The sequence below is a fragment of the Dermatophagoides pteronyssinus genome, unplaced genomic scaffold (genome assembly GCF_027571235.1).
Source record: "Dermatophagoides pteronyssinus isolate colony J.1.1.1.1 unplaced genomic scaffold, Derpt_VIB-CSIC_2022.12 sq0061, whole genome shotgun sequence".
Taxonomy (NCBI): Eukaryota; Metazoa; Arthropoda; class Arachnida; order Sarcoptiformes; family Pyroglyphidae; genus Dermatophagoides; species Dermatophagoides pteronyssinus.
This window is the reverse complement of record NW_027461581.1, coordinates 1-70,592: the sequence shown is the minus strand read 5'-3', so window position 1 is coordinate 70,592 and position 70,592 is coordinate 1. Positions and strand designations below refer to the sequence as shown.

Below are 70,592 nucleotides of genomic sequence, written 5' to 3'. Positions count from 1 at the left end.
TGGATTATCAAAACAAAATTACTTTTTTCATTTGATTTTATAAACTGAAAAAATCTTGAATGAATATTATTCAAAAAAAAAAACATTTTTTTCGCTCATGATTCGTCACAATCAACACTTCATCATCATTAATGTTATATTATTTGATGACCAAAAAATGTCACTTTCAAAAATCATGCAAATTTATTAGAATAAAAACGACAAAAAGATAATTATTCTATACTGGTCAGAGTAAAGAAGAAAACAAAAAACTTTTCATTCGCCTGAATAATCATAATAAACGGTAGCCAAGAATTATGGTAACACTATAGCAGAAAGAAATTAATGATTTGAAATTCATATAAAATCATTTTATATAGTATTTATTTATGATGAAATGCAAATTTTTATCAAAATTTCATCCTAGATCGTTAGACTAAATGATGATAAAACTTTTGGATGATATATACACCCCCCACACACACGAATGGTTAATTTAAACATTAACAACAATCGTGAAAATTCTATTTTCGAAAAAAATTGTGGCAGGAAATTGGAGAAAAAAAAACAATAACAAGTAAAAACCGCCATTTCGGAATCAGGCACAAACAGACTCAGACAAGAATCAGTGAGAGAAAAAAAGAAAGAATGAATGAAACGAGTATTGACTACTAACTAACTAACCATCACATATACCTACATATTTTTCTGATACATATCGTCACACAATTCACTCAAAGTAATAAAAAAAACGAACAAACTGAAAACAAAAAAAAACAGAGAAAAATTGTGATTCGAATTCCAAATGAGAGACATTTATTCATTCAACCAGGCATTCAGCCATAATGATGATGACGATGATGAACGCGCGTTTGTTTTGTTTTATTTGCTCAAAATTAAAATAAATTCCATTTCTATATCCTATACGGATTTTTTCCCATTTTATTCTATCGTTTGATCCAGAAACAGCAAAACTCGTGGACATTGACTATATATCATTTGCTATCTTTTTTTTTTCTCTCTCTCTCTCCTTCCTTCCTTTATATGTGAAAAGCTGGGTGGTTGCAAATAATTTGCAAAGAGTTTTCTATTTAGGTATAATAATAATAATCATCATCATCATCATAACGGCCATATCCATAAATCATTTGTTTGTTGAATCATGAGAATGGAGAAAAAAAATGATATGAATAGAAAAAGGATGGACTTAAAATAATATTCTTTTTCGTCGTTGATTATGATACACTATTATTATTCAACAATTCTATTACGAATATCCATAGCCATCATGGTCAAGTATGAGACAAAACAAAAAATAACTCTTAACAGGGTGATAATAATGATCCAAAAAAAAAAAAAAAAAAAACAAAAAACAAAAGTTGTTACATTTCATTGTTATAAAAGCTGCTTTTTTTTCTTTTATTCATCATACATCAAACCACACATTATGTCAATGATGATAATGTAATGTGTGGTTCATAGTTGTTGTTTTTTTTTGTAAAAAAACAAGCACAAAACAAGGATACATTATTTGTGCACGACATCTCAATCAAAGTGCCAATTACAAACTATTAGTTAACAAGCTAAAGAGAGAATGAAAAAAAAATTTAAACCAAATGATAATCGTTGGTAATTAAATGGATTTTTTCCATTAGAAGAATATTGAAAACAATAACATGAAAAAAAGAGATGTAAAGGATCTTCTTGTGGAAGCATTATTCAACAAGAAAAAAATTATAAATAAAAGGTGATGATAACATGATCTTAATATTTTTTTTCATATATCTCATTCAAATCCGGAATTCATAATGAAAAACTAATATTTATTTGTTGAGAAAACAAATAAATCATTAATAATATGGCAGATAAATTATGTACTAAATAAATTTTTAGTATAACAACAAGGATGAACATTAATGTTTGAATTTAAACAAACAAAATCATAATCATATAACATTCACCATAGTCATTATTGAGATAATGATGATGTTGATGATGATTATGGTCAATATGCGGTTAAATAATGATACATTTCTATCATCATCATAGATCTGATTATCATTCAGACAAAATGATCATCATCAACTAATCGATGCCTCATCTTTTATGCATTAACATCTTTTTTTCTGAATTGAATAAAGTGAGCTCAAAAGACCTGTACAATTCATTTATTCAATATTGGGTCAGAAATCATTACCATCTTGTAGAATGATCGATATTTTTAGATAATGGCCAAAACCATATGTCATTGATAATATTAGATATTAAAAAAGAAAGGCGAAATCGTTTTAAGTACCTTTACGATTGGTTCCTTTATTAGGCGTTGCATTATGGGTGTGAATATTTTTATTATTATTATTACTATTACTATTTGTTTGCATTGATAGTGTTGTCGTTGTCGTAGGATTTGTTGAAATTGAAGTTGCCGCCGTATTTGTATTGTTCATCACAGTGGCTATCATCATATTATCTTTCACATTACCACCAATCAATAGATCACGATGTCGAGCATAACTTCCGGGTGATGATGATGATGTTGAATGCGGTGATGATGAATTATGATTATGATGATGATGATTATTATTGAGATGATTATTATTATTCGTCAACACTGGTGGTGGATGATGATTTATAGTTGTCGTCGATGTTGATACCGGTGATGATGTAGTTGTTGCAGTTGTTGATGTCGATGAATTTGATGCGGCAGCTGCAAATGCTGCACCAATCAATGCGGATGGTGGTTGTAAACCTAGTGCAGCGGCGGCTGCGGCAGCAGCCGCTGCATTTTGATGATGATGTGTAGCCATTGATGGATTCATCATTAGAAGATTAGCGAATTGATTGAAATTAGCACTTAATAATGAATCAAATGAATAAGCAGCCATTGATGCTAATGTTGATTGAAATGAATGATCATTGGGAAACATTGCCTGATGAGCTGGATGATTAGCAGCCATTGCTGCGGCTGCTGCCGCTACGGCTGTAGCAGATTGTTGTTGTTGTTGAGCACCTAGACCCGTAGCCATAAAACTTGGCATTGTATATGGCGCTATTGGTGATCCAAAATGTGCAAATGGTCCAGGAATTGGTCGACCACCTAAACGTGCTAATGTACCATTTGAAGACGTAGAACTATTACCACCACCACCACCAATACCAAATGCTGATGTTGTTGATGATTGAGGTGGTAATAATGGATTTGAACCTTCCATTGTCAATCGATTTCACTCAATGAAGACAAATCATTCACAAGAGATTCACAGAACAGGAAAAAAATCTGTTAAAGTCACATATCAAGATGATCATCATAATCGTTACTTAATAACAATAAATTAATTAAATTTTGAAAAAGGATTCAGTATGATTGTGAAATTTTAATTACACAATAAATAAAGATGCGATCAATCAACCACCAATATTTAATCAAAACATAAAACGAATCAAAGGTAAAATATGCACAGAACATTCAATCAATCAAAAAATTGAATAAAACAGAAAAGCCCTTTGTTGTGCTGTATGTATGTACGATGAGAATCATTCTTAGTCCAGATTTCAAATGATAATCAAATCGAATGTTTCAACAACACACAGAGATACAGTGTTCGACAATTTGTGAAAACGAACGAACACAGTCCAATAAGTCTATTGACTCTTTTCTCACTCTCTTTCTCTCTCTTTTTTTCATCTGATGAGAGGGGATTCATTCATTTCATTTCAAGCCAAATCAAACACACACGATACAGTTGTAGAATTCAATTCACACATGTGTGTGTGTATGGCGGGTGAGCGTAAAGCGCCCGCCTTTTTTCATGTGTTATGTATGCGAATTTTTTTTCAATTTTTTTCTTCACAACCACACTGGACCACTGTCTGTACGTCTGTCTGTCCATGTTTGGTTGATTGAATTGAATTGAATATTTTTCAACTTTTTTTTTGCTGTTGTTTTTCGGGCGCATACGCACACGCCTTTTTTTCGGGGTAGTAACGGTACCGCCTTCTTGTCTCTCGCCCGACAAAATAATAGATCAAAAAAAAAAAAATCTATTTTCTGCATCTTTTCAGTTCTTTTTCTCTCTTTTTTTTTGGTTCGTTCATCATCATACACTGATATATTTGGTGGAGTGGTAGTAATGTTATCAATCAACTATTATTTCGATAAAGATTCTTTGAATTAAACATTAATTTTTTTTTCTCGATCGGATGTAAACAAAACAAAAAAAACCAGAAAAATGAATTTGTTCCAGCAACCAAACACGGTAAGGAATTTTAATCAAAGAGAACAACAATACAAAATAAAAAAATAAATAAATAATTTCACCAAATTCAATTGATTTTCCTTTTGGCTTTTTTCAGTTGTTTCGAAAAGAGGATACGGGTTTGAACAACAATAATAACAACAACAATGATCATAAATAATAATCAAATGGCCAACTAAAGGCCTAAAGGGCGACTATACTACTATAGTATCGGGAATCGACAATTCAGAATCGTTCCGATTTTTATTCATGTTCATACTAGAATCTTGTCAAACGCAAAAAGAACAGTGTCGATGATAATTGTTTTGAAAATGGAGAAAGAGAGAGCATCAAGCAATATAGCAGTACATTGCCATAGGCAACATTTGATATTGTTATTTCGACAACAATCTATCAAAAATTGGAGAAAAAAAGAGAGATAGGAAAAATGTCACACAAAAAACAATCAAAAGAAAAAGAACTGTTTATTTTAATATCAATTATTACAAATGCAAATGGAATCAATTGAAGTAAGCAAGCAAACAAACAAAAAAAATCAAATCATATCCACGGGCAATTCATATAAACATTGCCAACGAAAAAAATGAACCATTTCAAGATTTTCTTGCTATATGGAATTTAAATGAATGATTATGATCACCACCACCATCATTATCATCATAAGGTCATAGGGTAAAGTGTCGTGTAATCGAATTTTTTCATCTCATCTTAGCAATAGTAAAAAACAACAACAACAAATTTTACATCTGTCCATTTTGAATATTTTGTTACATTATGACTTTATATTTACCATTTAGTATTTTTTTTCATTTTTTTTCTTCATCATCATCATTATCATTAACAACGACAACTATCATTCATTTATTCATTATTATTATTATGAACATAAAGAGTTAAATGGTCATCGTCTTCGTCGTCATCATCATTGATCTGATCTTTTTCCTTTGAAAAGAAATTATATTTAAACTCTTTACAAAGTGCTGATGATAGTTTTTCCGATTCGATTTTCTTCATTTGTATGTATGTACAAATCATGATCACTTTAACATCATTGACCACCAAAAAAATCACAAAAAGAAAAAAGAAGAAAAATTTTCGGGTTTTCAGTATTCTGATGGTGGCGACGGCGGCTTTTTCTCAACCATAATTATTATGATGATTTTATTACATTCATGTAAATTAGCTAATATTTTTTCTAGATATGAATATTTTTTTTGTTTATTTTGCAGAACAAAAATCGAAAAAAAAACAAAATTCCAATATCACATCTTTTTTTCTGGCCACACATTATTTGATGATCATTTGGAGAGAGAGATCCAAGGGTCGTTGTTTGTATGTGTTTGTCGCTATTTTTTTCATTGATCATTGATGATGATAATATTCTAGAATCTTAGATTAATGAAGATCATTTTGTTTGATGCAATCAAACAAAAATATCGACTGAACTTTGTTTGTGTGTTTTGTATTGATGTTTATGTCGGAATAATTATTAGAAAATTTTTCCAGTTGCCAATATGTGTGAAATTGTACAAAAAAAACAAGACAAACATTGTTATAATTATGAATATGAATTTCATAATATTTTTTTCATACAACATACAAAAAAAACACAAAAGATCATCATAGACAAAACAAAACAAAACAGGATTTTCGTGCTTGATTGAACTTTTCTGTTGTTCTGTGTTTGTTTTTCATTGTTGTTGTTGTTTAATAAAAAAAACAAAGCTAAATAATAAACTAAAATGTATTTGAAATGAAAATTATTTCAAATGAAATCGATATTGATTGATTTAATTGAACAATATTAGTTTCCTGTTTTGTTTTGATCAAATCGATCATTTCGATAATAATGATGACGATGATAATAACATTGACAATGACATCGGCTATAGCCAGATGAATACAAATGGCACGTGCAATAAAACACGTGCTAATAACAACAACAAAACAAAGCATGTATTCGTTAATGTATACATTCTGATCTTGTTAATTATTTGATTACATATCATCATTAAAAATTTCAAATTGAAGAACATATGTTTTGACATCATCATAACACTGAATAAAAGTATCATATCTTTTCTCAATCTCTACTAATAAAAAAACTACAATTAAATTGAACAACAACAAAAAAAATTGTATGTAACACACACACCTGATATCCGCTGAACTGTCATTGTTTTGACCATACAAACAAACAAAAAAAAATCACACCGATCTTATCATCATATAATAATCATGATCAAGAACAATTTATTTCCAAGTTTCGTTGAAAAAAAATAATTAATTGTCATCATCATCATGTTTAGGATGAATTCTTTAAAAAGAAGAGAAAAAAGTCGTTTTCCAAATAGCAACAAAAAAAAACATTTAACGTAGCCAAGTTAAGAAATTTTCTTTTTCAAATCATACACACAGGAGAAAATTCACATTGAAAATTGGATATTTATGCAAATTTTTTTGTTTTGTTTTGCACAAGTTTTACTTGTTTTTTTCTGTTATATATCATGATTACGATGATGATGATTGGTATACATTAATGAATTTTTCAAAATAATAAGTGAATGATGGATGAACAACCTCCCAGGTAGGAATGATGATTATGATTGACATTTAACATAACAAGATTGTGTTGACATTTTCAACAACAACAAAAAACAAACCAAGATAAAATATCCACATTGTAGACATTGTGTGATTATTGATTGTCATCATTTAAGTTAGTAGGCGGTTCATTCTGAATGTTCGTTATGTCCATTATGTTTTTTTTTAATCACAACGAAGAAACTTGAAAATTTCATCGAATTAATGGTCCATTCAAAATTATGAACATAGAATTGATATTCAACAGCCAACAAACAAACAAACAAAATGATTAAGTTTTAATGTTTATTTTCAATGCAAAAGAAAATTCAAATGTGTTTTTTATGCCTCCCATTCCATCATCATCATGAAAATCGGAGAAAATTAGATTCTCAAATTCAAAAGAAAAAATTTGCGAAACATGTTTGCGAACCAATTAAAACCAACCAGATTTAAATAATTACGAAACATGAAAGAAAATAAAACTTGAGCTTGAAAATTGAAATCATCCACATTTGATGATGAACATAAGCAAAAAAATTCATGATGATATTTTTCAGCCATAATTTTCTGGAATTAATTTTTAAATTTTTTTTCCATCGACGTTACTTTGAAAAAATGAATAAATTTTTTTTCGCCTTGTTGTGTAAAAATGTCAAACATGAATGAACCATGAAAGTAGCTATTATATATTCATAGACACGAGACCATGGTCTGTCCAAATGAAGGTGATGTCTGTGTCTGTGTGTGACACATAATACCATATACTACCATGAATGAAATAAAATTATGATGTTCAAAAGAAAAAAATGTTCGGACATTTTTAACCGATGTCCAGTATATGTTGCATTTTCTCCTGAAATTCATTTCTGAATTTTTAATAATTTTTTTTGCGAAGAAAAAAAAATTTCCATTCATCCATATATCATCGATTTATATATGTAATGTAGAATCGTGTTCATGCATAAACCACTAACGAAAAAAAATCGGTAGAATCGAAACGTTTGAAATACAGGAAAAAACCACCGAAACACATTCAATCTGTCAAATTTTCTCTCAACCATTTTCATTTTGTTCGGCTCGTTACATGTTTGTGCTATTCGAATGTGTGATGTATAGTGTGGCACGCATAAAATTATCACAAACACATATATTCCAACCATTTATTCATTATGAATTGATTAGAAAAAACAACAACCACAAATCGAAGATGGTTAGTAATAAATGTTCGAATTGCACGGTTTATTATTTCATAAATTTAATTCATAAATATATTATTTGGCCACAGTGATGATGAGTGAATTTCTATTATCTACTATACATAAAGCTAACAGGAACAGTCAAATGAAGAACAAAAAACAACAACAGCAATTTTACCATAAATTGGATCATCACTTGACATGTCATCATCATTCGGTTGATTCAATCATTTTGTGCTTCATTCATTCACAAAATGGCCAATATATTTTACTTAATTTTGTTTTTTTTCACTCGTTTGTAAGCAAAAGTACTTGAACAAACAAAAGTCAATCAATATTTCATCATGTCATCATCATCATCATCAAATCGATTCAATATTGAACAAACAAAAAATGGAACAAATCAAACAAAATATAATAAAAATTCAGTCTTTGTAGAAAAAAAACAACGACATAATAAAGCCAAAAGATTATTTGTTCCGGTTGCTCGGGTAATCCAAATGAAACGCAAAAAATCTCGACAGATATTTTTATGCGGGACCTATGAAAATACGGAGCAAAAACAAAAACAAAAATGATTTTTTTTCACGTAAACAATATATTTATTCAGATAGATTGTATTTCAAGATTTTTTTCTTTTCTCTTCGTTCATTTAAACACACAATAGATTTCAATAAGTTTTGCAAAGAATGTATGCAATGTAGTGTAGTGTAGTTGATGGATAATCAATATTATTATTATCATTTTATATGAATATACAAAATATTAAAAAAATGATGTGCAAAAAAGGACGTTAATAATTATGTAACGTGACCATTCAGCATTCAGTTTTCATTTTCATTTGTTTTTCCATGTTTTCCATTTATTTGACTATCCTTTTGAATTGATCCAATAAATTGGAATCTATTTACAACGAAAAAAAAAGAATAGAAAAATTAATCAACAAAATCATCATTAAATGGATCATTCAAAGATGATGATTATTAAAAAAATATGGTGGAAAGATGGAAAATTAAAACTTAAAAGTCCTGTTATTTAAAATGAAATGAAAAAAACTTCTTGATAAAATCTAGATTGGCTGATTTTTTTCCAAATAAATAATAATCAAAAAAATGAATGTTCGGTAATTTATAGAGATAGAAAGATATAGCGAAATGAAATGAAATGATTAAAAGATAAAGAAAAATTTGGAGAATTCAGCAACATCGAACACGCGTGTGTATTAATTAAATCTGACATATAAAGGAAACACAGAAAGGAAACAGATTGGCCCATTGTTATACCGGATTTTTTGTTATTTCCTTTTATTTTTATTATTATTATTCACTATTTTCTGCCCATCATCATCAACATCATTATCATTATTATAAATGTTATATTGGTTGTTGTTGTTGTTGTTCATTTTCACACTTTAACATTATCAATTTTGTTGAATCTTGCTGCATCAGTTGAATGGTTGTAATTTTTTTTTCTTTTTTGGCCCATGGAAAACACATAAAAATATGAACAATCTAAAACGGGTATTAAAACTACGGAATTGATTATTTATGTTGTTGTTGTTGTCTGTCGTCCACCATGCATGATGTTTTTTCTATTGTAAATGATTATCTCGACTTTCGCTATATCTTCATCATTCATTCATTCATTCAACACTTCTTTTTTCAACTAAAATCCGAATCTTTAATAAATTCTTATCAGTGATCTTTCCACTCATTCATTCATTCAATCTACTAATTCGTAGTGATTCAAACGTGAAGAATAATAAATAATTTCTCATTGTGAAAAAAAGTAAATTCATTTTGTCATCACAAATGTGATTGAATGACATGAACATTATTATTATTATTATTTTCCATTGATCCGTAATGATCATAATTCATGTAATTTATTACAAGTTTAGATTTTCTGTTCGTATATGAAATCGCTAGGAACATCTCATACTAAATGTTCGATTTGTTTTGTTTTCTTTTAATGGTGATGAAAAACTGATGTAGCTATATAGTAAAGTCTTCAAGGTGTATCGATATCTTAATTAACAAGTCTATTCAATGGACTATAGACACCTAAAATCAACTGGGTGATGATGATGATGTTGATGATCATCATCATTGTGATAATGATGATTGCTTTTAACATGAATGATGAAGAGAAAAAAATTAATTAGTTTGATGAAAGCTGGACAGAGGCACGAACATACTGTATGGATGAAGATAGATAAAGATTTACCAAAGATGATTTTTTAGCTGATTAAAATAATGATGATGATGATGATGGTGATGATGAAAATTATAATCATCATGGAAACAACAAAATGATGATGTTAATATCATGTTTTTATGATGATATTGAATCAATGGTTTTGTTCATCAAAACTTACTTCGTTTAATGTAGGAATCACGGAGATCATTACGTGCAGATTCCTTCATTGCATCATTCGGTATCGATGATCTACGATTGATCACCGAATCTAGGGCTTGTATCCATTGTTGCATTTCATCGGCTGTTTCGACGCCCATACACCAATTCCGGCCTATTGAATAATTTCATTATTTTGTTGTTAAATAATACAATTAATACAGATTATAACACCATCTAGTGTTTAGGATACTAACCGGGAGTTATTAATGTGAATGAATGTCCTTGTTCAAAATCTTTCATGCCGTTAATGATTCCCATCTGTACGGAATATCCTTCACTAGAATCGCCAATAAAAATTTCACCTTTAGGATATGGTTCCAGTGGATGTTCGAGATACATTAGTTTTCGATTTTCATCAAGAATAAACCACCGTTTTTTATATGAATCAGATGAACGTGGACCAGTTTTCCATAAATAACCTTCTTTAAGATAATCGCGACTTAAACAGAGTATTAGCTCTTCAACTGGAACTTCGGGAAAGGCAATCTGTAGGTGGCGAAGTTTTGTTGCACGTATAGCGGTATACCAATCAATAATATCTTTGCCCGAATCGCTATAGACAAAAATACTTCGTGTAAAGCCATCTTTATTCCAGGATATTTGCAAAGCATTCGGATTATTAATTTTATTCGTACAAAATGTAACATTAGCCGATACAACTTTAATCACAGCTTTCGGTGTTTTGCTTGTCTATTTTTCACATCAAACAAAAAATGGAAGCTAATTAATCAAAGGATCAATTTAGGAAAAAAAATACATACTTCTTTAATGAAATATTTGAGTGTCCCTTCCACCGATGATAAAACGAATTTTCGTTGAAGAAATTTTCCATCCTCTTTGCCACGTTTATATAGGAATCCTTCGAGATAATCATCTGCATATTCAGTCATAGGCTCGGAAATGAATTCTTTCCGTTCATATTTAGCACGAATCCATTGTTCGCGTAAAACACTTTGTATTGAATTAATAATGATTAAATTGGAAAATCGTAATTTACATACTGTGGATCATGTGGATTCGGACGGCGATAATATAATGGAACATGACGTTCATAATAAACATTCGAACGACAATTACCATTATTTTCCATGGTTTGTACATGTGATATTTCCCAATTATCTAATTTGAGCGATTTAATACGGCTGATATGAATGCCCATCTTACGATGAATACTGTTGTAATGAATGTTAAATTTGTAAAAAATAGAAAATTAATAGATATCAAACCTTGCACATTGAGTACAAAGAAATACACCAAGCGTATATGATGCCCATTCGGGACTATCATCGCGACAATCTGCACATCGTTGATTGCCTTCAATCTTGAGTAATTCAAATAAACGTCGACGATTACTTTCACTCATCACTCATCGATAATTTGCTGATAATAGATATTCCGAACAAATCATTCAACTAGAAAAAATAAAGAAAACAAAATTAAAATACTCCGAGTGATTTATTCAAAATAAAAATTTATCGATTCGAAGGTATATTTCCGTTGTCGTCGTAGCCGTTGCTCTATCGATGATCATCAAAAAGTTGTGTGATGGCCAAACAGCAACGAAAACGATCAATTCGACTATGTTTCGTTTAACATTTCGTTTATACTAAAAAACAAAGCAGCAAAGAAAAGCGAAAAAAAAATCAGGAAGGAAATCGTTTGGGGATTACATACGCACATCAAAGTAGCAGCACACAGCAATTCGATTTGATTTATCAAGAGCGGAAAAATGTTTAATGAACAAACGGGCAAACAAAATTTCGAAGAATCAACAAACATGACAAACGTCATTATAATTTTATTTTTTATATTTTTATTCAAATCAAAATCAATCATTTGTTTTATCTCATTATCATCAGCACAATTAAACGAGAAATTTTATTTAGAAATGTTGATTCACAAAAAAAAATGAAAAATTTCTTAAACACTAAATAAATTTGATTATTACTTAGCAATAACAAAAAAAAACATTTATATGTGAACCAAAATAAATACAAAGCATCACCATTTTTAAGATTTTAAACCGAAAAACTCAAAAAATAAGTTCCATCATGTCTAATGAATTACATTTGAAGAAAAAAATGTTTTCATTCTATTGTAAATATAGCATAGTTTGGGCCAATATTAATTGACAATCATCGATCACTGATGGAAAAAAGGAAAAAAAATAACAATAATTTTCATTGTTAATTAAATAAAACATTGTTTTCTCACTAAAATCGATTATAATTGAATTCAATTAAATTTGAATGGAAGAAAATATAATTATTGATTAATTGATTTATATTCATCAAGATAAATATCTGGACAAGCAGACCAATCCTGTTTGTCTTTACATTTCCAATAAGTATCCATAAACATATGTACCGGATTATCAGTGATTGGATCTTTATTCTTTTTGAACCAAACTGGTTCATATGGAATATATGGTTGACCTTTAGATGCCGCCACTTCGGCTTCTTCTTCACGTTTACGACGTACAGTACGTTGTTTTTCTTCTAATTTACTTTTCACTTCATTGGCTTCATCCCAAAAACCATCTTCCATCAATCGTTGATCAGGTCGTAATCGGCTATCCGTAGGTGCAACACCTTTTTCTGGTTCATTTAATTGCACAGCAAGTAATGTCATATTGTACATCTTTTCATATTCAGGTCTATGAAATAAAAGTAAAATTTTAATTTTTAAAGAAATAGATAAAATAACAAAAACATACGAAGGAAGAACGCGTCTCCAAATCAATTTCGGAGTTCCGGTTTCTATCACAGGTTTAGAACTTTTGGACGTTAGCTGTGTCGGATTTATTACTTTACAGGCTTCCATTTTATTGTCCCAAGTTCCGTTCAACACCCATTTGATTTTTTCATCCTTACTGAGAACGACACCAGTTACCTGCCAAATGAATCGATTAATTTCTGAAAAAATGGAAAAAAATAAAAATTACACCTTTTTGGGCGTTTCACGGCTAAAATAACTATACGGGTGAAATGTAAGGTGACAAGAATCACCAGTTTTGTGATTAATAATATTCATTTCACCATGATTATCTATCCATAATTTTCCGACAATAATATTATTAACCGTAGTATTCACTTTGCGCCATGTATAATGATTTTTCGATGCTGGAAATTCTAAATGCGTTATATCCAAGGGATTGATGAGCAAATATTTCCCACGAAATTTACTCGTCATGCTAAATTCACGCCAACAGATCCAATCACGAGCTTGACAATGTTGAGCAAGCATTGGTGGATGATGGCTCACCTAAAAATTAAATTTTAAATATTATTTTGTCATCAACAAACTTAGCTTCACCTGTTCAGAGATACATCTCCATCCAAGATCATCTGTGCGATCGCATTCATAAGTTTCACCCAATAGCGGATTGAAAGGTTTATTGGTTCGATTGGCTGTTGTTGAATAACAAGTAACACTAAATACGGCAACGTAGACTAACTGCTCTAATGGATCACTAATTTTGGCAGCTTTATGCAATAGATCAGCATATTCAAATTCTTCAGTCATACGCTGAAGCATTGAAAGTGGTTCATTAAAATTGACTGGCATCGGAATTTTTGTCAATTCTTTGCCGATGCAATTTTTCATTATTGACCATAGATTTAGACTATGATTTGGACGATAGGGAATTCTTGTACGTCGTTGTCGAACAGGTCGCTTGGTAGTCGTCATAATGGCCAAATCATTAGAAGTTTGACTATCAGGTCTTTCATTTTTACTACTATCTAAATTATCAGTAGAATTGCCATTTGACGGTTCACTTGTTTTACCAGCAGATGAATTGTTTGCCGTAAATGAAACGGATTTTCGTGTAACAACATCGATTTCAATTTCTTCATTATCTTCACTGTATGAATTGGCTTCATCGTCATCATTATCTTCATCATTACTATTGCTACTATCATTCGCCGAGTTTAATTTTTTTCGATTTTTTGACTTTTTATGATTTCGTTTCTTACGTTGAGAATTTTCACTAGTTGGTCGATCAGCGGTTGGTGATGAAGTGGATGGTGTTGGGAAGATACGATGAGCTTTACCGGGGAATGTGACCGAAAATTCTGTTGCTGAATTCGCTTCGGCATCATAAAATTCTTCATCTTCAGTATTCTCGTTCTCAGATTTATCACGACGACTAGAAGCACTATGTTCGGAAGTTGCATGCTGTTGATGTTCAATAGCACGTTGTTCAAGATGTGATTGTTGTTCGGCCAAAGTTTTAACTAGATCTTCAAGATCAGCACGTGTTTGCGATTCATGTTGTAGCATTACTTGTAGCTTACGATTGTGTGCCTGAGCACACAAGTAAAAATCTATACTTTTAGTAATGATGGAAGTACAAGTCAAATAAAGAACCGTTACACGTTCTTTTATAGTGCGTAATTTTGGTAAAAATTCGGGTGGGCAATTTTGTTCGCTCTGTTCACATTGATCTAGCAATTGTTGAAAAGCATTACTTTGTTTCGAAAGAAATTCTTTTTGTTGCTGCAAATCATTCAATTTGGCCTGCATAGTTCTTAACATTGTTTGAATTTCGCTAAAATTTTGTGTGATATCAAAATAATCATCATATTCTGCATCCATCTGACGGATAAGTCGAACTTTAGCCAATTCGATAGCAGAAATCCAATTTTGTTTGTCCACTTCATTATGTGCACGTAGATGAATTGTTTTCGGGCCACTAGAAATATCAAATGAACAGCTATCATATGAATGAAGTATAGCTGATTCAAGATGTATTGAACCACGACAGGATTGATTACATTCCATTGGATTTCTTAAACAATAAATTAAATCGGATTAAATTCAGAATCACTGATCGAATATTCACATACCGATAATAAGAAAGTTTTGTGTTACTAAGAACAAAATATCGTTTCTGATAACCTTGAATATAGTTGGTCCATTTTAAAAGCCAACCTTTCATTTCGGTTTGTGCAGGTGTACGGGCCAATGATGATGTTGATGCTATCGATGTACCATCAGTCGACATTTTTAAATATTTTTTTAGGAGTAATTACGATGAGCAAAATAAAATGAAATGCTTTTTTCGATTCAGGAGAAAATTCGATTTGAGGAAAAACGGACTAGAAATTTTTTTTAAACTTGTTTCGTTTTCAAAGGAGAAATAAAGGATTCAATCAATCATCATATAAGATGAAATTATTGACAAATTTCCGTCACTGTCAAAAGTGAAAGAAAAAAGAATTTTTTCAAATTAAAAAACCAACAAACACTGTTATAATAATAGAATGAAAGCAAAACAATTGAATACGATTTCAAGGAAATCAAATATTTGTTGATCAATTATATAGTGATTTAATTCTATTCAAGAAATAGATTTCACATTGCTTGATTTTTGTTCATAGTTCTCAAATAGTTCAAACGAATGTCAATAAATGGCACTATGATGATTTTATATTTTTCAATTAAATAAATACCAAATGTTTATCAAAAATGTTTTCATCATAGGTGATAATCATTACAAATCTAATCTAATCACATCATAAAACTATCAACACCGTGAAATAGATGAAGAAAATTCAGTGAAATCATTAGTAAAGTACTTACTTTCTTTCAATAGAAGTATCGGAGAAAAATATGGGTTTTTTGTGTTGTACGGAAAAAAATATCGTTTTCTTATTTGTAAATGTTACTGACAAGCATCGTTTTATTGTTTGTATCTTTTTTGTGGGTGGTATTGAGCATTTGTTTGTCGAGTGACTGAAAAACAAAATCAATAACTTTGATTTAATGACTACCAATTTTGATTGATTTGCATGTACATAATAATAATAATCAAAAATAATTGCAACCAAAATGAAAAAACAAATCACGACCAAATCTTTCACCTGTATGTTTGTCTAGATCCACGACGACGACGTTTATCGACGTGTTTTATTGATTTTTTTTCGGCTAAAATCATTCAATATGCAACTGCGCTAGTGAAAAAATTTTGAATGAAATGAGAGAGAGAAAAAAACAGACGAGTAATGAATCCAAAATCCAATTGAACATTTGATGATGTTGATGATTATCATAACTCAACAATCCAAGCTAGTTGTACACACACTAACAGGCAAACCTTTTGTATACATTAAAAAACATCGTCTTTTTAATGTTACCATCATAGGATAAAATGAATCCATGGCGTTACCTTTTGACAGCTTTTTGAACTAAATGAAAAAATTGTTTTTAATGAATAAATGACAAAATCATCATTGGTATCCATCCGAGAAAATTATCGCTGATATAAATTGGCAAAGAAAAAAGGAATCGATTGCGCAATGTCATATTTTTTTCTATTTTCTTTGTACATGAGCAAAAATTATTTGAATCAAAGCAACAAAAAGTCTAATTTAATATATAACCTTAAAAAATAGTATCAACACATTGAAAAAAGCGAAAAGGAAAAAAATTAACACTTGAAATCCAAGGGATGTAAAATGCAAGAGAAAAGGGTTGTTTACAATAATAATTTTAATAATGGCACAATATACGAGATTAAAGGGCATATGTATTATTGTTTCTTCATTGCCACAATTTTAAAATCTGTTTTGATTATTTATGATGATTGTTAACATATTGATCACATATTTGATTTGAAAGCTACAATTTTGAAAGTTCTGCAACAAGCCATTCCGGTAAACTGATTCGTAATCGATTTAATAATTTTGATAAGGCTAAATTATGATGCCAATAATAGCGATGTAAATATTTTACAGCTAATCGATCAATTTTTGGATATTGTCGTCCTTTACTTTTTCCCAGACATTTAGTGCCGTTTGTTGATGGATTTATTGAACAAAAGAAACCTTTATGGTGATCAAATCTTATCTTTTCATGATAATTAATGTGTGGTTCAAGCTTAAGAAATGTCTGTAAACGATCCATAACGGATATCGGATTATTTCGTAATTCTTCCCCGTCAATGATTGTAACCTTGATGAAAATAACAAAGGATTTAAAATAAAATAAATTTGAAAAATCGGGACATACCTGCGGTGAAGGGAAAAAAGACAACCAACGTTCAATGTGAATGGCATACATGCCAGGATTGAGGCATCGATTCCGAAGATCATGTAATCTTTTCATAGTAACTTTATCTATTAGATGTTTGTTCGGAATATTGAGGCTAACCACTTCGTAGAATGTAAAATCTAATGCAACACTTAGATTATGGACGCGCATATGTTGATACCAGGAGTAAGCTCGTAGTGCTGGATTAATCAATATGATCACAATGCGAGTATGCGGCAACAATGAATGAACACGCATCGGCACCTGTTCACCATCAAAGTATGTACTACTTTTCTCAAAATAATGCATTGATTTTTCCGTATAAATAGGTGGTGTACGAGCAAAATAATTTCGTTGATTATGTATCAAAACTGAAACATTTACATTATTGACGGTAGGAGTAGAGTTTGAAATTGGTGATGTAGTCATGTTGAATTTATCTTCCAGATTTGACAATGGGAAAAATTGTAAATACCAATCAATACCTTTATAATAATTGGGACCATTGAAAAATTGAATCTCTTCAAATGTACGATTACTTGGGACATTCGTGAGTAATGATGGGTGAAGCTGTAAAAATGTATACAAAGCTGTAGAACCAGTTTTCTGTGGTCCTACGATTAAAAATCGTGGAAACTGGTAGCAAGATTTCTTAGGGAACCATATATTATAGTGGCGTTTATCATCGCAAGGATTCTAAATAAACAAAAAGAATTTAATCAATCATGTTAATAATTAAACAATAATTTACCGTCCAAATGGGATCTCGTTCTTCTGGGTAAATTTGAAAATATTTCTTGGCCATTTGAATTGGTGATAGTGAATGTAGCTCTAAATTGGTCCAACATTGAAGGAATTTTAAGACAGATTCAAATACATATAAAGCTAGACGGTCATTGGCATAGTTGGATTGATGCGTCATGAATACATTAACCTGATTGAATATGAACGAAAAGAATAAATCACCGCCGAATATGCTTTTCTCCAATTTATCACGGCCACCTGGATATCGATCAATAAAAATCGTATGCGTATATAGACCACAAGTTTGTCGTGGTAAAACCATAATGCCTTTATGGATAAAACCACGACGTAAATAAACCGGTCTTAAATGTGGATATTCTTCGGTACTCGTAACCCGTACGTTCCAAACATCCTTCCAAGCATCATACAATGGTTCATGTACAGGATACACACCCGAATGATGTGGTGAAACAATGTAATCACTATCGACAGGCAGATTATTTTTGCTAGCAAATTCTTGATTAGTTATCATTTCAATTTCAATAGCTGTTTGATTCATTGTAATATGCGCCTGACTATGCGAATAAGTATGACAGAACCAACGAAAATTTCTAGCCATACGTATCATTTGATCATCACCTTGATTTTCCGAATCGAAACCTCGATGGAAATATTTTCCGGAAAATCCAACATTGAATCGAAATCCGGGTATGAAAAGTTGAAGACGAGTTTGAAATTCAACTAATTCATCAACATCGGCCTTTTTCATTCGGGTCCCACGCTCACCAACGAAAATGTCATCAATATCAATCTGAAAGTAACGTTTAATTGGCAGACTTAGTTTTCCATCGGAAAGATAATGCAGGGAATCGATAAACAACAATTTATGAAGCCAATGATCAAAACCATTACCGAATAGTACTCGTTGGATGCCATCGAAGGAACCATTATCCTGCTCATATAGAATAAAAATTATGAAGATCAATTAGTAATCCACAGAAATTTCAACATACGAGTAATACTGTTGTCATTAGATGTGCCTTATAATTATCAATATTTTGTTGTTGTTTTAATTGTATAGAATGAACATGACTACGATTAAATGTTGAATAACGATATCCACCAGGATAAGTATCGACAAAGAAATCATTTGTCAAAGCTTGAGCTATAGGAATGAATGAGTTTGGATAAAGGATTGTGACATTAGATATACGATGTGGTTCGAAAATGAACCAATCGTTACCAATGATTGGACCAAGACTGATTGTGCCAGCACGTGTAATATGCAAAAAATTTGTAGCAGCTGGATTTAGTTGATAGTCTTTAAGTTTATAACCACTTTTAATCTTTACAGGATAGTTAGCATCCAAATATTGTGAAATGATTGTCGATGAAGATTCGTTTGCAGTATTGTTGCTATTTACAATGAAACCGATGATACCAACATGAAATTGTCGACAATAATCATCCAATAATTGACGACTGTATTTACTTAATTTGAAATATTTCTGCAAGTTTTCAAATATTATCATCGAGAATTTTCCCTTATCTTGATTTGTGAATGATGTCGTTGACCATGGTCGACCCGATAACTCGGCTTTATATTTGAATCGAAGTGATTCGAATATTTCGATTAGTTGCCGTCCAAGACGCGAATATTGTGTTTCAACAAATAACAGAATTCTACTGTCTGAACGTAATCTATGATTGGATGATGATTTGAACTTTGTGGAAAACAATAATTGACCATAATCTTCGATAGAATTGGAGGGATTTCGTGCACGAAAACAATAAAAATTAACCTGTGGTGGTATTCTTATCCATCTGAAACAAATTTAATCGTAAATATGAATTCATCAGAATAGACAAAATTACCCTCGAAATTGATTTGGTATCAATTCATTAAAATAAAAGAATGAAATGATTGTCAACACAATCGATATGATTAGCCATCGACGCAATGAGATACGAGATAATAATGAGATCAAAGAAAATTTTTGACGAACGTGATGATTACTAACAAAGCCGTTAATCGCAAACTGCCCATCATTATTATGGCTACCATAGATGCCATTCTGTAATAATTTATGGTGCATAATTTAATCAACGTAAGTCATATGAATGACTAAATCTTTGTAAAACGAATCGTCCAAATCACATTTTTTATTTTAATGAAGAAAGAATATTTCGACGAATGAAAACATGTAAATTCAGATCAGAATATAACTATTCTGACTCAATAGGTTCACAGATCGATTTGGTCGAAATGGACGCAAAAGAAAAAGCGCGAAAATTGAAAAATTGGACTTTCGAGATTAAATTTTTAATTTAATTATATCAAAAAAGGTGAGAAATCATTAGAATATTCAATTACAATTATGGAAGGATAATAAAATAATGTAGACAAGTTGAAATTTGGTGAAACAGACAGACTATTTTTTTTTGTACCAACAAATATGCTGAAGCAATGAAGATAAATTTTTTCATCGAGGATTATATCACTTATATAATTCAATTATTTACCGATAACTCATTATTATTAGTATTGTTTGATGCAGAAGAAGATTTGGTTTCATCCGTTGATTTGAGATTGGAATTAGCTTGATCTGATTCGTGAATTTTGTTTGTCGAAGCAGAAATTTTACCACCGCCTCCTACTATGCACCGACGATTACTGGCAGATGATGTTGTTGACTGTGATTGAGTATTGTTATTAATATTTGATTGTTGTTGCTGAATCCGTTGCATAGCTTGTTGTTGACTGCGTATATCATAATAGGTTATACCATCACGATATGATTCTGGATAGCCAGATGGGGTCAAAGCTGCAGCCGTTGAACCAGATCCAGAAATAGGAGGGCCGGTCGAACCAGTATTACCACCTATTTGAACATTAGGATAACCGGCAGGCAAAGGAGAAGATTGCTGCCCAGTGGTTGCCGTTGGTTGTGGTGGAAATTGTGGATAACCAGAAGGAAAAGCCGCAGCAATGGCTGCAACAGTAGGATATCCAGTCTGTCCACCAGCAGTCATGAGAATAGATGCTGAATTTTGGGCTGTTACTGGTGGTCTTGTCTGTAAGTAACGATCCGATTCAGCCGTGCCAGTAGCCGATGCTGTTGTATTCATGAATCGAGTGGTCACATGAGATTGATGCGGATGAGGTGTATGATGAGTTGCAGCAGCTGCTAATGTTGGTGGATAAGTTGCTGTCGTTGGCAGATAAGGGGCTGCAGCCGGATGATACGCAACTGTCGCAGCGGATAAATAATAATTAGCTGCAGCTTGTGATTGATCGGCTGCATAAAAATGAGTTTGAGATAAATTTAATGGCCCAGTGGCAGTAGTTGTACCCGGTCCTGTTGACTGACCGGAATTCGGATAATATGCCATTAATGTGCTTGCTGCTGGAGGTATGAATGCTGTTGCTGTTGCGGGAGCAGCAGCGGATGTAGCAACCACATTAGGACCACCAACAGTAACTGATGCAGGTGATCCGTTTATTGATGATACATAGTTATGATGTCCATGATGAGGATGATGATGATGATTTTGTTGTTGTTGACTAATTGATGATCCAGTTGCAGTTGATGTAAAATTTCCTGCCGCAGTTGGTTCCACACCTATTGTCGCAGCAGATGGTTCATAATAAATAGCATTCTTGACTGTCGTTGTATCGGTTTCAATATATTGAGGTGCATTATTAATTTCTGATTGATGAGGCTGTGAAACATTTGATACAGTCCCAGCATTTGAAGTCAGATTTCTTTGTTGTTGTTGCCGTAATGAAGAATAACGTTTTATCATTGAATCATCATTATTGTTAGAAGCGTTAATTGTTGCTTCATGATGGTGTACCATTACGTTAGATTCATTATTATTATTATTATTGTATTTCCGGTTGTTGGTTGTACTATTATTATGATTGTAAATATGATGATGTGATTTTGATGATTGTTGCCGATGATTATTCCAGGATTGATTACTGCTATTATAATAATGAGAAGTGACTTTATTGTTTCGCGAATGTGAATAACGTGAATTTTCAAATTGTAAACTTTCAACAGCTGTTGTTGTAGATGATAGATTATTTGATGGTTGCTGTTGTTGACGATACTGTTGGCTATACTCTTGAAGAGAATGACTACCTATATTTGATTCCGATAAGGTTGCTGTTTGAACTGATTCTGAATGTGAATCCTCATTTGTTTGATTCGTTTCATTTGAGGAATTTGGTACTTGATAATAAATAACTTTACTTTCGTTATTAGTAGCAGTAGCGGTATTCTTGTTTACAGATTCTTGAGGAATACTTTGATCACTCATTTGATTGGCTGGAGCATCATTTTTAGATGTTGACATTAAAGCTGGAAAATCTTCGTTAGTAAACATTGGATTACCACTTTGGTTATTATTGTTATTATCTTTTTGATCAGCAACACTGATATCTGTGGTTAGACTTTTTACTTTCTGCGTTATTAAATCGCTTCCACTTTCATCATTTGATTTATTCGATGGAGTTGATGCTTTCAAAATCGGTTTTTCTATATTATTATTGATGTTATTCGAATATGATCTATTACCGCCTGATTTATTAGTGAAAATTCGATCATTTTCAAAGATTCTTGGCGAAGAATTATCATTATGTTGATGATGATGATGATGATGGCTATTACCACTAATATTACTATTTCTATATGATAACAATATTTTGGCATTCGGTGACACATCTGTAGATTTTGATTGATGGGACTTTCTTGAATTATTCAAACTACTATGATCATTATTACTAGTACGATCAAACACTCGATCTCGTTTATTGATGGTATTGGGCAACGAAGATTGCTTTTGAAATGAGTTATTGCTCAAATTGTTGCTAGTATGATGATCATTCTTGTTCGATGATAATTTTGATGATGTACCTACGGCGTTGGATGATCGCGATTTCATAATCACTTTATGTAAAGTTTTCTTAGCATAGGCATTCTCATCGTCCGATCGTCGTGAATACCGTTGAGGTCCTTTACCATATTTACTACGACGATTTAATCGTGGTGCTTCCGTTTCTGTGCGTATATCATAACCATAAATTTCGATTAATTCTTCACGTGTTTTCGGCTTTTGATCATCAACATTGAATTTATCATGATGCCATTTTTCACCACTATCCCATATGGATTTCTTTTTATTCACTAATTGGGCTGCCATGGTCGTTTTTGATGATGATTCCAAAATATTAGTTTTTTCATGCAAAGATTTTCCTTCTTGTTGATCTTGATCAGATTTTTGTGATTGATGATCATATACGCTATCATTCATATCATCGGAACATAGTTTCATTGATGAAAGCATTGATTTTTTCCCAATGGCCGATGTAGTTTTGACATTTTGATCGTTAACCGAATCATTCATTTCATGTTCTTCACCAATAACATTTAATGGCTCATCATTTTCTTTGTTTTTTGTACCATCTTCATCATTACCACGATCATCATGCTCAAAATATGATCCTTTTCGTGGTATATATTGTGGATTACGTTTTGCTTTTAATAATTCAGCTTTAGATAATTTTGCAGATTTTGGCAAAGATTTAGGTTGGGTTGCATTTGTCGTATTGATCATACACTCTTTGTTTGTATTGTCATTAAGATTCACATTTTCTTCATCAAGCATTGGCTGTATGGTCTTATTTTTTGATGGTATTGATTCTTCACCATCACCACATTCACGGGGATTCTCATTATTATTAGTATCTTGACAATTATCGATAATGTTATGCTTATCATCTCGGACAGATTCATCATCCTCCTCCTCTTCCTCATCAACATTGTCACACATCTCATCCTCACCGATATTATCAGTCAATTCTTCCTCTTCTTCTACATCATTGTCATCATCATCATATTCTTTTTGTAATGCATAGGAATTATCATAATAGCAATTTGAAATTTCATCTTTGTCATCATTATTATGAATTATCGATTCATTTGATTTTTCATCGATTTTTCCATCTGATAATGATTGTTGTTGATGTTGTTCCAAATTGGCATCATCATTATCATTAAAATTATTATTCTGGAATAAAAGCTCTTCTTCATTTGCACTTTCATATTCAGATTCTCCTGCATTCGATGTTGATGTATTACGAAGTTCTGGTTCACTTTCCTAAATCAATTTAAATCATAAAAAAACAAATGATCAATTGATATTAGAATGAATATGAAATCAAAAAAAAATATCGGTCGAAAAATAATAATAAAAAAGTTAAAAATAAATAAAAATAAAAAAAGGGAAACTCTTACCAAAGGTTTTGAAAAGAATTTCTTTAATTTTCTATCCTATATAACAACGATCATTATTAAAGGGAAAAAATGAAATCAATAATCAGAAATGAAAATATAAACAGCAAGCAAACAAAATAAATAGAAAAAAAGAATAAGAGGATATGGAAAGGCAAATCGATTTAGAAAATAATTACATTATCAGAATTATCCGAATCATTTATATTAGAATAATGACCATCATTTTTTTTGACAACAGCACTTGATTGTTCGAACAGTGTAGATGATTGAATTTCTTCGCCTTCAATTACTTCGATTTGACTATTATCAATCGATGATTGATTCGATATTGTCGAATTCTCCATGACAGCTGATGATATTGGATCGTCATTCATTAGAATGAAAGAATATGATTAATTTGTGATGTCAGTGAACTGAATGATTTTATATAAACAAAAGAATGAATTTTTTTCCAAAATAAGCATATACACGCACATCCAAAATTCTGTGGATTTTATACAAGACCGTCGATATTAAAATCGATCGGTAACATAAGATGATAAATGTTCGTGATTTCGGAGTCAAACCGTTATATCTGTTAATTTAAATGAATAAATTTAATTGTTAATGAAAATTAGAAATTGTAACATAAAAAATTCATGATTTTCGATGTTTCAGAGTTTTTAATGTATGTGTGAATGTTTTGTGTATATATGTGTGTGTTGAGATGTTAACAAATAAAAGACACAATGCTCACATACAAAACAACAAACTCACAGAAAAAGAAAAAAAGAGGAGAGAGATTGCCTTTACCCGAAAACACATTGTTCTCGAAATACGCATGTGCATTGATGCAAAAAGTAAAAAAATTGCCTATATCCACATTAATGGTATAACCTAATGGACAGACATTTGTTATTGTGTGTATTAAATTTTGTTGTTTATTGTGTAAAACTGAAAAAAAAGTTAAAACTCAAAAATATAATCAAACAAAAAATTTCATTGAACACATTATTTGTTAGTGAAAATTTATCTTTTTCTTCGATAATAGTAAGTGTCAAAATTTAGTAAAAACTTTCGCATTATTGTAATAAAATTTGCCTTTGATTTGGAGATTTGATTTGATTTAATTTTGATTAATTTTTATAAAGTTTTTTCATAGAACATTAGAAAAATGCTCGGAAGTTGGCGAAATAAAAAAGTACCTTCGAATAATGAAGCGGATTCATCTTCGCAGGCAAAGAAAGCTCTTTCATCTAGAGATCTATTTCTTCCGCGAGGTGAAACACTTTTTTTATTGATTTTCAAGAAATTAATATTTTGTTCTTATCAATTAGATATACAAGAATTGAAAGACGATCTTCCATCAACATGCAAATTCATAGTACCAAATCCCAACGAATTACATATTCTAGAGTTATGGATTACACCGCCACGTGAATCAATGTGGTATGGCGGCCGATTCAAATTTGTTATCGATATACCATTGGAATATAAATATGCAGTAATTTTGTTCAAACTTTTTTTCTTTTCAAAATTAAATTTTTTCTTTTGATTTAGCCACCAAAAGTACGGTGTCTAACACGTATCTATCATCCAAATATAAATGAATCGGGTGAAATTTGTTTGAGTATCTTACGGGTTAGTTTCGATGAAAATGGTTGGCTACCGACACGGTCATTGAAGGATATTGTCTGTGGTCTCAATTCATTATTCACTGTAAGTTTTAAAATCACTTTTGATACGGATGCAATTAATTGTTTTAATTCATTTCAAATTTAAGGATCTATTGAACTTCGAAGATCCACTCAATTCGGCAGCAGCAGAACATTATCTTCGTGATCCAAGGGGATTTGCACGTCAAGTAAAACAATATATCGACCGATATTGTTCACATTAAACATTAAATAAAGAATTTTTCAATTCAATTTTCTCATTTCTTTCTCTCTCTTTCGCACACATGCATACATTTAAGAAAATTCTAAACATCCGAAAATAATGAAATTCATGTTTGTTCGCAGATTCTAATTAATAACCTGATAATTTGTGATAGACCCACCTGAAATTTATGCACAGAGAGAGAAAGTTACTGACATCAAAAAATTGAAATCATTTTAAATTTCGAAATGAAAATTAAGAAAACACAATGATAATTTAATGAATAATAATTCATTGTAAATATAAAATAAATAAATTAATTAATTTTCATTGATAATTGTACAGATTTTTATTAAAAAAAATTTGTTTAGACAAAAGAATTTTTACGTATTTCATCCATTTCTTGTACTTCGAAATCCATCTCTTTTTCATAGAATGCCAATAAGGCTAATGATATGGCTGATATGACTATACCGATATTCTGTAAGGCAAGTATCCATAATAATGAACGAAGATTTTTTCTCGATGCATTCTCCATTGTTCGGGTCATGGCTTTCATTACATCAACTAGAGCCATGTATAGAAAGAATCCACCTAATTGTAGACAAATGTAATCAAATTTTCAATATTATTTTTAAAAAATATATACCTGATAATGCAAATATATAAGGACTAGCATCTTCAGCTTCATCTCCCAATACAATGCCTAAAGCTAATCCTGGATAACAGGAACAAGCCGATAGAAAAATGTAGAAAAAACTTTGTTTCATTGACATTCCAGCACGGATAAGTACTGCAAATGTACCAAGTCGATGTGTTACCTCTTCCAACATCACGGCCACCGATATGCTCATGCCGGCAAGAATATTACGATCAAATGCAGCACCAATAGAGAGACCATCAATAAAATTAAGTAATGCATCCCCAAGTACGATCATCCAGGCTACAGTATCGATGACGATTGTTGATGTTTCATGATCGTGTCGTCGTAATGCAACACTACGTACCATACGTTCTTTGGATGGACGGCGTATCGTAGGAGGTGTTTGTCGTGGTGCTACCAATGATGCCGGTGCAATCACATTCACAGTCGAAAGACATTGAACCAATTGATCACGAGTTGAATTGATAATGGCAACTTTATTCTGACTATCATTATTTGATGATGATGTTGTTGTTGATTCCATCACTATTTTTGGCTGATCTTCAAAATGGAAATCAAATTCAGGATAATCTTCTGGATCACTGATTTGATCTTCGTTATATGGATCCGGTGTTGGATGACGAATTGCATTAGTAGCTGATGAATATCTAAGATTTTCTATATTAACATCATCATCACGAAATATTACTGATGGTACACGTTTTCGACGATTACGTCCATAATGAGTTTTGAGAATTTTAATTAAAATTTCAATACAATAGGAAAAATAAATGCCACAAAATATACAAGTTGTATTCCAAAAATATGCCCGATATTTTTCATCCACAATATCAAATGCTTCCGGAAATAGATGAAGAATGGCACTTCCCTATGTAATTAGAAAAAATAGGATATGAAATCAATCGCAACGAGAATAATTGATTACTCACACAAAGACCACCGACAGCTAAACCTTCAAAAAATGTTAATATTGTCATTCGTGATGATTTCTTTACAACTGGTAATAATATCAATCCACCCATTGAGACTAGAATCGATATAGTGACAAATAGAACGCCAAATATCCATACGCGTTCAATACTTGGTTCGACTAGCTGTATTTTCTTATTCGAATTGGCAGCATCCAATAATTTTTTCACATCAGACACACAAATTGGTCGTGATTGTCGGAACAATAATAATGGACAAAGACGAGTGATTGCCTGATGAAATGTTGTGATTGTTGACGGTAACATTTGAATCAATTCACTAGCAGAAAGACAATCAAATGTTGCTGCTCGACATAATTTTTTGATATGTAATTTTGTATCGGATATGTATTCACAAGCTAGATCACGATCCTCCATCGGTAGTATACGATGTTTACCACGTCGTAATTGAATGTCATGTAGATAGTTCATTAGTCGATCAATACGTGATTCATTCATGACCAGAACACGATGTGATGCATCTAGAACAATATGTCCACGTAGCAATACGAATCGTACTAATTTCACAATATCAGACATATTATTTATCATACCGATTTGATGTTGGGTACCATTTTTATTATTCTTTACTTTTTTCTCATTCATTTCCAGAGATTTTGGTTTTGTCGTTGATGTTTTTGATTCAAAATCTTTATAGTTTGATGCAATCGGTTGACTTATCATTGCAGTTGTAGTTAATAACGTTCCAATATCATCTTCTGTATATGATTCATCAACAACTGAGGAAATCATGCGATCAATTTCATGTTTGACTGTTGATGTCATAGACCAAAATGGATTCTTAATATTATCCATATTGTTGGATAAAAATGAATCCGATAAACCATCTTCAGCGATATTTTCAGCCAAACATGGCTTGATGGCCAACAAATAAGGAGTTTGTATCAAAATAATGATGAAAATAATAGCATTAGGTATGGCCTGAAATAATCGCATAATAGATGGCCAATGTTTTTTCGGCATCCTCATCACATTCAACACCATTTTCCATCTTGAAATTTTATTCAATGAAGACATTCAATTAATGACGCTGATGATGATGACAATGGGCAAAAAAATGAGTTTTAAAGTATTCATTAAAAAAATTCGATTGATCTTTCGATCATAACTGATGATGATTTGTGTGTTTGAAACATTCAATCCGATCTATTTGGTTGCGATACCATGTTTTATTCAGTAAAATATTTTTGTCGTGTGTATGTTTATATGGTCTGGGCAATTAGATTCAATTATTATCAGGCATATGATTGATAAATGATTTCTCATATCAATCAATATTGTTGCATCTCTATTATCATTTGATAAATATATTTTGTTTGCGCTGAATAAGAATGAAAAATCGAATTTCGAATTTATCATGATTTTTCCTATATATGAAAATGTGGAAGATGGATCGAATTTCATTTGTTGTTCTTGATTTCAGTTTTCGACATGATAAATAAATGCTAATCTTTTTTTCGTGGCGACATCGTCATAAATTAAGCCGAATTAGGTTTTTTTCTAAAAAAAATCATTTTTAATTCGGGTCTAGTTTGATGTGACAATGGAACATTTGGACTTGCCATTTTGTTTTTATTATCATATGGATGAAATTTTTTCATTATTGCCATTTAAAGTAACGCTGCTGTTTACAGCTTGAAAATGGTGTCATAAAACATTTTGTTGTTTTTACTATTCCATTCGGTCGGACTACTGTTAGTCTTTTTTTCGAAATTTTCGAATTTGTTTTATTTTTTGATTGACATTTTCTACATATTTAGAATGGATAATTTTTTTTTGTTTCTGATTTGTTTGAAGGTGATGACAAGTATGCGTGTGTTTGGTGAAATAAAGAAAAAAAAATGGAACACAAAAAAAACTAAGATTTGATCGAAATATGTAAAGAAAGCTTTCATTAATCAATATGATTATAAGATTTGAACAGGTTTGATTCAATTTCAAATTCAAATTTTTGTTGTTGTTCAACGTAAAATACAAAATTTTGTTGAAACAATGAATCAAACAAAATTGCTTTACCAATGCCAACAACAATAATATGATCATTGTATGATGCGAAAAGTTCCAAGGTTTCTAAGATTTGAATCTTTTATTCATTTATTCATTTGTTCTCCACCCCAAAGAAGAATAGAATTCAACAAAACCCTTCGATGTATTTGAATTCTCTAGTGATGAAGATTTCGTTTTTATGTTAAGCAACAGATATCCGAAAGTTTTTCAAAATGTGTTCCAAATATGATAACTTGTTATTTACTAACAACTTTACATGGTAAACGCCCTATGTAATCACCATTCATTCATTCATTTACAGCATTTTAACGTGGTTTCAATTCATACAAAGTTACGGCAAGATGATGGATCCAAATTCAGTCAACGAATGAATGATTAGGAAAAATTTGCATGACAAACAAAGTTTCAAATATCTTTTATGGAACGCATTATTAATTCTCGAATAATGCATTGTTGGTGTTATGTGTCAAATCCATTGAAAATCCCAAATATTGTTGTTGTTTTTGTTTCTTTTGTCGTATTTATATGGATTGATAAATCTTGCACGATGATTTTAATTCAAATGTTTTTAAGAAAGTTTTCACTTCAGGATTGAAAGTTTCGTTTACATCGAATATTATCATTATCATTAACGTTTTTCTATGAAAAAAAGATTCATAATAATAATAATTCATTATGTGTGTCATCATCATACATCATACAAACACTTGTTTGCTGAAGTTTGTTCATCATCATCTTCAATGCAGATTGAATGTTTAAATCTTAGATTCAAACATTTTATTATTTGTTAGCATATACTCAACGCATACTAATTTAATGATTATGATGATATTTAATCTTTAAGGATTATTGTTTGGTAAATGATTACGAGAAATAAAATAAAATTCGACGAAATTTTTTCTCCTATTTCCATTTCAATTGATGACCGACCAATCGGGGCATTATGATTATGATTATTATGCAAGAGCAATAAATGTGTGTTGAACGTGCAGCATTTTCAAATTTGAAACGGGCACGAGTTTCACAAATCGATTTTAAATTGATTGATTGCCTGTTGGCTTTATTTCCATTCTACACCAAATGAATGTCTCAATTAATTTCAAATTGTTAATTTTTTTCTGTTTGCTTGAAAAAAATGCATTTCGTGATGATGATGGTCATGATGTGTGTTCGATAACAACAAATGGCTCGAAACAGAATTGAAATTTTCATTCTTAACTTTTCACATGCGAATTCAATCGATTGATTAAATTGATTCGGGCACTAATAATATTGATAAACTTGATTCATTTCACACAATTGTGCATGAGATTCGACCCCATTACATAATCATTCAGTATAATCAAAATACAATTCCCCAGGTTTTTTCTAACATTCTCCAATTATAAAACAGGAAATAGTAAAATCCGTAAATAAAAACAGTTCACTTTTTACAACAGATGGCGCGATTAGTTTTTATCTTTAAATCAATCAATGGTCAATGGCTATTGGTTGATTTTTTGTTTTGTTTTTTATTTCGAATCATTTGTTGATATCTTCATTCTGTGTGGTTTATTCAAACAGCCATATATTTTCATCATCATTATCTTAATCATTATGATGATGATAACAATTATCCTGATTGAAAATTGCTACAATGATTGTGTTGTCGTTCAATAAGTTATGATGATGAATGACCTCGCCTCAGATTAATATGCATTCATGTCATTTAGGAAAAAAACATTTTTAGTTAATCGAATTCATTTTTGTAATGGCAAAACAGAAAAGATTCGATCTAAATGTAATTAGTTTTTGTTAACCAATAATTAATAATAATAATAATTTTCTTTTGTTTCATTTCAAATCATTGGTCAGTCTAACAGCTATTATAATCGATAATTTAATTGATATGTTTCGTGATAATGTCAGTGATTTTCAAGTCATCATTAATGGTTATTTTTTTTCTTTTGGAATAAATAAATATTTAATGCCACCCATATGAACAAAAATAATAACAATTGAGATGAAATGGAAATGAAATTCATTGAATTTGTCAGGATAAATTCCAAATCACAACAACGATGACGACAAAATTAGGCGCAAAAAAATTTCCTTGTTTTTCCATCCAAATTGAAAGGTGTCCAATTGTATGTAACGATAAAATTTTACGATCAACAAGTGTCAATCATTGTTTGTTGATGTTTGTGCTTCGGACTGAATAATAAATGAAGAAATTTGAAAGAAAATCCCGTTGACAATTGATGATGATGATTTGCCTTTTTTTCTCGCTCTTGTTTTGAATCCAAATATTGTGGCAACACAAAACACCGCCTGAAGGTCATGAAAATTTCTAGGATGATGATGATGATGATTATCTTGTGGCTACTAGTCTTGTTTTGATCAACAAAACTTGTTCAACAATATCTAATCGAACTAACAATCAATTCGATTTTGATTCGATTCGATCGATCTATTTTTCTATTTAATTTATTATTATTATATAGATCAAAACATTATAAAAATAGCCCTATGATTTATTCCAAGTCCTGTTTGTGTGTGTGTATAATGTAGAAAATAATGATTTGCCAAATAATTGATTGATGATTGCTTTGATTTCATCTTGTATCAATACAAGCACACACATACACAAAAGAAAGCAAAATATGGTTGTTTAGTTTTCTTTCTTCTAATCCATAATGATGATAATAATATTCTTATTCATCATACACAATTCTGATGCTCGTCTCTCTTTACTCGATTTTGATCATAAATTAATTGAATCGATCACCTTTGCTGCAATGTGCAACCTTTTTTTCTTATTCACGATCTTCGATTATTCGAAAGAATTCCTGTTTATTTATACTGTGTACTTTTAGTTATATCGAATAGATCGATTCGATTATTGCTTGAATCAAGCTTTTGTCATTTAGTTATCATATTTAGATCAATACATTGCTTTTATTTATTATTTTGATGATGATGGAAAAAAGATCAATCAATCTAGGAATCGGAAAAGCCTTTATTCATATGTCTTAGCTGACATTCTGATAAATGGATTGGTAATAAGATTCTTTTTCTTCAGTTGTCGATGATGATCGATGATGATTCACTATTCATCGATTCCGGGTTTTTTTCATTACTCATTTTTTTATATACGAAACTGATGAAAAATAACAATAAACAATCATCACGATAATCATCGAAGATTAAAAGAGATAAAAAATCATTCGTTGTATATGATTGGTGTTGATTGTTCAATCATCAAAAAAAAATCTCAAGATTGATGTGATGATACAAACATACGCAAAAAAAATTTACCTCGGAATAATCTTTGTTCTCTTTTTTTCTTCTTTTGCCCATTTCGTCTTGTCTCCCAATGTTTATATAAAAAACCATTTTGTTTTGTTGATGTTTTCACTGTTGTTGTTGTTAATTGGATAATCACGAATCATCGTTATGTTTTTTTTCTTGTTTTTTTTTGTTGATGATAATCATTTCAATATTAATGTAAATCCAAGCTCATATATTTTTCTTCATTTGATTTCATTATATACAAAAAAATGTTTAATGAGATAGATAATCAATGATCATAGAATGGAGCTGTCAGGAATTTATTATAACGCAACGATGATAGACATTTTTGTTTAGCAAAATAAAAAAATTTAATAAAAAACGGATATAATACAAAGAAAGAAGAGAAATCTTGTTTTAAATGCCGCTGTTTTTCATCAAATTCTTTTTAATTTTTTTTCCTTATTTTTTTATTTCTTTAATTTCTTCTACTTGATGATGAGGCTTGATTGATCGTTCATCTTCTTTTTCCATTGTCATTTTTTTTTCATCAAACCTTTTCTTTTGAAAAGGAAGATTTAAAATATTACAAAAAAAAATTTCATTTTCAATTATTCGCGATTGGATTTAATGGTTGAATAATAAAACAAAACGAAGATAAAGATAGGAAAAAAAGAGACGGAGAGAAAAGGATCTTATTCTCTTGACATAGTTTTTTTGTTTTGTTTTTAAATCCAAATGAAAAAAATAAAATAAAATATTCGACAACTAAAACTCAAGGTTAACGGCATTCCATTCTGAAAAATTTTGCCACCGTTTTTGTTTGTTTGTTTGTTTGAATAACTCGAAAAACTGTATTTTTTCTGTATCGCTCTAGTTTACCTTGTCATGATCGATCCATTCATTTATTCGATGTATAATTTTTTGTATTTCACTGATGATAATCAAAAAAAAAGAGATGTAATTATATGATCATCACTAATGTATGAATGAATTTTTTTTTGAAATTTGACGAATGTCATACGGACAACAACGTGATTCTTTTAATGCACACGTTTAGAGCATCGTTCTCGTAAAAATCTATGAATTTTCATTTTATTTTCAAATTCGAAAAATTGATTTTTTGTCCTTAGTCAATAATTGTCTAATTTTTTTTTCGATAAATGTTTAAATGAATTATTGATATACAACATTGCTCGAAGGTGGAAAAATAGGGATAAAAATGTTTTTATTTTCTTGAAATTGAAAAAAATTGATAAATAAATTAAAAGTATAGAAATTTTTTTTAACCAATCAAAAATAAAACATGAATTTTATTCGAATGATAATGATATTTGTTAATCACAATCATTACTCTCATTACAGTAGATATCGTGAATAAAAAAAAGATGACGAATTCAAATTTTTCTTCTGTCTCCATCATTCATTTTTTTTATATTGTTGATTATATCTTTGAATCTTACAATGATGATTATGATGAATTACAATAAAATGAAAATGGTCATCATCGTTTAAAATTTTTCGTTTAGATTGTAATTAGTCTTATTATACACAAAACATAATGGAAAAACAAAAATTACAATCGTAATCATTATGTATTCATTTCAGGAAATTTTTTCCCTTGAAAAAAATAACAAAAACCAAGGATTCATTTGAAAATACTTTTTGAAAATATAGAATTTGCAATTTATTTTGAAATTTTGTTTTTCATGTTTCCTAAAATTAGACTAATAATTTAATTGGCATGATCTGTGTAATTTTGTTTGGTTTCTTTTTTGGTTGCGAAAAGAAAACAAAATCGATCATAATCAGATCACACATACTGCAATAACAACAAAATTGAGGAAGTTGATTTTTTACTTTTCAATCTATTCTATTCTTTTACCCGATAACAACAAGACCAACGTCCTTTTTATTATTATCGTCTCACAATCGATGATTTTTGTTTCTTCTCCCAAATTCATGCCTGAATGAATATTGAAAAAAAATATTTTCCATTTCCAACGATCAATGGAACGATATATAAAAAAGGTTAAACCTTATTAGTGGAAATGAAAACTTATTTTGACAACAATAAACCACCATCACCACAACCATATTATGTAAGAGCTCATCAAATGAGATCTGGTTACGGATTGAAAAAAAAACAAAATTCCAATCATAAATTACCATTAAAATGCCGGTTTTTTTTCTTTTTCCTACAATATTTCTTGTTATATTTTTAGCAATGTAAAATGTATAAATGTCACAAGAGTATCCTATACGAATAAAAAACAAATTCTTTTTACTTGTTCAACCAGTTGCTGTTTGTTTTGACCAAATATTTTTCTATTCATTCACGATACTGATATTTATTTATCTGATATATGTTTATATTTATTGACATTGCCTTGTTTGTCAAGTTGAATTTTTTCTTTTTATATTCACAAGTACCTGTGTGTTGTTTGAATGAATCACACCTTTTATTTTTATTTTTCATTCGATGTCATTTCAAGATTCAGTAAATTGATTGTATTTGAAATGGAAAATAAAGAAAATTTAAGAATGTGTCATGATGTAATTCATAGTTTGGACAATAACAAAAAAAAACATTCAAAGTTCAGAACATAAATAGACATAACTCAGTTTGATGTTTTCAGTGATTGGTAATGTGAATCCTTGGTAATGGTTGATCATTATGATTTGTTGAAGTCTAACCAATTTTCAATTCGACAAATGATTGAATATATATGAATCAAACACTGTATGTATAATATTCCAATGATGTTCAAGGTTTTCATTAAATGTTTTCGGATATCATATTCAAAATATCAATCAACAATTTTTGGATAATTTAATGATTATGATGATGATCAGAAGTTTCCACATATTTTTCCTAAATCAATGTCTAACTTTGTAGAAACCTATAATTGTATATGAAGCTGACTATCAATTTTGAATTAATAACTCTGATCTGATTTGTCTATGATGAACTTTTTTTTGTGGCAATGATTGACTGCTAGAAAAAAACAAGTGCTACCTGTTTGATTTGAAGATCCAAATAAAAAAGTAGAAAAAAATACAATTTATACTAAGTAAAGAAATTTTCATTTATTATACTTAAAAGTCTAAATGACCTGTAAATTAGACTACAGTGGCTTAGTTTAATCCATTAGTCTTATGGTGGCCACTCTAAAAATCCGATCGGTTTTGATGATCTTCTCTGTAATGACTTTGGAGGATGATAATGTTTTTCAAATTTTTTTTAGCATGTTTAAAGCTTTTTCTTCTATTCCAAAATTAAGAACCGGTAGTAAGTATTGTGTCAATCTTTATTCGAAGTCTTTTTTTTTCTTCAATTCAAGCCTTTCGAACGTATGTAGCCATTTTTTCATTAATAATCAAATCTGTTTATTGACAATGTTGATTTTTTTTCCTATAGATGATTTTTATGTCTAAATTCTCATTTTCAAGAAAAAAATGGTCATCATTAGCACTCATGTTCGGTGTGCTAGATGTGAATAATGAGAAAAAAATAACAAAATAAAGATACAAGCCGGAACATCATACAACAACAAACAAACAAAAATAGCCAATACAACAACAATCTGAACAATAATTCATTCAAAACCTTTCGATAAGAAACACTTAGTCTTTGTTGTTGTTGTTGATTATTATTATTATGATTGCTTGCATCCATCCATTTAGAGGTGGTGATTAATATCCATCTATTATACATTTAAACCATTTGAATGATTTGAAGATAACATTTTGGATGATTTTCATGATAATAATAACCACATGATTTACATAATTCACTTTGTTGTTGCTCAAATTTGAAACTTTTGACTTTTTTAATTAGAAAAAATCGAAAAAAAATTCTAATTGATCGCATTATCTTAATGACATTTTTCTTTATTGTTTCCGGTTGGTTTTATGTCTTTTTTTCTGATTAATTTTTGAAAAATATATTCATCATGATGATACATTTTTGTTGTTGTTGTTGCTGTACTTTTTCAATCATCCAAAAGGATGATTGATCGTTTTTGTTGTTGGTTGGAATGGAAATTAAATAGAGATCTATCATCACAACAATAATGTAGGATTTAATTTGAAAATTTTTCATCACTTCATAACTAATGTTTGGTGAAAAAAATGAAAGCAAATCTTTGATGTTTAACATAAATTGTTTTCATCGGACAAATCGACAATCGATTGTGACAACAGAAAGATGATTTTTCAATTTTCGAGATTGAATTTTTTTTTTTGTTGAATTTCGATATCGATCAATTAAATTTTCAATTATGAATTTTTTTTTATTCGGATCATCATGATGACATTTTATGATAACCTGAATAATTTTTTTCATGTCAATCATCACAATACGGGTTGACACATCGATATAGCGATAATAAACTAATGATAACAAACGGGTGAAAAAAAATTGAGAACGACGACCACCCGGATACATAATAAAGAAATGATTTCACATGATAATGGTTGGCCCCATCATATTTCATTTGATATCATTCAACCATGCAAAAAAAGAATAACGATATCTATTTAATGTTTAAAATGACCAATTTAACCTAAAGTAAATTCAGACTTTTCAAATCTTCAGATTATAAAATTTAATTCAATTTTGATTATTTAAATCTTCTTAGATTTTAATTTCAATTTAACAGGATTTTTATGCAAAAATCTATTTCATCCGATCAAATGATCTATGTTGATGTTGTTTGCTTCATTTTTTTCATTCATTAAAAATTCGTTTTTTTCTAATTCTCATCTTGATTAGAGAATATAAAGATACCTAAAAAAATGATACAATAATGTGCAAATGTTAATGATTAACTTGGTTATAGATTTAATTTTTGATTAAGTAAAGTTTGAAACTCAATTTTAAAATATCTTTTTATCTGTTGGTAGTGATAAAATCAACCGCGGGTCAATGTATCAATCTGAAATTTTTCTGTGTTTTTTCGCATCATAAGATCGATAAATTTTCTCTCTCCCTCCCGTTTTGCGATTTTACGGCAATCGTTTCATCTAGATGATAATGATGATGCTAAATATAAAACGAGAAAAAGTAACCATGATAAATATCGTAACAAAAAAAAAACTTGAAATTATATACGACAAACTTGTTGCCTTTTAGAACTTTTTTATAATCAATATCACAATATTGATAGATTTGTTTGTCTGTTATGCTTGTGAAAAAAAAATTTCAAATCCAAGATAAACCATTCAGGCTATTTTTTCTAAAAACTGTAAATAAAGTTTTTTCTTTTTTTTCGTAAATTCAATTGGGTTGGTTGTTAGGTTTGGTTAGTTGTTTAAGTCGATTTCTAATTTATATTTCGGTTAATGATGTTGATGAACAGTTTGAAATTAAATTACGAATGATGATGAGAGAAAATACGAAAGAAAGAGAGAAAGAGAGAGAAAGATGTTTAAGGTCAAGTAATCGGGGAGAAATAAACCGAAAATAACCGGCAAAATCAAATTTCTTTATAGCCATCAGGTCCTTATCATTGCCAATCAAATCTGCATCGTAGTTAGTTTTTGAAAGTGTTATATAATAGTATAGATTTTTTTTCTTTCTTCATCTGAACTTGCTTACTCAATCCTCAAATGATGATAAACCTGAATTCGAAAAAAAACAGTTCAATCAGATTTATCCATATTTAAAAAACTATCTAAGCATCAATAACCAAAATTTATAGAATTAATTTGAAACACTCACTTAGTTGGCCGGGAGCCCAATTTAGATTTTGTGGTCATAAATGATAAATTTGATAATATAATCCATTTGTTCATGTGTGTTTTTTTTTTTTTTTTGAATAATTTGCAATTTAATTGATCAAATTTTGTTCCAAAAAAAGGGGGAAAACCACCAGTATAGTGTGGGTCAAATTTTCGATTAAAATATGACCAATTTTCATGTATTCATCATTATCGTTTGTATTCCATATTTATAAATTCAATTCATTCATTATCATCATCATCATCATGTAATTGTGATTCAACCTATTTGACTTTTGAAAAAAAATTTTACAAATTGAAATTGTCCGACCATCATCATAGTTTTTTCTTTGGTAAAATAATCCTGGTTTGTAATGAATAAATAGATAGAATGATGATTGAATGAATGTTTGGATGGATGCTCACATCAATGCTTGATTTTTTTTTGTTGGACAAACTTGAAATTCATGTACCTTTTCTGTTTGTATTGAATATATTTTCTTTTTTCTTTTTTTTTTGTTGTCCAGTTGTAGTAGTCGTTCATCATCATTTTATTATCATGTTCGTTCTTCTTTTTTTTTGACACCATATGATGATGATCGATACGAATGTCCGATTTGATTGGGTCAAATATTTTTATTTTATTTTTTTAATCAGCCATTTTATTCTTAATATTTTTTTCATTCATAACATGATTATCTTTTAAATCGATCTTTTTTACTGGATTTCCATATTCTTCGTTGAAATCCGATTTTATTATGTTTTTTTTGAATCCAAATCCAAACACCTTTATAACTCATGATGATGATGATCTATGAGCTTAACATGTCAATAATTTGATAAGTGCGTGTCCAAATAAATAATGTTTCTTTGGCTATTATTTTGTATGGCATGATTTTTTTTCTTTCTTTCTTTGAATTTAATGAATAATAATGAAGAACATTTGTTGCTCAACAACAAGTGATTGGCTATCTATCGCTAGGAATTTATCTGTCGTTTTTTTCTTAGTCAGTTTGGCCATATAGCTAAATCAACTAGATAATATTTAGTTGCTTCAGTGTCGAATAATAATGATCATCATAGATCGCGTTCGTTCACTATCTAGTTCATTATTATTGGCGACTTTTTAAGCTAAAATGGTGAAAAATTTTGTTTTTTCGTTTCATTGGAAAATTTTTTCAGATTTTTTGTTTCATGTTTCTTCCTAGCCTAAAGGCCAATCTACCTATGGCTTCTTTTTATTCATTTATTTGTGTGTGTGCAAGTGTGTCCATATATCTTATGCATACTTGCATTTGACTTGAAAATTCTTAACCAAATGATCGATTCGTTTTGGATGAAAAGAAAAACAAGAGAGTACCATCATTTTTTTCAAACGAAAAAATGATTCAAACGAGGTTGGCCAGCTTTTTCTCTTTTTTTCATTCATCTATCCTAAAAGATAAATAGATAGACCGACCTCTAACGTTTGACTATTCGAAACATCATTGGAATCCGGTCGGTCGTTTAACTTTAATACATGTCGATATTTGTTCATCTTTTAATATTCATCATCGTCATCGTAGACAGGATACAGGACAGGTGAACTCATCATTATTGGTAGTGGAAATTTTTTTTTTTGATTAACTTTAATAATGATGATGATGGTGGTGGTAGTAGTTATGATTCAAGGGTCCTCAATCAAAAGAAGTCAACATTGAATTAAAGTGATGATAATATATAAGAAAAGTATGTAAGATGATGTTGATCATCAGCACCTGGATTATCAGGATTTCCATCTTTCTATCGTTTTTGAAGTAAAAACCGGCTTTCTTAAAAAAAGAAACCCGAAGATTTACTTGTCATATTGCTTCCAGTTTTTCACTTTTTTACCTTGTCTTTAATTTGAAGGTTTTTATTTTTCCCCCTAAAAATTCATTGATTGGCAACCGAGACAACAGCGACCACCATCTACTTTACCACCACCAATAATAATGTAGGTAAAGTTGGTTTATTCAGTGAATTCTTTTCTCTCTCTTTCTCTAGCCGTATCTCAGGCAACCAATTTTTTTTGAATTTTTTTTTCGTTCGTGAAACTGAACTGTCTTGTCATTCATATTTTTTCTATGTATGGACCAATGCTATTCCCTAATGTGTGTTCTGAATTTTTTTCTATGGAAATCAAATGTTGCTTTGCGATGATGATACAGGTGGCCATGTTGATAATCATGATTGTGTGGTTGTGTAGTAGCAGTTCTACTAATAGTGGATCCATCAAGTCTATGATCACTTGTTGTTGTTGATATTTTTTCCGAAGAAATTGAAGAATAAAACTTGAACAGGTAATTTCAGAGAAGACGACCAGACCTATGTTGTGCAACATACATAGAAATTATTATAGCGAAATAAATATTTTGCTGTAATCGAGGAATGAAAGAGATTGGATTTTTTTCACTATGCTTCTATGAATTTTTCTCAAATATCTTGTTTGTTTGTTTCTTGGATATTTTTATTTTTCGTTTGTTTGTTTCTTCGAATGAAGTTTTTGCCTATATAATTTTTGTTGTTACTGTTGATACGTTTCATTATAATTTTTTTTTGTTCATCATTGAAAATATTAAAAGAGTAACTGGACTCGTCATTATTAATGAATGAATGGCGGACATCATCACCATCATCATCATATAAGATCTGACTTCGGTTTTTCTTCTTTTTTTGCAATATATCCATCATTTTCAAATATATTATTTTTTCCCTTATTTCTTTCGACCCATTCTCTTTTTTCGAATCTAAACATCATTCTCCGCTGCCGAATCTATGAAAATTTCTCTTTATTTCTCTATTTTTTTTTGCCTGTGTTCCAGAAAAAAATCGTAAGCATCTTCGTGTATGTGTGTGTGTTTAGCTGATTGGAGTAAATTTTTTTGTTTTGTTTTTGTGTTGTTGATGTTAAATCCTGTTATCCTGCAATGTTAGTGTGTTGGCAAGCTAAATCTTAGGTTTATTAAAACACTATTTAGTTGAAATACACGAAAATTACTTGTTCTTGTTTTATTGATAAAATTTCTTTCGATCTTGATCCACAATAATAACAAGACGACGACAACAATATCAAAATAAGATAAATCTAATGTCACATTCAATCCGATCCATTTTGGATTCGGATTTTCAATCAATCGATTACATATCCTGATCCTGTTCATGTCATCAAAATGGAATTTGATCCTTGTACGAAATGACGATCCTACGATGATAATAATGATGACAATACTGACGACCATAGATATCGAAAATCAAAAATCTCATCGAAAAAAAATTTTCTTCATTCAAATTTTGAATAAGTCATCCTGATCATCATCATCATCATCATCAAATCGAATCAAATTTTATGTATGTCTGTGTGTATGTTTTGTGTCTAACGTAATGTCTGTGTGCATTATCTAAGGACAATCAACATAACAGTGATTGAATTCTTCTCATTCAATTTATGAAATTGTCATAGTTGATATTGTGACTGTTGAGAAATTTTATACTGCTTTGTTTTTCATTCTTCAAGCATCTGTTCATCAATTTTTTTCAATATTCATCGTGTCTATGTATTTGGTTGTTTTATTTTTCGGCACGAAATAACATCTTGCATCTGGTTTGACAACGACATTTTTTCGTTTATTTTTTCTCATCTTGCTTGTGTGTATGTGTATGGTGTATTTTGTGTACTCTACCTGTCTGTTGATTGACAGCCATATTTAGAATCATCATCCTTTTCAAGATAATCAACATAAATCGCAACAACAATAGACAATAATGGCTAAATCGGTAAATGGTGGTGGTGGTGGTGTCGTTGATGACAATGATAATGAAACAACACCCATTTGTCGTTGTCGTGTCCTATATCTTGGTTCAGCTGTGCCACATATAACCAAAGATGGTTTGCAAGGAATTCAAGAACCATTAAAAGATCTTTATCCTGAACAAGGTGTTTTTTGGAATACAGATCGTGATCATAATGCCACTGGTATTGATTCATGGCTTTCAGTTTGGTCAAACGGTATATTAGTTGAAAATGTTGACGATAAAGGCAATACGATAAGACGTTTTCATCCAATCGAATCATTACATTATTGTGCTGCAGTACGTTATGTGTCCGTACCGACAAATGATTCAGCATCAACTAAAAATGGTTCATCAAATGATTCGAATAAAATTGCCAAATTTTTACCATTAGATAGTCCTTTTTCAAAAAGTTCTGCGATCGATCCAATGAAAATGGGACATCCACCATTATTTGCCTGTATTTTACGACGTACTTCTGGTATAAAAGTTTTAGAATGTCATGCATTCATATGTAAAAAAGAAGCAGCAGCTAATGCATTAGTACGTTGCTGTTTTCATGCTTATGCCGATACAATGCATGCTAAACAAATTGAACTGGAAAGTCCATACGAACAATTGGATAGACGACGTTCAAGATCAATTGGATCAGCATTAGATTCGCAATCATTAATCGATGATAAAATTAATACATGGCAAAAAAATTCAAATGGTGGATCATCAACAGGATCACCCGATGAAACAAATGGTTTCGGTGAAACAAGATCCATATCGAGACAAAAACAACAACAACGTACACCATCGGTAGCTTCGTTAGTTAGTCATTCGATGGCTGCCGAACATCACCATCATCATCCACCATTGCCACCCCCACCTCATCATCATCATCATCATGGTCTACCGATGATGGGTCTACCTGAACCAATCTACGGCATACCACCATCTGGTACATTACGTAGCGTTCGATCATTCATTTCATTAGCTGCATTAAAAAGTCATAAAAAATCACGTTCACGACAAATGCCATTGCCATTTGCTCATGGTCTACAGCCACAACCACAACTTCTTCCGCCTCCCCCACAACCTGTGATGTTTGCAACATTATCAAAAAAAGAATTGAAAAAAGTACTAAAAAAAGAAAGCACACTGAAACGTAAACATAAATATAAAGAATTTCCAGTCCCATTCGGATATCCTGCACCACCACAACCTCCACAATTTATATATGGTCCACCACCACCATTACCACCTCATGGAATTCATGGTCCAATGCCAATCTATGCTCCACCCATGGGGCCTTCGTATTATGGAACAATCGATAGTCGTAAAAGTCGAGTGCCATCATTACCTCCACCGCCACCACCCACATCTAATATGATAAATGAAAACGGACATTATTTACCTCCACCACCAATTCCACCTTCTTCATCCAGTCATTTCGATGAGCCAATCTATATGCCTGCTGTTCCTTCACCAAATGGAACGCTTCGACCTGTTACACCACATGGCGAACCAATTTATTTTGAAGGTCGTAGTGGTAATGGACCACCAATGCCAATGCCAATTCATCATCACCATGGAGGACCACCAGGACCAATGTTTATGGGACCAGCACATCCTCAAATGCTTCCATGTACCTTAATACCAACATTAAGTCGTAAGGAATTGAAAGAATTGGAAAAACAGAAAGCATTGATGAAAAAAGCAGCCAAAAAAGAGAAAAAGAATGCCAAAAAGAATAAAAATCAACAACAACAACCACAACAGCAGCAGCCGCAAGTCCTAATGAATGGTAATGGTCAGCTTTATATTGAAGAACCACCACCCGGTGATTATTATCAACCCCGATCATATGGATATCCACCTGAAGAAATCGGGGATCCCGACGAATCTATTATATCACCGTCGGAAATGCAACTATCATCTGGAAATTATAGTAACGCATCCACCGGTGGTGGCGGTGGTGGTGGAATATATAAAAAGAAAGGTCATCTTAATGAACGAGCATTTTCCTATTCGATAAGACAAGAACATCGTTCACGATCGAATAGTCTTTCAAATTTGGCAATTGAAAATGGGCCAAATAATGGTGGTGTACCCAATGGTGAGAATGAATCACATAACAACAGTTCGGTTAGTTTAAAAAGTCAAACGAATGCTATGGCTGCTGGTCAACCCGTTCCAAATGGTATAAAAATGATGAATGGCAATGGATCGATACCGTATGAGCAACAACATTCCATGGGTAATGGACGAATTGCAATGAATAATGTCCATCATAATGGCGGACCAATGATGATGGATATGAATGGTCCAATCGATCCAAATACATTGGCAACACGTATGTCAAATCTAAGCCTTAAAAATGGTTATGGACCAAACAATCCACCACCACCACCTCCTCCATTACCTTCAAATGGTTATCATTATCAACAACGAACAGCAACAATCAAACGTCTTTGAATGTTTAAACCATGATTTTTCTATCATTTAAACAAAATTTTGTGATTATTTCGACAATAAAATTGTTCCTATTTATTATTCCATAATTCTTTGTAATTTCCCTATTTCCATTTTACGAAAAAATTCCCGTTCGATAAAATAATAACAAATTAATAACGACAATGATGGACTCTATTTTTTCATTTGAAATTAACGATTTTTTTTGAATTGTTTGTTGCTGTTCATTTTGTTTTTTTCGTATTTTCTGAAAGTTTGTATTTTTTTTGAAAACTAACCCCAATGACAAAACACTCACACATTTAATACAAAACAAATAACAATTAAACAACATTCTCAATGATGATGTATTGTATTGTATACCGATCAGTCAGATTAATTTGTTTTTGCCTGTGTTTTTTTTCTTGTATCCATTTTTTTGAAAAAAATGTTTCTTTTATTTAAATGAAATCCTTTGAGTTAATTTGCTTTTTTCAATGATTTTTTTTGTGTGTAAATCTAATAATTTATTATTTGATTTATAATTCATAATAATAATGATAATAAATCCGTTTTCATTTTGAATTTTTGAATTTTGTAAATTATTTTATTCTTATCAAAAATGATCGATAGTTCTATCGCCATCTATCCGTCGATTTATCTAGCATTCGCACACAAAAATTTTTTTTTCAATTTATATTCGTCAGATGACAGCACTATAAAAATTGCAAAATTTCAAAAAAAAACTAAAATTTTTGGTTATTTAAAAATCAAAATAGCAATTGTTCTCCTTATTGTTATTATTATTATTTTTAATTATTATTCCATTCAAATTGATTTATTGGGGAAAATCAAATTGAATGAACAAATAGAATGAATGGAATGTCGATCACCACACAATGATTATTTTTTTTGTGGCCACCATTATTTTTCGATGGGAATTTATTGAAATGATAAAAAAAACAAAGGTATAAATTATAACGTTTGTTGATACAAAATGAATGCAATAACATTAATAACCTATATATTTGTCTTGTTTATTTAAATGTCCATGATAATGAGTATTTGTCCTTAATATAAAAAAAGTGAATTATGATCATGTTTAATAAAAAAAAACAAATGCAAATAAATTTTTTTTCCTGCCAATTCAATTGCTACATTCCACAAAAATCTAGCCTTGTGATTTGTTCGGAGATATTATTTTTTGTTTCATTCATCAAGATTCACTTAAGATCATCATCATTATCTTTCGTTTTTTTCTTTCTGGGGAGATCAAGATTATCATTTGATTTGTTTGAAAATTATTTCAGAAAATTTATACCATTAAATTGATAATAATGATCGTGTGGATTTAAAAAAAAAATTCAACTAAAATTTATTTACATATCACCAGATTAAAGATAATCAACTTTAAATCCCGAATGATTAATCTAATCAAATTCCAATGTGTTGGTGGTTTTTTATTCAACTCTGATAATAACGAAAAATTGGAATTGTAATTTATTTCAACTTCCTTCCTTTTTGCCATCCCAAATGTATGGTAATCGATCCGTTATTATGTAAAAACGCAAAATTTAGGCGTGTCCAACCAACGTCGTACAAACACGTGTGTTTATGAACAATCTTAATTATTTCAATATACAATCGAAAATCAAATTGTTACAAATCATTTTGTATTACGATTAAACAAATTTAATGTTTAATTTGTTTTTTTGTTTTGTTTTTGTTTTCATTATTTGTTTGTTTCGAATTTTAATCTATTTAAAATTATTTAAGTTTAATAAAAATTCAAACATAAAACTTTAACTTTATTCTAAATAGTTTATAAAATGCTTACAAAATTTGATCGATATTTAATATCCTTATCATCATCATCATCATTATTGGGTCAATCGATTCATTTGAATATTAGATTGTTTTGTTTATTTTTTTTAATTTGTTGTTTTTTGACAAATAAAATTTTTACATCTAAAATTCAAGCAAATTTGTTTCATTGGATGATGTGTTGAAATAATTTTCTAGGAACTGATTACAATTCTAAATAATTTCATTTCCCTACCTTGATTAACCTAATTATAAGACTGTATTCGATTAATTTTTTTTTTCGTTTTACATCAATCAATTGGCCTCCATATATCACATTGTAATAAATAATCATTTCATTTTCTTTAACGTGAATGACCAATGGCTAATTTTATGATTTATTATTAATAAATAGGAAAAAAAAGTTTCTATTTAATGATACGAACAAAACACAGAAAAATCTCATTCATTCAGGCTAAATCATTATAATTGTAAATTTTATTTAGAAACACTTTTTTTCTGTGGGAAACAGTAACAACACAAAAAAAAGAAGTGAAAAGGTAAAATAAAAATGAAAACAGTTTATACAGTTTCAAGTTTGTTACTGTTTGTTAATAATAGAAATGTTTGGATCAAAATGTTTCATTCATCCATTTTTATTATTCAGTCAACTTTGAATGAACCGATGTGAAACTATGTATGTTTTTTTTGATAAACAAAACAAAACATGATTTGAAACACAATTTGAATGAATTTTGAAAAGAAATGCAAAAAAATAGATAAATTCTTTGAAAATCCCACAAGAGAATACATTATGCTTATTATTTTTTCTGATTATAAAAATATTTGGCTGTACATAAAGCACTTTTTATATCGAGTCTAGCCTGTCCCCATATTGCACACTATCATCATTATCGCGATTGTTGCCGCATCTTGTTTCGCATAATAAAATATTGTTGTTTGAGAATCATTATTATTATTATCATCATTGAATTCATTTTTAAGAATTCATTATCGTTAGTTTTATTGAGCAACCATCTATTTAGGATTTTTTCTCTGTGTTTAACTGTAGCAGCCAAAAAAACAAAACAAAATTATAATTTATTCGATTAATTATTCGATGGAAAAAAATGAAAAAAAGTTTGTAACCATTTTGGATCGGACATTTTTCACATCATCATTTTTTCGAATGTTTTTTTCTTTTCATTTTTTGTGTAATTGGATCGATATTTTTTCTCCTCTCTTGTCCGTTATTATTACACAACATATGTCAAACAACGAATAATCATGATCTGTGTGTTAAATGTTAAAAAAACCATACAATTGATTCGTGTTAAAGAAAAACAAACAAACATTGTCTTTCTTTTAGAAGAATGATTGGTTCTGATCTAATTTTTTCCTATGCATCAAAATTTTGTTTGCACTTTCAATTTCATTTTTTCCCGTTTGTTTGTGTGTAGGTAGGTGGTCATGAACAAGAGATTAGTTTGTTTTATGTTTACTTATGTGTCCAATATGTATCCAATCATTGATTTAAAACTTTTAATTTTGTTTTTCATTTGTGTAAAATTTATTTATTAACAATTTTTTTTTCATATTGATTTCAATTTATCATTCGAGTCAATTCGCATGAAATGAAAAATAATATTGATCGATATTTATGTCGTGTGTGTATTCGAATTGAATTGCAAAAAAAAATTAATTTCTTTTTTTCTTTATTTTCAATCAATTTCATTTTATATTTTCATTATATTTGTTTGTTTGGATGTCAGTTGAAATTTTTCAGAAAAAAAAATTGTAGGATGCTTATTCAATTCGATCGTTGTTGTTGTAATTGAATTTCCTTTATATCAACAAATAAGCAATCTTTAAAAATTTGCCAAACAATTTTCATAGTCGCTGTACAAAAACGAAATTATGTAGGCAATATTTGATGTTGCTGATGATGATGATGTTGAATATCACAAAGAGTCAGCCGTGAATAATTTTCTTTCTTTTTTCTATTCAACTTTTTGAAAATATTATTTGACTGTTGTTTCATTTGGATCAACAACAACAACAACAACAGCAAAAAAAATCAGTTCAAAGTGGACATAATTCTGTTTGATTTTTGATGGTCTATCACTATTTGGTGTTTATTATGTTTTTTTCCATGGTTTTTTGTTGTTATGGAAAAAAATGCTTACGTAAGCGATAGATTCAAGCCAATCATTGTCAAGTTTTTTTTTTTTGAAAATGGAAAACTTAAAATAGTTAACTCAAACAGACAATTAATCTTTGGATGTGTGTGAATTGAATTGACCAACATGTCCATCATTTTTTCTTATAGAAGAAAATTACGTGTTAAATTTAGATCAAATACCAAAATTTTTTTGTTTTTTTTATTGTTGCAGGTGAATATTGCGCATCACACTTAATCAGACATTATCATGAGAATTTTGCTTGGCGAACAACAAAAAAAATCATCATCATCATCATGGACATCTAATCTTTTGTTTTAATCAGTATTATTATTATCAGCATAATCATCATCATCATGAGATGCGTTTCGAATTCATATGAATTTGTTGATTGAATCAGAAAAGAATGTGTTGCATACTATGATGATGATGACGAGTATGGATAATTTACCGTTAAAAAAAACCATTTTCCCAACCTTTTTTACATAATTGGCTTTTTTCCCTTAGAACAGTTAGATATTTGAAAAAGATTGAATGACTCAATTCATTTGGAAAATAAATCCATCGCTATTTCATCATCATCATCATTTTTTGCCATTTGAAATATTTTTTTCCTTGTGGTCTAATGGATCATATTTTTTGTCGATCGATGGTTTATCTAAGGAAAATATACATGCAGCTTGATCGATGTGTGTTCATCATCAGAAGATTTTTATGGCAAAATTCTTTCATTTTACTTCGAATGTATGACAATTGTTGGCTTGACATTTTTGTTTTTTTCTTCATTATCAATTTGTCTATCAAAATTATAAATTTGTAATCTGGAATATGGGTCACTGCCGATAGCAATGATGATGAAGATGATAATGATGATAATAGAAATGGTTCATTATGATGTTTGATGATGAAACATCGGACAAAACTATTTTGAGAAAATCTTCATCAATTTGGATGATGATGATAATAATAATTATTATTATTATAATTAATAAATGGTGGCAAAAGAAAAATGGTCTAAAACTTTGAAGTTTATTTGATTTCTTAGTAAAAAAAAGCATTTTGTGTGGGATTTTTTCGTACTTTGAATATATTTTTTTTTAAAAGGAAACCAAAATTCTTATGAAGAACCATCAAAAAAATTATCATCATCATCATTAAAGATGATGATTACTGAATATAAATGACATCAATTTTTTCTCATATAATGAGAAATGTCAAATCTCGAATGAATAACAAGTTGATCACCACTTAGTTATCTTATTTTTTCGCTTTTATTACATCATTATTATTAGATCAATTTTTTTCTTTCTTTGCTTCTTCAAATTGGATAATAAAAAAACTAATGATAAACAATGTCGCATCATTGAATTGAATCGAATGTGGTTTGAAAAGAAGGAAATGAAAACAGATTTCGATCAATTTAAAAAGATAATTCACCAGGAACAAACTATAGACTATCTCGCCTACACTATAGCATTATTATCGAATATAATTAGTCATTTCTCATATTTTCTTGTTTTATTTGCATTGTGGAAAGAAATTTTTTTCGTCAAATTATCTATTTGGTCATTAGGAAAATCTTTAATAAATAAAATCCAAAAAAAAGATATTAGAAAAATATATATTGTTCTACCGTCGAAAAAAACAGATAATCATCATTATCATTTTTTACAATTATTATTGATTATCCTTCATCAAAAATGAAAAAACCCAAAATTAAGAGAATCATTCATCTTATATCATGAGGTATATGAGTAAACCTATTGGTCATAAGTAATCATCATCATCATAATCTACGAACATCTTTTTTTTGAAAAAAATGACAAACTAACACACCTCATTTGTTGCATCTTTCTCTTTTCTTTTTTTTTATCTATCTTTTTTTTCATTTGTTTTTATTCTCTTTCTTCAGGTAATTCAAACACAACAGATAGACAAACAAACAAGCTGCCTGTTTGCTTGTTGTTGATAAACATAACTACCAAACAAACACATCCATAGAGTAAAAAAATAATGTTCAATCAAGAAACAAATGATGATGATGGAGATACACATTGCAAATGGCTTGAATAAAAAAGAGAGAGAGAGAGAATGGAAGAAAATTTCATTTTTTTTCTTCTCCAGGATACAAGGTTTCCAGACAGCAACATTCATCAGGCCATTATATGAGGAACACACACGACAATAATCATTTGTTGAATCTATTTTTTTAAAAGAATTATTATTTTCATTAAATGATTGACCGTCAAATGATGATGATGATGATCATCCTTATTATTTGAAATTGTTATCATCCATTGTCTTTGTTTGTTGTTTTTTCAGCTGAAAAGTTGATCCATTTTTTCTGTTCCTATGTTCAATAATGAACAGAGAAAATTCGTGTGCAGCAATCAGTTATCAATGATTTTTTTTCAATGAAAATTTAGCACCTGTACATATGTTTTTCAATCATGTTATCCACATCGATCCTCTATTGTAATAATATTGAACAAAGTAATTCTCGACCATCACCACCACAATCGTCTTCATTACAATCAGATGATTTGATCCAGAATCATCATTATCATCATCATCATCGTCGCCGTTATAAACATCATAATGATGATTCATCAACGAAAAGTAATGTTAATCCACAACGATATTTACGAACATCATCAAATCGAACACAAACAACAACGACAAATCGTTCGATTGATGGACAATCATCGTTATCGGGTGGATTTAGTAAAAATAGTATCGTTTCATCATCGTTTTCTACTAATAAAACTAAAATCAATAATAGTCATCGTTATCGTGTACAATATCTTGGTTGTAATAGCTGTGATATACGTTCACATAAACCGGATAATGGTATTGGTGCATATCAAAAACCATTATTGGATCTTTATTCGGCTATATTTCGTCGTTCATTAGCTAATCGTTCATTATTAACATTAAATCAAGTGGCCGATCTTTCTACACACGGTATATTTATTGCCGAAAAAGATCGTTTTACATCCTCATCATCATCAACAACGAGTGCACATCACGACAGGATTCATTCACGTCCTGGCTCATCGGCTAGTAATTTAGATTGTAATACTACCTCAAATCAATCGGGATCATCACCATCAACTATTGTGACCAAAGTGATTACTCCATTAAGTAATATTTTATTATGGGCAGCTGTTCGTCTTCAACATCGTACACATTTTCGTACAAATAATAGCAATAGAATGAATGTTAAAAACACCAAACGACGACAAATTGGTGTTGCATTTGTACCGTTATCCTGTTCTGAAGCCGTACTCGATAAGAATGCATTTATAACATTAAATTCAAAACAAAAATTCCTATTAGGTATGTAGCAATCGATTAATATTAATCAATATAACATACTTCGGTACTATATTTTACTAATAATCATCGAAATTGAAATTGATCGATTTTTTAGAAAAAGTAAAAAAGAGAAAGTTAAAATGAAATTGAAAGCAAATTGTAATTTGCACCAAACAAGCAATGATTGTGAAAGAGAAAAAGAAGAAAAACGATATAATGATCGATATCAATATCGATATATCCTTTTGACCTGAATGTCCATTGATGATGATCATGATCTATGAATGGTATACTAAATGTGTACGTTTATTCATTGAAAATATAATTCAAAATCCTCTTTATCGTAATTTTCACGTTAAAAGAAAACAAAATTTTCAATGAAATTAAACATGATAATGAAACAACAAGATGTAATTTTTTTTTGTGAAATAATTTCGTTTACGTATTTTATTCAGAGTTAAAAAGGTCAGAGATAAATAAGTAATGTTAGAAAAATAGTTGAAATTTTTACTTTTTTTAGCATAGAAAACTATCACATTTTTATCAGTACCATCATAGATCGACGACAATTAATTATTATTTACCACAATCAAATGATGTCAACGATGTAATATCATCATCATCATCATCATTATTATCAAATGAATCTTTTTTGATTAATATTTAGATGATGAACTTACTTAGATGTGATTCATATATGATACTGCTTTTGTAAATAGTTTAATTGCATTTCACCATCGAATGACATTTCGAAATGAGCCTTTCATCAAAATTATATTTGATCTTCTCAAATAACTGTTGTTTGCCTATGGGCCTTTTATTTTCATTTGAAACTATGCAAATATTAATAATAAAAAAAATGTACGACAATTAGATTGGTGATGATGATGATGATGATGATGGTGACTTTTAATTATTCCATTGTTTTTTCTAGAAATTTTTTTCTGCAAATTGCTAAAATATAATAGGCCTTGTGACTATTTTCGATTTGTCTTTGCTTTGTCAGAATTGGCATTTTTCATTTTTTTCCTCATATGTTTTTTTTCTGAATATTTGATGATAATAATTATAGCTGTAGTATAAAAAATGGAAACCATTCAAATATTTGCGGTAACATAAACAATGTGTTATGAGAACAACTTGGATATGACAATACACCCTATAAATCATTTTGATTGATAAATCGATTTTGCCGTTGTTAGGATACAATCGATTTCGGACTTTATATTTCATTCATTGATGAAAAATCAAACATTTACTTTTGGATTTTTTTTTAATATTTTGAATATAATTGATTGATAACTAATCGATTTTCTAAATTTATCTTAGCACCAACATCGAAAACATGATTGATTCATATCTGTAGGCTACAATTAAAATCAATCAAGCTAGACTAGACTTTGTGTTTCAATTATAATCAACGATCATTTCAAGAGATTAATTAATGTTTGATCAATTCATTTTGTGATAAAGTTATCATTTCTTACCTAGTATGAGCGAAGATACTGAAATTTAATCAAAACCAATTTACATTCTCTGTTGATTATTTATTTTTAGGACAATTTCTATAAGAACAACAAGAACCAGTCGAGATATTATAATGGGAAAAGATTACCATTGTCTGTGAATATGATTTGCTATTGCAAATCATATGTAAATCATTGTTAAGTTCACACGATTCATTTAATCTTCAATACCATCCAAATATAACATTCACCTTAATTCATCTTAGATTACCGAAATCATAATTTTTTTCATTTATTTCTAATTTTCACAATTCAAAAGTATTAAATTACAATTATTTTAGTTTTGGATTGAATAAAGCAAAAGAAATTCTCAAACAATTAAAAAATCATTATTCTGTAATATAAATCTTTCGCTATTTTAAGGGATTGTTAAATTCAAATGATCATTATCATGTGTGACCATTGATTTTTCAGACTAAATACGCACGGATAATTTTTTGGATATGCAATACAGGTTACTAATGAGCATTTAAACAAAAAGAGGAATTTTCATCCGGTTTTTCCTTAAAATCTGGTAATCTGGTGAAGATTTTTTTGAAAGTCAAATCCTAAATTTGAAAAAAAACAGAAAAACAAATAGCTTTTAATGATTACGATGGAGACGACGAAAATTCCATTTATAGTCGATAGTAAAATTTCATTCCTTCAGTCAACGACTAATCGATGTCCATCAAAAGCTAGCCACTATTTCTTAATGAAATTAATAATTGAAATTTTTTTTCCTTTCGTTGAAAACAACAAATGACAATTCCAAATTCAATTTCAATTTGTTTTTGTTTTTATTTTTTCTGTATTTGTGTACGAAAAGTGCATTTCAATTCAATTTTTTATTCATTTTTTTTAAATTTAATAGGAATACCACATCCACCATTATTTGTCTGTATCCTTCAGAAAATTAATTCCAATCAACGATTAGAATGTCATTTATTTGTTTGTGGTACTACTGATGATGCTATTCATATGTGCAATAGTATGGATGAATTAAGACAATGTCAATCAACTATTGGACGATTACAGATTCCAGCCGCTGGACAAATGGGTAAATATTCTTATAATAACAATCGTCATCATCGTATACCATCATCATCAACATCATCAATAATAACACGTTCATCTACGCCAAGTCAAACTGCATCCGAATTTTCAATATTATCAACAACGATTAGTCGTCCTAGATTTTCTGATATTGAAGAAGAAGATGCTGATGTTGAAGAAGTAGTACGTGAAAATGATTTCAATGATGAAGATGATCATCTTTGTGTGGTTCTGCACAATGGCTACATTCATCAGAAAGAAACTGATGTAAAAAAATTAATTGACAACTACCAATCACAAATAGTTGATAACAAAAACAATTCTCGACAAGCAATGGGGAACAAAACTATTCAGCATTCAGCAACAACAACAACAAAGAACAATGATAACAACGATGGCCAATCAAAGATCAAGTATAGTAATGCAAGGTATATTATTAATTTTTTTCCATTGTCCATTCATTATTTGTATGTTTGAAATGTTTTTTGTTTGTTGTCATCTAAAGAATAATGACAAATGATGTAAATAAAACAGCACATGATGCAGATGTAATAGATTTTCAACGTAATTTTTTACAATAATAGCTAAATTCCCAACCATCAAATTTTTCTATTTTCTTATTATTGTCCAAAATGGATTTTTCATTTTATTTTTTGTTTCTTGTCAGTATCCATATAATCATATGTATGAACAAGGGGAAATGAACAACCACAATTGAATTCACAATGGGCGTAATTCAAGTAGTAGAATAGTGATTTTGACGGTGGATGATCTACGAAATATGAAAAAAAAATCAGTTAACAAAGATGTATTTTAGTCATACAAAAAAAAAGAAAAAATACAATCACAAAATATCAGTGTTAATGGCCCATTTTAATGTATTTCAATTTTGTTCCATTCAAATTTTTCGATTCATATCAAAAAGCCGAGAAACTCACTAAATTTAATTTTCCCATGTCGAAACATATTGGTTTGACCTTAGAAGAAAAAATAACTTATCGATTGATATTAATCAAATAACTCATTAATCAAATGTTACATTTTTGTTTCATTCATTCTGATTTAGATTGTATGATCAAACAACGAGAATGATTGTTGACAACAAGGTCGCCATCAATAATCAAAATGATACTGTTGTTTTTAACAACAATGTTTGGCCATCTGAATTATCATCAATTATAAGCGGTGGTGGTGCAAGTAGTACATCGAAATCAATTTTATCGAATAATACAAAAAAATTACAACATAATGATCATGATGAACAACATGCCGGTCTAATTGCTCAACGTGATTATCGTTTTGAATCATACAAACCTACATCATCTTCATCATCATCATCATCAGTCATTATTGGTGATGAACCGACAGTTATAAATGATATCCGTAGATCCTGCAATAAATCCTCAAAAAATGTGACAAAATCAACTAATCATCAACAGCTTCATCGACCAAAATCCGAGCATAATCTTATCAGTCATCATCAACAGCATCTAAATCAAAAAAATCAACCACTTAAAAAACCAAACAAATGGCCAACAACAAATGATTTGATCGGCACAACAGATGAATTGCTAAAAAATCGCTTGTTTGTAAGTTAAAAAAACAATTTTAAAAAATTCAATAGAAATGATAAAATCTTGAGAATTTCACACCCGGTTTCACAAATCCTCTAATTGTACACCACTGAATTATTACCAGCTATCACATCATATTTACACAATTAGTTCATCGATAATTGAAATATCGTGATCAATGATCATCTGTCATTCATTTAGTCATATGATTCATTCGGTTCATTTGAATTTTTTCAATTATTATCAACATATATTGTGTGACCAAGACCTTCAATTGTTTTTTAAGTGGCATTTAATTTTTTTATCAAAAATCTCTTGTTTCAAGGATATCACGTAGTAGTGATAATTCTTCAGTGGTAGTCAATTTCATTTGTTTTTTTTCTGTTTGTTTCGTTGTTCGTTATTCTATTGTTCCGATTAGTTAGAATAGCTTTTTAAAGTTATATTGTCTCCAATTGTATTTCATTTTCTGTCGACAACTTTATTTTAGCATTTTTTTCAAATGATCCGATCGTTAATACAATATTAAAGATAATATTTAGATGAATGATATTAACAATAATAATGACGATAAAGCCCAGGTAAAACCAACATGTTCCTACTCTATTCATTCTACGTTATTGTTGTTGCTTCGTTGTTGTTTCGATAAACAACAACAACTTTGATGAAAATTTTGAAATCTTTCGTTATATTCATCATCATCATACGTTTATATTCATTGCAATAAGTAACGATAAGAAAAAAATAGGAAAAAAAAATGTAAGGCCACCGGGCACACACAAAACAACAAACGAAAAACTTTGTTATCACGAAATATCGTGATGTAAACTCTTAAAATTTTCTACTTTTTCTTTTTTCCCTTTCTCTCTATTGTCCATATTCTTTGTGTTTAATAAGGAAGAGATAGTCATCGTTGTTCATAACAGTTGTCTCTTTGTTGAATCAATTTTTTTTGTTATTACTTGACATTACGATTAACACCTTTATCATAACTAAATAATTACAATAATAAAATAAAAACAAAAGTAAAATTAAGACAAACTTAATTTCGATCACTAAAAAAAATATATTCTTTGTTTTTTTTTTTTGATAATATGATTTTCCGAATTCCACACTAATCTTTCCGGTATATTATAACAGGCGAAACAGGCATCTTTAACTAATCAGCCATATAATAATGTAATCGACACAAATGGTCAATCAACATTCACACATGATCATAATGAAGAACCAACTGGCTTACAAACATTTTTTGGTGATTCAATGCGTGCCAAAAAGAATCATTATCAACAAAAACAACAAAATCAAAAAATTTCTCCAACAGAACAAACAATCATATCGAATTCAATATTTTTAGGAAATGAAGATGATTTCTCATTGTCTTCAAGAAACAGTCGTTCGAGTAAAGATTCATTAGCGGGACCTAATCAAAAGACAAATGTTAATCACAACAATAAAAGGAAAAGTAAGAAAACAAACTTAGACAAGTTGATTATTCAAACACAAATGACAACAGAATCACCTCAGGAAAATGATAGGCTATCATCCTCAAGGTAAATGAACACTTTGTTTACAACAATGATTATTATAATTAAACTTTTTTTTTCTATTCTCGCGTTTGTCTAGATTATATGAAAAAGATTCGGATAATAACAATCGTTCATTGAAACTTTATTTACCAACCGAACAAAACAGTAATAGTAATAATAATGGTGCCAATTTAGGAGTAAAAGGATTCAATAAAAGTTCACGCGTTGAAACATGGTCAACAATGATTGCAGCAACAGCATCAGATGTTTCTGCATGCAATCTATGTCAAATGGAGTTGGAAAATTGTGATAAATGTTGCAGCTTTTGTCAAGCAATTGAACAACATAAACAAAAATTTCGTATCGAATGTCAGTGCGAAAAAGATGACATTGGTTGTGAGAATAATATAAATGATGATATCATTCTTGATGATATGACCATGGAAAACTTTCATACAAATTTTAATCATAATGATAATAATTGCTCAACTACAATCGCGAATAACAATAAGGAACGTTTACTCAGACAGCCAACAGAACCAATTAATAACAATCAACGGTTACCATCTCAATGCCGTCCACCGGATCCTACATTTTTTAGCCGTATACGACGTCTTAGTTGGCAATCATTGTTTGGAAGTTCACGTAAAAAAGCTAACGGATCTCGTCTATGGAATCGATTACGTACGGGTAGTCAAAGATTAAGAGGAAGTCGGCGATATTTTCAGAATAAAAGTAGAATTTTTCTTCCACAAACACCAAATTTAAGCAACAATACCGCTTCTTCCAACGATCATCGACAAAAATCAAATGAAAATTGTCCGAAGAATTATGCTAATCGTTTTTTCTATGATGAACATTATTTAAAGCCACCAATCGACCAACAACATAGACTTAAACAAATAAATAATTATCATAACCATCATGAGAACAATCATAAGACCGTAAAGAAAGATGACAACAACAGCAATGTAGAAAATTCAATTCGAACCGATGAGAAAATCACCGAAACGAATGATAATGATAATAAAAGAAATATGTTAATGTTTCACGCTGTTGAAAACATGAAAATTAACAATAATAGTAAAACAAAATCCGTGATCAAACATCAACAACAACAGCAACGTAATAAGCTAAATAAAACAATAGATAGAAACCATTCATCGGCTTTTGTTGTTATCGATAATGATGATGATGAAAATATTAAACTACATCCATCGAGACATTCAGAATTACAAATGAAATCTATGGTTAATTTCAATAAAAAAATTCAACAACAGCAAAAACAACTGTTACATGATTCAGCCGATTTCATCAGCCCATTTTTTATTAGCCATCCTGGAAAACAATCGAAAATCGATACCAATAATCCCAATCATCATCTCGAAGCAAAAATGGCCGGACTTGGTCTCAACGGCATCAGCATATCATCGGATTCCGGTACCTGATTTTTTGAATTAATTCTTTGCATAACTAATTGAATTGTTGTTTATTTTTTTTTGTAATTTTTATGTATCAAGGAATGGAAGAATACGATTGTCATTCGAGTGCTGAACATAGTCCTTCTGGAAATTATTATCGACATCAAAATTCATGGCTGCAATCAAGTAATGATGCGATAATGCAAAAATCTGATATTTTAAGGATTTCTAACAAAAATTTACATCCTTTTAATTGCATCGATGAGATGAACAATCATTCCACTTTAATGGAAAATTCAAAAACAAGTTCATTAATAATGCCATATACACGAGATTTTCGACGTAAAGCTGGTCATTGGTCTAATACGAATCTCGAAAGTCAATTGGATTTTATTCCTTGATGTTTCTATTGATTGATTCATTGAAAAAAAATATTTTTATATAAAGAATCATTCTCTAAAACTATGATAAAAAGTTTTTTCATTTATTCCGAGCAATTTCGATTGCGAATGATTTTAGTAATTTTTACTATCACTAGATAACGCAATTAGCTGTTAATGACCATTCTGCAGACCGTTCGCGTAATTGACACCTGTTGAATACTTATTATTACCATCTAGTGTTGGTAAAAATAATCACATTTTTGCTGACTTTGTAAGATATTTTGCCTTACACTAGATGACGCTGCTATTTTACAAAAAATAGTTCACTTTGTCGATAATACTTTGAAAAAGGTAAGAGTTCTTTGCGATTCTCTTTGAATTTTTATTTATAAAAAGATAAGAAAAATAAAATTACATTTTGAAAGCCCAAAAATGAACTTGTGTTTCAAATTGAAAAAAGGGTCAACAGTGATATAAAATAACTAGATTCTAGGGTAAATCTTGTTCGAATTTAACAACTATACAGGTCATATTATCGCCACCATTTTGACCATCTATCGGTCGTACAGGTGATATACATCTCTGAATTACTTCCTGACAAATTTTCGAAGGTTTCATTTTCTTTTTGATGCATTTTTTAATAACTGAACAAGCTTCTTTTTCGTTCATGGAGTTCCAAATACCATCACAGGCAAGAACAATAAAATCATTTCGACGGAACTTTTCGTTTGATACAGTCAAATCTGGCCAGGCAATTACAGCTTGTTCTTTCGGGCCAAGAGATCCATTTGATTTGAGCATATAATCACCAAATGCGCGAGATAAATTTAAACCCGAATTGATACGGCCATTTATGACACGAGATCCAGACATTTCAATTCTTTTAAGTTCTTTCGCATCGGTGGGTTTATGATCCAAGGTCATTGGATGAGATTTGTTTTTGTTGTAAATTGCACATCGTGAATCACCAATGTTGGACACATGCAGCTGGCCATTCTGTTTACATAATAAGGCAACCACGGCTGTTGAACCTGTCACCATTGCTAATAATGGCGAAGTTTGGCGTCGTTTTATACGGCCATAACATAATTCATATTGGTGACTTATGTTTTTCAATTCATTATTAACATCGTTGTCCAATAGTGAAGAATCGAATTGTAAGAATGCTTCTTCCAATGCTTTGCCTAGAAAGTAAAAATGAATTAAAATCAAATGAACATAGAGATAAATCACAGGAAAAAATACCATAATCTTTTTTCCAATAATGGGAATTATTTTTAATCAATTGAGGTAAGTGTTTGGCAGCGTAACAAGCAATTTCGGGTCCATTATGGCCATCAAAAATGGCAAACAATGCCAAACGATTGACAGGATCAAAATTAAGATCACAGATATGGGCATCCTCTTGATTAACACGCCAACCTTGAACCGAAGCAACACCGGCAGAAAGCTTATCATCATCACAATAATCATTACATACACATTCTAATTTAGGAAATGATAGATAAAATTGAGCAACAATTTCTTCTTGATATTGTTCATCTTCATATTGTTGTCGAGCAGAAGTTGTTTGTTGACCATTCGAACGTAAAGCAGAAAACCAACTCATTATTTAATGAATGAATTCAAAATAAAAGACTCGAATTTATTCACAACAAAATTGCCGCTAAAATATTACACTTTTTGTAACTGGTGAGAAAAAGCCAAATTGAAATCGAACACAAATCAAATACGACATCAAAACTATTTGAACATAATTGTTGGAATGAAATATGAATGATCATCATCAAATATAGATGATGATGATCATTGTATAGAAACAATTAAATTGTTTATTCATTGTCTATTTATCAATGATAACTATTTATGGAATCACATCACAATGGCAATTAAATTGATTGATTGACAAAAAAAAACATCGGCATAAACTAAAGAAAAAAAACAATGTCATGAAATGTATCGACAAAGTATTAACACCGATTAATTGATAGTTCGACAATAACAAATATTGAGAATCTGTTTGAGAACTAGATCAAATCCTATTAGAAATTATTATAAAGATTATGAATGAGAACGAATAAAATAAATATTTAAAATGAAATGAAATGAACCAACCAAACAACATTAACTGTCTTCATTAATTTACAGATAATTAAAATAATGAAAGAAAGTAAAGAGAGAAGTAAAAAAATAGACTTTAGGTATATAAATTCACGCTGGATGTTGCTATGTAGCCATTGTATTCTAAACCAGGTGCAACTTGATAGAGACGATAATTTGTTGTTGTTGTTCTTGGATACCTGCCAAATCGACCATATAAGATCATATTTCTGCAGCCTCTTAATATTCGTGGTCATGTTATGTTAAAACGTAAAAAAATAAAATGAAACAAACAAACAAATTAAATGAATCAATTTTTCTTATATCTATCAGATATATTTCAGAAAAAATGAAATTAAAACTTGAAGATAAAATGATAAGAACCTCTTCTTTTTTTCTAAGTTGGTTGCTAAAGTAGTGCGCGTTTGTCATTTACGATTTTATTGATCACGGGATTGTGTAGAACTAATTTTATTTTTTTAAAAGAAACTTTTCATTAAATCAATAATTTTTGTGTAATAGTTGTTTTGCTATATTTTTCATTAGGACATTGAATGCGTGCAGTATAGTTTTTTCCAAAATATAGTTTCAGAAGATTTTATGATTCAAAATCAAATGAATTGTTGTTTGAGTTAATAAAACAAAAATCCATTTGATGTATAGTGATAGCAACCAGACATTATTATTGCCAATCATTTGTGTTTGTGTGTGTGTGTGTTTTTTTGCAGTTAAAAAAAAGGTTAATTATCATTATATTTTTGGTGGTGGGATATTTTGATTGACATATGAAGACATAAATATAATATAATAACAAAATAAACAAAAAAATAACGATTAATATTGAATCGAAAAAATTGCTTTTGGTGTTTGTTTTTTCGGGTTAAATTAATGACATTAATTATATAATCAAAGCTCAATAGATAATGGATCATTTTTATCAAAATCAATGGATGATTCGGCAACTTTAACCATATCTTTTTCATATTTATCACTCATTGTACGAGTTTGATCATATTGATTGGAAGGACAATTCGAATATCTAACAGCACATTGATGACATTGATTATTTCGACCAAATTCATAGCCACGATCACCACCGCTAAAAAAATAACCCATTGGATCTTTTTCGGTCGTGCCAAGCATCTCTACTGAATTTATCATTGGTTCACCTTTGATCTCTCCTTTAACTGTTCGTTGACATATATTTTCACATAATAATCTTGTCATACAATCGGTTAAATTTTGTTGTCGCGTTGTATCAAGTTCTTTGTTGAAAAAATCTTTAACATAACCTTCAACAAAATTTTCAAACATTCCATCGTCGGTATTATCGGATATATCATCAGCACAGTTTGATGGCATAAATAAGACAGATAACAATAATAACAAAAACAGAAACATTGACATTATTGGTCGAGATAAAACAAAAATGAAAACAATGTTAAAATGTTCGATTCAAACATCAAATATGACCGGATGAAAAATGAAAAACTTAGCTATCGAAATTGAGCTTGAAATACCTAACTATTGAGATACTATATTTGAATTACAGCGGAAAATATCTTTTTGAATACAATTATTGAATAAGAGAAAAAACTTGCAAAAAAAACGCTCGATTGAACACACATATACGCAATCCTTGGGGAATTTTTTACGGATAAAAGCACACATAATCGTACTAATGTTGATGTATTCAGAAAATGTAACGAAATGAAATGAAACGAAACGAACTATTGAAAACAAAAACCAAAGCTAAAATGAAATTACATTTGGTTCTTATTCAAATAAAATTTCATAACATACTGACCATTGTTTGTTGTCATTAAACAGTAACATTTTTTGACATTGAAAAATGGAAGAAAATGGTGCTTTGTTTACAATGATTTTTAAAAATTGTAAACGGATTCAATTTTTTTGAAAGATTCGAACGCAAACAAAATTTACAAATGAAAAACCAATAAAAGCTTTACCATTCGGCACATAGATGGTGGTATTGTTTTCAATCGAAAAAAAAATTCAGGAAATAAACATTTATTATTTTGAAATTGAATTGATGATTTTGAAAATAATTTTTTTTCGACCGGTGAATAAGAATGATGATGAGTTTTGAGAGCAGATTTTTTTCAAGTATAAAAAGACAAACCAGTTGTCCATTATGTTCAACTTTCTTTACAACAATTTTGTCGTGATTTTCCAATTTCAAAAAAAAAAAGAATAATAACGATATTGTACACGATGGCTTTTTATCATGTATTGAATTTTTGTTTCGTTGTCTTAACTTTGATCCAAATTGTTTATGGTCAAGAAGCAATTGAAAATAATGAAACTACTACGTCGACATCATTAATACCTTCATCAATTGGCTCGATATCATTTAACGAATTAAACGAAACATTTCATCAAATTTTATTCAATACAGCCAATTTGACTAATCAATGGCAACATGAATTATTTGATCAATCAACAGCTATCGTATCGAATTTAACCAAGCAATTGGAATCATTGAATAATAATACCTTGGTTCATATGCTGTACAATACAAGCCGTACATCAATGGAAACAGGTACTACTTTATTTACCGAAAGTGTTGCGAGACCTGCAACATTCTTTATTGGACAAAATTTACGTTTACTTGGCAGTGGTCTTTGGTCATTGGGACATTCATTAAAACATTCGGGCTACCATATTTCTAATTTGGAACCAGTCATCCAAAACGTATCACAATCATTATCTGAATATGGTATTAATCTGGTCAATGCAAGCATGAACATTACACAGCCCGATATTAAACAACAACAATAAACCATTATTAACGTCGACGCAATTTGTAATCATAAAATTAAATTATCCATCGATTTGTTTTTTGAACCATTTTTTTACTATTGTTTTACATTAATCATGAACGTCCCATCATAATTTGACAATTTTTTTACTACTTTGTAAATTATTTGACATTAATCCCAATAAACTTTTTGAAAAATTAGCAGAAATGAATAGTTCAAAGGTCGCAGAAAGAAAGAAAAATTAATATGCAATTTTTTTTTAAATTTTTATTTTTATTTTTTATTTTTTGTTTATCATCAGATCATGTGTTTGTGTATCATTCAATTTGTAATCAGTCAATTAAATTGAGAAAAAAAATTTCTGGTTTTTTAAAAATGTTTTTTTCAAAAAAAAATTATTATGACGATGATGATGATCAAATGAAAATTGATAGAATGAATAATAATAGAATATTTTGAAGATCGAGAAAGAGACAGCGAAAAAAAATTTGATGAAAAAAAAAGATAAACAATTGAAATATATAGATCATAATAATTATATCATAGCGAGAATTTTCGTTATTTTTTTTGAATTGGTTCCAGGATCATCGTGGCCATTGTGTTTAGCATCGTATGTCTATTGTATGTATGTGTGACAGTGTGTATATATACCACACATTGGTGGCTGTTCTTTATTGATGTTAAATAATAAATGTTTTTTAAAAATTTTTTTTTTTATTCAATCAATCCCATAGATCGATGAAATGCAAAGTATTTTTTCTGTTTGTTATTTTGTTTATATATAGAAAGAGAAAGAAAGAAAAAGTGAAGGAGGAAATATAAGAAACAAAAAAAATTGTCGTATGACAAATTGATTGACAAAGAGAGAGAGAGAGAGAAAAAAAACAGAGAAAAAATTTTTGTTTTTTATTTTTTTCGTTATGAAATATTAAAATTTTGGAGAAAAAAAACCGATGATGATGATTTTGATGATGATGATGATAATAATGATCAAAAATGATGGTTATTGCGTGTGTGTGTATGTGATCATATTGTTGTTGTGTTAATTGACTTCTGATTACAAGCAAAAATATGTTAATTGTTTGTATACATTTATAATAAGAAAGATATTTTGTTGGTTTTGAAAAATCATTTCATTTGATTCATGAATTTTATTTTATTTTTAAATATTATTGCATTGTTTACAATCGAGAGTGGGTTGCATGTATATTTATTGCTTACTTTGTTATTGATTTCAAATCAACACTGTTTAAAAAAAATTATTGCTTTCGGATTCGAAAGTTGTACAATTGATTTTGTTGAACAACAAAAAATGATGATGTTTTATTTTGTACTTTTTAAATTTTGTTTTGTTTTGTTTTTCAATCAACAGAATATTAATGATAAAAATGAGAACAAATTTTCATTTTTTAAAAGAATATATAGGTGATCGTATGGGGGTGTGATGGATGTTGAAGTTTTTTCGTATTTTGTTTTCACCAAAAGAATAAAAATATCAAAAAAAAATGAAACAAACAATTTGAATGAGAAAAATATATATAAGGAAAAATTTTAGTTTTAGTTGTTATTTTGACATTGTCAACAATTGATTGATTGATTGGTTATTGATTTTTAACAAAAAAAAATTAACAAACAAACAAAACAAGAATCCAAATTGAATGGCGGGTCAAGTGGATAAAATATGAATTTTTGAATATTTAGTTTTTATTAACAGAAAATTATAATTAGAAAGAAACAAAATGCCAAAAAAAAATTCCGCATAAGTTTCCATCAGTGAATCGGATTTTTATTTCTCTCTCTCTTTAAAGAGAGAAACACAAGGATGTTGAGTGTTGACTGTCGTGGGTTTTGTATCAAATTATTGCTGTGGTCCAATCTCAACGAGATTTCAAAAGAATGTGTGAAAAAAGGCTTAGCATATTAATTAGGAAGAGAAAAATGAAAATGAAAGAATAAGAAACAGAAAACAACAACAACAACAATCATGATTGTTACAGATGTACTGAAAGGTGGGTGTGTGATGATGATGATGATGATGATAATGATAATGATAACGAATCGATATAATGATTTAATGAATGGGGTTCAATTTTTTGGCTGCAAACAAAAAAAAAATTTGCATTTGTATTTTGTTTATAGAAGTTGATGATTAATAGTGATGAAAAATGAAGACAAGGAAGAATATGGAAAGATGCGATAATGATCAAATAAAACAAACAACAACAACAACAACAAAAAAGTTTTATTTGAAAATTTAGATTGTTGTTGTTTGTGTTTGCCTGGAAGTCATATATCTCTGGACTGCATTCATATTGGTTTTTATTATTTTCTTTTCTATTAATTAATTCGATAGAATTTATTGTCATAAAAATCGTTTGTTATCAATGAATATCAATTCTTGCTTTGTTGGTGGTATATTCCATTCATAAACTTTTTTTTATATAATAATTTTCACTTGAATTTAATCGAAATTGATATGTTTGCTGATGTTTGAATGTGTTCATTATTATTAGTTATTTATTTATTTTAGAAGAAACAAGAAAAAATCTTCAAACTTTTAATTCGAAATTTTTCCAAAACGAACCGGAAGAAAAATTGTGATGTTGTTTGAGGAAGAACGGATCGTCGGTTTTATTTTCTTCATAATTTTTCTTTGATTAGTTTAGTTTAAAGTGATGAATTCTGTTTATGAATTATATTTATCGAGAAAAAAATTCGGTGTTTAGGGAATGGATGAAATATATCAATATTCGAGAAATAATTAATGAAAAAGAAAATTTAAAATGAATGTGTGTGATTTGAACAAGAAATATGATTTTGTTTCGTTTTTCAAATTAAAAAACGCTATTTTCATTTCACTTATTCTTAAATGTTGATGATCACATTTAATTTGAATCGTATTGTTTTAGCACATTATTAGATGAAAGCATGATTTATTTTTTGTGAGAATTTTAATGGATTCATTTTGTTGATGTTTTATGTTTGTAGCAGAAATAGTTGTTGGTAGATTAATTTATTAGATGGGAACGTTATTGATGATAAATTATTTCAAGATTTGATAGCGAAAAATTGGTATGGACTTGGAACAAAGCCGGTGGCTGTTTACGATTGTTGTTATTATCGTGTATATATTGTGTGTTGATAGTAAATAATGATGTCGCGTTTCATGTCCAGCGCAGATTCATCATGTGGTAAACGTCAGGCAATGATTATGCGAAAGAAAAAAAGAAATCGAAAAAAATTCAATGAAGCAAAATGTGAGTAAGTTATTTTTAAAATGAAAATTTCGGGTATATATGGTAGAGCGGATAAGGTATCTCGTCTGTGTATTATGCTAAATGATGACTAATATTCCAATGAAAATCGTTCAATAATGCCGCGCTAGTTTTTTTGAATTCCTGGCTTTGATTTTTATTCTAATAGAATAATGTTGCTTGTACGCAATAATAATAATAATAACAATAATCTTGAAGTCACCTACCTGGCCAAACATCAATCAATCAACTAATATCGATCAATATATTGAGATTATTATTTTACACAATAAACGATTTATATTGATAAACCCGACGACCACAATCAACCACAACTGGACATTTTTGGAACAATATTGTAGCAGACATGAGTGTGTTGTTTTGTGTGTATATTAAAATGCATGTATGTTTATGAAACTCGAATTTTTTCGATTTAATTTATACAAATCTTATCATTTCATCGAATGGATTTTTGTTTCAGCGAATAAATGGATGGAGAAAAAATATAATGAATTTTAAAAGATGAAAAAAAATTATTGTGAAAAATTGTCCAAGATAAAACATATCCAACATTATCAATATAAATGATTGAAATCAAATTTAAAAGATGAGAATGAGAAAAAGACAAAGAGGAATAGTGATAAAGAAATTATGGATTAAATTATCAATATCAACATCGCATAGAGAAAAAATAATGGAAGACCAGTGAAGTGAATAAAAGAAAAATCAATGCATCATTCGTATCATGCACCATACAACAGACCACAAATATAATTGTTTGGATGGAAATCAACAATTTTTGATGCAAAAGATTATTGTGTTCAGCAATCAATCAATCAAAATTATCAATTGATGAAAAATAATAAGAATATTGTGAATATTGGAAAGAACTTGCGGCTCTTGCTTCTGCAAAATAGATCATTGATATCCGCAATCGAATAAAAGAGCGAAAAGAAAATGAGAAAGAGAGAAAAAGACGTCATGAAAAATAAATAAAACAAATAAAAATTTTGAAGAAAATTTTTTGCCAAAAAAATAAATAAAGAAAATGAAAATCAAATCAAATTTAAATAGAATTGATAAATGAAAAAGAGAGAAAAAAATTCAAAATATAAAACAAGAAAAAAAGAGAATGATTTTTGAATGTGTTTGTGTGTGTGTGTTGTATATGGATATTTTTGTTTCATAATTTAAATTGTTAATTTTTTTTGAAAATTAATTGAAAATTGTAAAAAAATAAAATGAAAAAAAAATTATCATCATCATCATCAATCAATCAATCAATGATTCGGTTTTAGCAAGATATTTACATTATAATAACGATGATTATATAATAGAATTCAAAAGAAAAAAATAAAAGAAAAGAACATTTTGTGTGATTTAGAAATAAATTTTTCATGTGTATATGATGGTGTGTGTAGTTGTTGCATTCAAATATCACAATTGGACTCTTTTCTTCATTTATCCAAGAAATGTTTGTGTGTGGGTGGGTTTTTTTCTGGAACTGTAAACATAGAAAATATATATTTTTTCTTTTTTTGACTGGAATCTCATCCGATAAGGAGGTATAAATAAAAAAACAAACTGTTTTTCAGCAGTGTTGAATGAAATCAATCAGAATTGTAGTTGTTTTATTTTTATTATTGCAAATGATAAAGTTATGTTTAGTATTTTAAACCCGCAAATATATTTATGAATCGAAACAAATTAATCAATGCAACGATCGATTATTTTTTTGTCTCTCTTTGTGTGTGTGTTTTTGACATTTTCTATGTAATAATTATCATTGTCATCATTAAAAAAAAATTTGAATAACAATTTATCATGTCAAAAATATTCAAACACGTAGTTTATGTGGTCCAGCCATTAGATGATGATGGCCACTCATTATAATATCGTTCACTTGATGACCGGTTGCAAAGTTGTGGCCGCCGGGTTGTGATTGTGTTGGCTGTGATAGCTGATGATGATGATGGTGTGATGGTGGCTGTGTTTGTGGATGGCTATGATGATTATTGTTGGTGGTTATCGTCGTCAAACCGTTCGAAACGGCAGCTGCGGCTGCTGCTGCGGCCGCAGCTGTACCATTCGAAGCTGCAGCAGCTGCCGCCGCTGCAGCTGATGCGAACATTTGACTAGGCAAAAATGGTAAACAATAGCTGGATACCGGAAGCACACCGTCGACGCTACCTGTATTGGTTTATTGTATACGATAGATACGGTATATATAGTATCTCTTATATTGATTGATTTTTGTAGTTTGTCGCTAGCTGGGTTTTTCTGATTGTTATTTTTTCGCTATATGCGCCTCATCATTTAAAAGGGAACAATTATAAATATAATTCTTAACAATTGATGCAAACATGTCTTACGGTTCGGTTATTAGTAGCATCGTTGAAAAGTTAATTAT

General features: G+C 29.7%; 12 protein-coding genes and 1 long non-coding RNA gene across 16 annotated transcripts in view; 4 read left to right on the top strand and 9 right to left on the bottom strand.

Annotated features, from left to right (window-relative positions):
- The window catches only part of LOC113791850 (uncharacterized), a 27,166-nt gene extending 23,506 nt beyond the window's left edge, over nucleotides 1-3,660 (bottom strand). Inside the window, exon 1 of the mRNA XM_027341685.2 lies at nucleotides 2,276-3,660. Within this exon, the coding sequence (XP_027197486.2) occupies nucleotides 2,276-3,191 (916 nt within the window). The 5' untranslated portion in view covers nucleotides 3,192-3,660. The remainder of the gene's footprint in view (nucleotides 1-2,275) is intronic.
- Nucleotides 3,661-8,647: 4,987 nt separating this feature from the next.
- Nucleotides 8,648-12,041, bottom strand: LOC113791762 (arf-GAP with dual PH domain-containing protein 1-like). The gene is made up of 6 exons (XM_027341583.2): nucleotides 11,662-12,041; nucleotides 11,437-11,607; nucleotides 11,197-11,386; nucleotides 10,630-11,125; nucleotides 10,395-10,547; nucleotides 8,648-8,920 (listed from the first exon to the last, which is right to left on the bottom strand). The coding sequence occupies exons 1-6, from the start codon at nucleotides 11,796-11,798 to the stop codon at nucleotides 8,880-8,882; spliced, it is 1,188 nt and encodes a 395-aa protein (XP_027197384.1). The 5' UTR covers nucleotides 11,799-12,041; the 3' UTR covers nucleotides 8,648-8,879.
- Nucleotides 12,042-12,231: 190 nt separating this feature from the next.
- Nucleotides 12,232-16,400, bottom strand: Osbp (oxysterol binding protein). The gene is made up of 6 exons (XM_075824259.1): nucleotides 16,022-16,400; nucleotides 15,286-15,633; nucleotides 13,751-15,227; nucleotides 13,382-13,699; nucleotides 13,152-13,327; nucleotides 12,232-13,091 (listed from the first exon to the last, which is right to left on the bottom strand). The coding sequence occupies exons 2-6, from the start codon at nucleotides 15,441-15,443 to the stop codon at nucleotides 12,701-12,703; spliced, it is 2,520 nt and encodes an 839-aa protein (XP_075680374.1). The 5' UTR covers nucleotides 15,444-15,633; nucleotides 16,022-16,400; the 3' UTR covers nucleotides 12,232-12,700.
- A 393-nt stretch (nucleotides 16,401-16,793) lies between these two features.
- Nucleotides 16,794-20,310, bottom strand: LOC113792006 (bifunctional heparan sulfate N-deacetylase/N-sulfotransferase 4-like). The gene is made up of 5 exons (XM_027341871.2): nucleotides 20,090-20,310; nucleotides 19,228-20,038; nucleotides 18,222-19,166; nucleotides 17,450-18,166; nucleotides 16,794-17,392 (listed from the first exon to the last, which is right to left on the bottom strand). Exons 1-5 carry the CDS (start codon nucleotides 20,308-20,310, stop codon nucleotides 17,060-17,062), a joined length of 3,027 nt encoding a protein of 1,008 aa, XP_027197672.1. The 3' UTR covers nucleotides 16,794-17,059.
- Nucleotides 20,311-20,521: 211 nt separating this feature from the next.
- LOC113792005 (uncharacterized) lies at nucleotides 20,522-25,237 on the bottom strand. Of its 3 annotated transcripts, XM_027341868.2 has the most exons (4): nucleotides 24,991-25,237; nucleotides 24,693-24,929; nucleotides 24,517-24,552; nucleotides 20,522-24,379 (listed from the first exon to the last, which is right to left on the bottom strand). In XM_027341868.2, the coding sequence occupies exons 2-4, from the start codon at nucleotides 24,888-24,890 to the stop codon at nucleotides 20,726-20,728; spliced, it is 3,888 nt and encodes a 1,295-aa protein (XP_027197669.2). In that variant the 5' UTR covers nucleotides 24,891-24,929; nucleotides 24,991-25,237; the 3' UTR covers nucleotides 20,522-20,725. The 3 variants fall into 3 exon arrangements, with proteins under 3 accessions (XP_027197669.2, XP_027197668.2, XP_027197671.2); XM_027341867.2 differs by having other exon boundaries at nucleotides 24,693-25,237; XM_027341870.2 differs by lacking the exon at nucleotides 24,517-24,552 and having other exon boundaries at nucleotides 24,693-25,236.
- Nucleotides 25,238-25,396: 159 nt separating this feature from the next.
- Nucleotides 25,397-26,423, top strand: LOC113792009 (NEDD8-conjugating enzyme UBE2F-like). The gene is made up of 5 exons (XM_027341874.2): nucleotides 25,397-25,545; nucleotides 25,647-25,775; nucleotides 25,833-25,999; nucleotides 26,056-26,214; nucleotides 26,279-26,423. The coding sequence occupies exons 2-5, from the start codon at nucleotides 25,670-25,672 to the stop codon at nucleotides 26,393-26,395; spliced, it is 549 nt and encodes a 182-aa protein (XP_027197675.1). The 5' UTR covers nucleotides 25,397-25,545; nucleotides 25,647-25,669; the 3' UTR covers nucleotides 26,396-26,423.
- Nucleotides 26,424-26,622: 199 nt separating this feature from the next.
- Nucleotides 26,623-29,246, bottom strand: LOC113792008 (metal cation symporter ZIP8-like). The gene is made up of 3 exons (XM_027341873.2): nucleotides 27,967-29,246; nucleotides 27,023-27,905; nucleotides 26,623-26,967 (listed from the first exon to the last, which is right to left on the bottom strand). Exons 1-3 carry the CDS (start codon nucleotides 29,041-29,043, stop codon nucleotides 26,741-26,743), a joined length of 2,187 nt encoding a protein of 728 aa, XP_027197674.2. The 5' UTR covers nucleotides 29,044-29,246; the 3' UTR covers nucleotides 26,623-26,740.
- A 12,103-nt stretch (nucleotides 29,247-41,349) lies between these two features.
- Nucleotides 41,350-45,318, top strand: LOC113791829 (uncharacterized). Its single transcript, XM_027341665.2, has one exon. It carries the CDS (start codon nucleotides 42,811-42,813, stop codon nucleotides 45,298-45,300), a length of 2,490 nt encoding a protein of 829 aa, XP_027197466.2. The 5' UTR covers nucleotides 41,350-42,810; the 3' UTR covers nucleotides 45,301-45,318.
- Nucleotides 45,319-51,318: 6,000 nt separating this feature from the next.
- On the top strand, nucleotides 51,319-60,149 carry LOC113791904 (uncharacterized). Its single transcript, XM_027341755.2, has 6 exons — nucleotides 51,319-52,598; nucleotides 54,957-55,566; nucleotides 56,205-56,727; nucleotides 57,853-58,265; nucleotides 58,339-59,681; nucleotides 59,762-60,149. Exons 1-6 carry the CDS (start codon nucleotides 51,710-51,712, stop codon nucleotides 60,061-60,063), a joined length of 4,080 nt encoding a protein of 1,359 aa, XP_027197556.2. The 5' UTR covers nucleotides 51,319-51,709; the 3' UTR covers nucleotides 60,064-60,149.
- Nucleotides 60,150-60,383: 234 nt separating this feature from the next.
- LOC113791940 (putative protein phosphatase 2C 6) lies at nucleotides 60,384-61,840 on the bottom strand. The gene is made up of 2 exons (XM_027341790.2): nucleotides 61,291-61,840; nucleotides 60,384-61,229 (listed from the first exon to the last, which is right to left on the bottom strand). Exons 1-2 carry the CDS (start codon nucleotides 61,652-61,654, stop codon nucleotides 60,535-60,537), a joined length of 1,059 nt encoding a protein of 352 aa, XP_027197591.1. The 5' UTR covers nucleotides 61,655-61,840; the 3' UTR covers nucleotides 60,384-60,534.
- A 760-nt stretch (nucleotides 61,841-62,600) lies between these two features.
- Nucleotides 62,601-63,903, bottom strand: LOC113791941 (uncharacterized). The gene has a single exon (XM_027341792.2). It carries the CDS (start codon nucleotides 63,550-63,552, stop codon nucleotides 63,052-63,054), a length of 501 nt encoding a protein of 166 aa, XP_027197593.1. The 5' UTR covers nucleotides 63,553-63,903; the 3' UTR covers nucleotides 62,601-63,051.
- Nucleotides 63,904-64,291: 388 nt separating this feature from the next.
- On the top strand, nucleotides 64,292-65,135 carry LOC113791788 (uncharacterized). Its single transcript, XM_027341617.2, has one exon. It carries the CDS (start codon nucleotides 64,381-64,383, stop codon nucleotides 64,945-64,947), a length of 567 nt encoding a protein of 188 aa, XP_027197418.1. The 5' UTR covers nucleotides 64,292-64,380; the 3' UTR covers nucleotides 64,948-65,135.
- A 496-nt stretch (nucleotides 65,136-65,631) lies between these two features.
- Nucleotides 65,632-70,592, bottom strand: LOC142646124 (uncharacterized). Of its 2 annotated transcripts, XR_012847123.1 has the most exons (3): nucleotides 70,555-70,592; nucleotides 68,410-70,490; nucleotides 65,632-68,026 (listed from the first exon to the last, which is right to left on the bottom strand). It is a non-coding gene; the product is annotated as an uncharacterized LOC142646124 (long non-coding RNA). The 2 variants fall into 2 exon arrangements; XR_012847122.1 differs by having other exon boundaries at nucleotides 68,410-70,586.

Excerpts from the sequence above, each read along its gene's own strand:
- LOC113791762 (XM_027341583.2), bottom strand. The coding sequence starts at position 11,798 with ATGAGTGAAAGTAATCGTCGACGTTTATTTGAATTACTCAAGATTGAA. Across the intron at positions 11,608-11,661 it reads CTTTGTACTCAATGTGCAAG|TATTCATCGTAAGATGGGCA; the intron begins GTTTGATATCTA and ends TCATTACAACAG. Across the intron at positions 11,126-11,196 it reads TCAAATATTTCATTAAAGAA|ACAAGCAAAACACCGAAAGC; the intron begins GTATGTATTTTT and ends TGTGAAAAATAG.
- Osbp (XM_075824259.1), bottom strand. The coding sequence starts at position 15,443 with ATGTCGACTGATGGTACATCGATAGCATCAACATCATCATTGGCCCGT. Across the intron at positions 13,700-13,750 it reads GGAGATGTATCTCTGAACAG|GTGAGCCATCATCCACCAAT; the intron begins GTGAAGCTAAGT and ends TTTAATTTTTAG. Across the intron at positions 13,092-13,151 it reads TGGAGACGCGTTCTTCCTTC|ACCTGAATATGAAAAGATGT; the intron begins GTATGTTTTTGT and ends TTTATTTCATAG.
- LOC113792006 (XM_027341871.2), bottom strand. The coding sequence starts at position 20,310 with ATGCACCATAAATTATTACAGAATGGCATCTATGGTAGCCATAATAAT. Across the intron at positions 20,039-20,089 it reads ATACCAAATCAATTTCGAGG|ATGGATAAGAATACCACCAC; the intron begins GTAATTTTGTCT and ends AATTTGTTTCAG. Across the intron at positions 19,167-19,227 it reads TAATGACAACAGTATTACTC|GATAATGGTTCCTTCGATGG; the intron begins GTATGTTGAAAT and ends CTATATGAGCAG.
- LOC113792005 (XM_027341867.2), bottom strand. The coding sequence starts at position 24,890 with ATGAATGACGATCCAATATCATCAGCTGTCATGGAGAATTCGACAATA. Across the intron at positions 24,553-24,692 it reads ATTCGGATAATTCTGATAAT|GATAGAAAATTAAAGAAATT; the intron begins GTAATTATTTTC and ends GTTGTTATATAG. Across the intron at positions 24,380-24,516 it reads AATTCTTTTCAAAACCTTTG|GAAAGTGAACCAGAACTTCG; the intron begins GTAAGAGTTTCC and ends AAATTGATTTAG.
- LOC113792009 (XM_027341874.2), top strand. The coding sequence starts at position 25,670 with ATGCTCGGAAGTTGGCGAAATAAAAAAGTACCTTCGAATAATGAAGCG. Across the intron at positions 25,776-25,832 it reads AGATCTATTTCTTCCGCGAG|ATATACAAGAATTGAAAGAC; the intron begins GTGAAACACTTT and ends CTTATCAATTAG. Across the intron at positions 26,000-26,055 it reads CATTGGAATATAAATATGCA|CCACCAAAAGTACGGTGTCT; the intron begins GTAATTTTGTTC and ends CTTTTGATTTAG.
- LOC113792008 (XM_027341873.2), bottom strand. The coding sequence starts at position 29,043 with ATGTCTTCATTGAATAAAATTTCAAGATGGAAAATGGTGTTGAATGTG. Across the intron at positions 27,906-27,966 it reads TAGCTGTCGGTGGTCTTTGT|GGAAGTGCCATTCTTCATCT; the intron begins GTGAGTAATCAA and ends CTAATTACATAG. Across the intron at positions 26,968-27,022 it reads TTATATATTTGCATTATCAG|GTGGATTCTTTCTATACATG; the intron begins GTATATATTTTT and ends GTCTACAATTAG.
- LOC113791829 (XM_027341665.2), top strand. The coding sequence starts at position 42,811 with ATGGCTAAATCGGTAAATGGTGGTGGTGGTGGTGTCGTTGATGACAAT.
- LOC113791904 (XM_027341755.2), top strand. The coding sequence starts at position 51,710 with ATGTTATCCACATCGATCCTCTATTGTAATAATATTGAACAAAGTAAT. Across the intron at positions 55,567-56,204 it reads ATCAAGTATAGTAATGCAAG|ATTGTATGATCAAACAACGA; the intron begins GTATATTATTAA and ends ATTCTGATTTAG. Across the intron at positions 58,266-58,338 it reads GATAGGCTATCATCCTCAAG|ATTATATGAAAAAGATTCGG; the intron begins GTAAATGAACAC and ends GCGTTTGTCTAG.
- LOC113791940 (XM_027341790.2), bottom strand. The coding sequence starts at position 61,654 with ATGAGTTGGTTTTCTGCTTTACGTTCGAATGGTCAACAAACAACTTCT. Across the intron at positions 61,230-61,290 it reads TTATTGGAAAAAAGATTATG|GCAAAGCATTGGAAGAAGCA; the intron begins GTATTTTTTCCT and ends TTTACTTTCTAG.
- LOC113791941 (XM_027341792.2), bottom strand. The coding sequence starts at position 63,552 with ATGTCAATGTTTCTGTTTTTGTTATTATTGTTATCTGTCTTATTTATG.
- LOC113791788 (XM_027341617.2), top strand. The coding sequence starts at position 64,381 with ATGGCTTTTTATCATGTATTGAATTTTTGTTTCGTTGTCTTAACTTTG.